At 39.4% G+C, this 72,089-nt stretch overlaps 1 protein-coding gene, 1 non-coding gene and 1 pseudogene across 2 annotated transcripts; 2 read left to right on the plus strand and 1 right to left on the minus strand.

The window, feature by feature from the left end:
* Nucleotides 1–25,515: 25,515 nt before the first annotated feature.
* On the plus strand, nt 25,516–25,620 carry LOC115803820 (U6 spliceosomal RNA). The gene has a single exon (XR_004024608.1). It is a non-coding gene; the product is annotated as a U6 spliceosomal RNA (small nuclear RNA).
* A 9,588-nt stretch (nt 25,621–35,208) lies between these two features.
* Nucleotides 35,209–39,403, plus strand: LOC111170999 (3-hydroxyisobutyrate dehydrogenase, mitochondrial pseudogene; annotated as a pseudogene).
* Nucleotides 39,404–51,351: 11,948 nt separating this feature from the next.
* On the minus strand, nt 51,352–54,643 carry LOC111171106 (dipeptidase 2-like). Its single transcript, XM_089898594.1, is given in 8 exon segments — nt 51,352–51,717; nt 52,097–52,273; nt 52,394–52,463; nt 52,765–52,906; nt 53,130–53,259; nt 53,551–53,677; nt 54,004–54,090; nt 54,092–54,643. Coding segments are annotated over 8 exon segments (1,461 nt in total). The 5' UTR covers nt 54,454–54,643.
* Between the last annotated feature and the right edge of the window lie 17,446 nt (nt 54,644–72,089).

The following is a 72,089-nucleotide window of genomic DNA, read 5'->3' on the forward strand; positions in this document are numbered from 1 at the left end:
AGTCATATCATCTCCAAGCTTCCACCATAACAGATTTGATCCCACTGCTTGACCCTCTAAAAGGGAGGATGAGTTAAGAAACCTAGGAGCCTCCAAAAAGGAATATCAGACTCCACAACTGCAAATGATTCAAATGAAAAAGAAAATGAGGACGATAATACATAGAGATAGATATGGCTGCATAGAGATCAATTTAATAAAAAAAACAAATTGGTAGAAAAGATAGACTGGATGATACTTTCCTAAGGATGTATATTAGAGTGAAATAGAATGATACATGATGTACAATGAATGCTGAAATCTGCAATGAGAAAAATGTATAGACAATAGAAAGGCTTTTTTGTTTTTATTTTTTTGTTCAAGGCATGATAAGGATTAAGGTGTGACTGTACAGTAAATCCATAGATGTAATGTAAAGAGGTGAGGAAAGTAGATGTGTTTAACCACCTCCATTTTTTTTCATGCAAACGGGAATAGGTTTTAGATGAGGAAGTTTAGGGTAAACTTTGATGCAAAATCATAGTTGAGTGAAAAGACTGTAAGGGACAGTTTGGCAGCACTTCCAACTCAGAACAATTGGAGCTCAGCTACTATAAGAACTTGCATATGCACTTGAAATTTTCTGTGATCTCCAAAGATTCAGGGAAACTAAAAAAAAAAAAAAAAAAAAAAGAGAAAATGCAAGAAGACAAGAGACAGGCACCTACTGTCTCCATTTTTATCGAGGCAAAGCTGGAGGCTGGAATGTAAATCAATAAGTATGCCTTCAGCACTGGGCAAAATTCTAGAATGGCTTATCATATAGCTGATTTGCAAGAATATTTAAGATTTAGAACAATGCTAGCTTAAATTCATCATATACTATATTCTAAGTTAGCCTCAATAAATTAGATAAATGGTATTCAAGAAATGTATAGATATAGTTTTCAGATGTTAGTCAGGAATCCGAATGAGTTTTCCATTGCATCCTTTGGAAGAAAATGGAGAAATGAGATCTCTGTGTTAGAAAAGTACATACTTTTGTAAATCTGTACTTTTTTGAAAAATTTACCTAGAATGGACTAGGTCACAAGTGTCTTGAAGAAAATGAGTATATTTTATTAATCTTGATATACCAGCATGGAGCACATTGTAGATAATCCAAAAAAAAAAGTTAATATCTTACTGAGTGCAGGGTTGAATATTGAATAGATCCATTCAATTTTAGTTGGTTGTCTAAGCACTTCTGAGCAGGGACTGTACTAAAAGAAACATTGCAAGGTAGCCTTGGTTAAGGTTCCATGGATACTTCCGGACTGAATACTTGCTGGCAGTGATAAGTGAATCTACTTTTTATTTACAAATATACTTATGATTATTATCAGTTAGACTGAGACATTTGTTTCGACTTTGTAAGTAATTATATCTATAAGGCACAGAAAGTAGAATCTCAAAGATTGATATTCTCTTTTAAAATTTTTTGAATGTGCCCAGATCTTTTGCAGAACTACCTTACATCATAAAAAGCTGGAAGTATTGGAGGCATTGTCTATAGAACTGTAGTTATTTTCTGTATGTGATATGGTGTCTAACTTGAAGTTGTATATCTAATGAGCTCGAAATACTTTTACTTAATACCTAGTTTCATTTTGCAATGAGCAAGGAAACTTTGACCTTACAATGAATGGATCAGAGTTGGCAAGAATTGTACATGGGACTTTTGTAATGCAGATTTCAGCTAATGGACCATGTAATTAAAATGACCAATTGCTAATGCAGTTGGAGAAATTCCAAGAACTCTGATATGAAGCCTACCAATTACATTGCGTTTCCCACTACTATCTAAGGGGATTAATAATTCTTTTCATTGGCTTTATTGAAATTCTTCAACAAATTTAAGAATATTTCAATTCATAATGGAAGAAATAGTATTATATCTTCTTGTACAGTAAAGTACAGGAAATGAGAGAGGCATAGCTCATCTCTAAGTATCTATAATAGTTCTATCTGGTACTTCTTTGTGTAATAGTACTTTCATTATTGTATTTTATCTCACTAATATTGAGTGTATATAAATGAATTCACAATATATTGATTTTTTTTGTCAAGGATTAATAAATAATCCAGATAGAGGTAAAAGGCAGGGAATAGCATACATAGATGAAACAAGTTTTTTTAGACAATGTCAGTAAGGAATAAAGAAGTTTTCTCATAATTAGAGCATTTTCTTCCCCTTTGTTAATTTCACTGCTAGATTTTTCCTAGGTGTTCAATAAATATTTATGGAACAAGATTGAATCATCAATAACACAGTCACAGTAAAATTTTATTTTGAAAGGCATAGTTCCATTATTGACCTAAACATAAGTGATTTAAATCTCCATGCTAAGCATTGTACGTGATATTTAATTTTGAGTCGACGTATATTAATTGAAAGAATGCATAAATAAACCCTCTACTCTTCCAGTTAGCTCTAACTGGAAGTTATTTGTTTTGGCAACATTGTATTAGTCTAAAATAAATTGAAGCATGTATAGAAGAATATCAACATTTATAATATCCATGTTGTCAGAACTTGGCTGTTTTATATCATTCTCTTTATTTTTCTATATGTTTAAAGCATTTAGAAATAAAAAAAATACTTAGTTTGTCCTATTTTTGTTGTTTTTTTTGCTTATATCTGAGCAATTCTATAACATTTATTAAATAAATAGTTTTGTGTTCATGCAGTGCAAAATGGTGGGAATATGGCTGTATGTAAAAACATAGTACATAGTTTTATGTCTTTTAAGTTCCTCCTTTGAAAAACATATAGGCATGAACTAGGCTAAAATAAATATATTTTTAAATTCATAGCTGAGTTCTCAAGAAACTAAAGGAAATCTTTAAGTATAATACCTCCTTTTTTCCCAATAACACAGAAGGATTTAAAAGCTGAAATGAAAATTGCAAGCCAGTATGAAATCTGGGGCATTTCTTGGGACATAGAGAGGGAAAACATGATAAACAACAAGCTGGAATTTTAAGGAATAGCTAAATTGGGATGAGGATATTAGGTTTGGGCCTATGGAAGTAGAGGAAGTCAGGCAGAATAATTTTCTTAAAATTATTTCTCCAAAGAGATATAGGCTTAATGAAAGAGCATGATGAAAAAAAACTACTGACCAGAAATGGAAAAGGGTGTGAAAATCTGTCTGTTTTGGCCACAGCTGCTGACAGGGGGATAAAGTGGCTCTTTAGAATGTGTGTCTTTGGCTCACCTCACACCAGTGTAGAGTTCCTCTTTATACTACCTGTTTTATACTACTGGTCAGGGAAACTGGAAGATGCTGAGAGATTAAACCACAGTAATCCTAGTTTGTTGAGAGGATTTGCAGCAGAAGTCTTTAAAAATCCTCTCTGGAGGGAATCATCCTTAAATCAGGTCCCTAATATTCTTCCACAGACTAATTCAATCAAATATGAGCATACAACCAAAAAACCCTGCAAATTTTCAAATATATGCAGGAGAAAAAAACAACCAACAAATTTAAATCCCAAGAACATCAGGCATTGAAATTATTGCTTACAGAATATAAAATAAAAAAGGATAAAATATATATTTTTTAAAAAGTTTCCAAAGGATAAGAGGATATAAAAAACAACCAAATAAAATTGAAAAATAATTAATTCAAAATTTGTATTAGGATAAGCCACACTGTGCCACAGCAAAATGCAACAGTGACAACTAAGATTACTTTCAAAATTTATTTTATTTTTATTATTTTTTCTTCTAGTTCATTGAGATATAATTGACATATAGCACTGTATAAGTTTAGGTGTACAGAAAAATGGTTTAACTTACATACATCATGAAATAATTACCACGATAAGTTTAGTGAACATCCATCATCTTATATAGATACAAAATTAATAAAGAAGTAGAAAAAAAATATTTTTCCTTGTGATGAGAACTCTTAGGATTTACTATCTTAACAACTTTCATATATAACATACAGCAGTATTAAGTATATTTATCATGTTGTACATTACACCCCTAGTACTTATTTATCGTATAAATGGAAGTTTGCACTTTTTGACTGCCTTCTTCCAATTCCCCCTCTCCCCATCCCCTGACTCTGGTAACCGCAGATCTGATCTATTTTTCTATGAGTTTTTTTGTCTGTTTGTTTGTTTTGAAGTATAATTTACCTACAATAGTATGTTAGTTCCTATTACATAACACAGTAATTCAATATTTGTGTACATTACACAATGATCACCAGGACTAGTCTAGTTACCATCTGTCACCATACAAAGATATTACATAATTATTAACTATATTTCCCACACTGTAATTTTCAGAGGAGAGGGAGTTGGGGGGAGGATACAAACAAGTGAGGGAGATTAAGAGGTACAAACTTTCTTTTGCAAAATAAATGAGCCACAGGTAAAAACTGGTACTTCTAGTCCCTCAGGGTTGACCAAGGACCAGGTGACTCTCTGTGATAACTGTCTTCTATGCAGCAACTTAGATATCCAGGTGGATTAAAGGTCATGGTTCTGCCATCACAATATATGGTCCTCTTTTGGGCTAAGGCTAAGGGACAGCTGAAGGGCAGCAAACAAACTTATCTGATATTTCTCTAGGAAGTGACTTACACCATGGGGCTTGGGAAATGTGTGGGAACATAGAGCATAATTTTCTAGAACTGAAAAATATAATAATTTAAATCAATACCTCAATTGATGCATTAAATATAAGATATAGCAGAAAAGATAAATCATAAGCTAAAAGATTATAACTGATGATAATAAGTTATTATGCATAAATTAATAATAAAATAAGTAAATGCAGCACAGAGATGCTAGGATATAGAAACCTTGAAAAACAGCTTAAGTGACATACAAAAAGAGAACAAGAAGACTGAACACATGCATAATTGGAGTTCTAAAAGGAGACTAGAGAAAAAGGGGAAGAAACAATGATAACATTTTTTTTGTGAGTTCATGAAAGGTACAAATTCAAATTCAAAAACCATCTCATGAGCTAAACAGGTTAAATATGTAGAAATCTGTAGTCACAACACAGTGAAAGCACAGAACAACAAAGACAAGGACTCACCATAAGAGTCACCAAAAATAAAAGCAATGTCATTTATAAAGGAGTGACAATCAGGCTGAAATTGAACATTAAAAGCCAGTAGAGGGACTTCCCTGGTGGTCCAGTGGTTGGACTTCACCTTCCAATGCACAGGGTACGGGTTCAATCTCCCGTCTGGGAGCTAAGATCCCACATGACCTGTAGCCAAAAAACCAAAACATAAAACAAAAGCAGTATTGTAACAGATTCAATAAAGACATTAAAAATGGTCCACATCAAAAAAATCTTTTTATAAAAGAAAGCCAGTAGAAACTGTATGTTATGGAGAAGTGTTTTCGTCAGGATTCTCTAGAGAAACAGAATCAATAGGATATATAGAGATGTATATAAAAGGGTGCATTATAGGAATTGACTAACAGTGACAGAAGTTTAGAAGTCCCATGATCTGCTTGCTGTCTGCAAGCTGGAACCAGAGAAATTAGTGGTGTAATTCAGTCTGAGTCAGAAGACCTGAGAATTGGGACTTCTATGGTATAAGCCCCCATCTGAGTCTGGAAACACGAGAACCGGAAACACATACGTCTGACGGCAGAAGAAGCTGGATGTCCCAGAGCAAGTCACCCTTCCTCCACCTTTTTGTTCTATTTAGGCCCTCAAAGGATTGGATTATGCTTGCCCACATTCATGAGAGGGATCTTTACTCAGTCTACTGATTCAAATGCTAATCTCACAAACACAGCCAGAAATAATGTTTTACCAGTTATTTAGGCATCTAGGTCCAGTCAAGTTGACACATAAAATTGACCATCACCAGAGGTTATTGTCAACAAAAATTGTGTACGTTAGGCAACAAACCTTCTAAAAGAAGATCAAAGAAAGATATTTGCAAATAAATAAATTGCTAGGAGAGCTTACCTTACCAAAAATAATCTAATGTATGCAATAGGAAAACAAAACAAAATGATACAGGGTAGAGATAAAACAGTGGGAAAAAATAGCACATAAACACTCATATGAAATATTGAACATATGAAACATGTGAACCAGTAAACATAAGGAAAGACCCTCAACCTCATTAATAACCATGGAAACACATATTAAAACTACAATGAGATACTATTTTATCCCTAACCTTGTGACAAAAATTAAGAAGTCTAATAAAACTAAGTATTGGTGGAACAATGTCAAGTCTTATACACTTCTGATAAGAATTTGTTTCTTTAAGACTACCTCTGGGAAACAATTTGGCATTGTTTAGTAATGCTAAAAATATGAAATTCATTTGCTAGGTATAATCCTAAGAGAAATTCTTGCACGTGTAGCACATGTATGCCAGAAGATATGAATGAATACATCTGTATTATTTATAAGAGCAAAAAACCTGGAAACAATCTAAATATCCAAATATCCATTGACAGAGGAACACATAAAATTATATGTATGAGACTTCATATACATCTACACAAATACTGGTATGCTACGCAGTGTTAAAAATGAGTGATTTCTCTATGACATAAATCACAGCAAGATCCTTTCTGCTCCTAGAGAAGTGGAAATAAAAACAACAATAAACAAATGGGACCTAATGAAACTTAGAAGCTTTTGCACAGCAAAGGAAACCATAAACAAGATGAAAAGACAACACTCAGGATAGGAGAAAATATTTACAAATGAAGCAACTGACAAAGGATTAATTTCAAAAATATACAAGCAGCTCATGTAGCTCAATACCACAAAAACAAACAACCCAGTCCAAAAATGGGCAGAAGACATAAATAGACATTTCTCCAAAGAAGATATACAGATTGCCAACAAACACATGAAAGGACGCTCAACATCACTAATCATTAGAGAAATGCAAATCAAAATTACAATGAGATATCACCTCACACCAGTCAGAATGGCCAGCATCAAAAAATTTGCAAACAATGAATGCTGGAGAGGGTGTGGAGAAAAGGGAACCCTCTTGCACTGCTGGTGGGAATGTAAATGATACAGCCTCTATGGAGAACAGTATGGAGGGTTCTTAAAAAACTAAAAATAAAACTACCATACAACCCAGCAATGCCACTACTGGGCATATACCCTGAGAAAACCATAATTCAAAAAGAGTCATGTACCACAATGTTCATTGCAACTCTATTTACAATAGCCAGGACATGGAAGCAACCTAAGTGTCCATCGACAGATGAATGGATAAAGAAGATGTGGCATATACAGACAATGGAATATTACTCAGCCATAGAAAGAAACGAAATTGAGTTATTTGTAGTGAGGTGGATGGGCCTAGAGTCTGTCATACAGACTGAAATAAGTCAGAAAGAGAAAAACAAATACCGTATGCTAACACATATATATGGAATCTAAAAAAAAAAAAAGTGTTTTGACGAACCTAGGGGCGGGACAGGAATAAAGACGTGGAAGTAGAGAATGGACTTGAGGACACGGGGAGAGATAAGGGTAAGCTGGGACGAAGTGAAAGAGTAGCATGGACATATATACAATACCAAATGTAAAATAGATAGCTAGTGGGAAGCAGCCGCATAGCACAGGGAGATCAGCTCGGTGCTTTGTGACCACCTAGAGGGGTGGGATAGGGAGGGTGGGAGGGAGGGAGATGCAAGAGGGAGGGGAAATGGGGATATATGTATATGTATAGCTGATTCACTTTGTTATAAAGCAGAAACTAACACACCATTGTAAAGCAATTATACTCCAATAAAGATGTTAAAAAAAATGAGTGATTTATGTAAAATGCAATAACATAAAACTAATACTTTTTATTTGCAGATACATGCGTATGTCCTAAAATCACAATGGTAGAAAATAATACCTGTGAACAAAAATGGTGAGAGAAAGAGGACACACTGAGTGAGAGGTGTGCATAGGGCTTCAATAATACTAGTAATGTTGTATTTCTTAAGCAGAGTGATAAGATTATTTATTTTTCATATAATATATTCAAATATATATCCTTTTCATGTATAAAATATTTATGCTCAAAGAAGTGCAAAAATTGCAGACAACCTCTGCTCTCTGTGTAGAAACCCACACAAAGTAATGTAAAGTTTCAGCCTTAATAAATACTATTAAGATAGGTACCTGGGGCTTTCCTGGTGGTGCAGTGGTTGAGAGTCCGCCTGCCAATGAAGGGGACACGGGTTCATGCCCCGTACCGGGAAGATCCCACATGCCGCAGAGCAGCTGGGCCCGTGAGCCATGGCCGCTGAGCCTGCGCGCCCGGAGCCTGTGCTCCGCAATGGGAGAGGCCACAACAGTGAGAGGCCCGCGTACCGCAAAAAAAAAAAAAAAAAAAAAAAAAAAAGATAGGTACCTGGTGCTACTATTTAAAATAGGGATGTGTGAATTTTGGAGCATAAAGAGACACAGACGAAACCACCTACATATGGAAGGCTTGAAGACTTTCTCCTGCTCTAAAAATCAGCTCTTTTATTCGTTGTTTTATTCTTCCTGCACTGCTCCTGAAACTTCCCTGATTTTTAGAGTACTTATTTCAAGGCCCAGGTAAATTCCATCACTATTGTAATCCTAAAGATAAAACAAATGTCATTTTGCACTTCCCAAATATTAACTCCAAACTTTCCTACAGCCTCTATCCTTATCATTAGGGAAACTTTTCTACTACTTTGGAGAAGTTTTGAGATATAAATATCTTCCAGTACTCAATAAAGTATATATTAATGTATTTATATTTGCATCCACCAATATCCTATACTTTAATCTAAAGGTGAGAAAAAAATTAACATTTCTTTCTGCTATTTGGCTGCTGTGTCAATTCATTGTATTGATGGCCCCAGATAACGGTAACCTATATCCGTGCATTGTTTGTAATGTGATTCGGCAGTTTCTCCCATCTAACAGTGGTTGGTCTATTTCTCCACTCCTTGAGATTGAGTTCATCTTGTGACTTGTTTTCGGTCCTGTCTCTGCCACAGAACAAGCCCATAGAGCAAGGATAGCCTGCAAGAGATTGTGGAGGAGAGCTGAGATACCCAGCTGACAACCAAATAACCAGCTGAAGCAGAGCCAACCAGCTGATGTGTAGTTGATTGCAGAAGCACGAATGAAAGAACTACCTCTGAAGATTCCAAGGTAGGGAGAAGCATGAACTCTAGAGAAAATGATGAGAATGCAAATGCTGAGCAGAGTAGAAAAAATTAAGCTGGTAATGTAGGCAAGAGTTCAATCATGTACAGCCTCATAGGCCATGTTTATTATTTCATTTTGAATAAGACAGTGACATGATTAAATCTACACTTAAACATATTATTCTTATCACTGTATGGAGAATGGATTGTACAGGGCTTAGGCATGAGTATGAGGAGAGAAGTTAATCAACTATTGCACAAGTCCAGGCTACATAGTGATTGCTCAACTAGATGTTAGCAAAGGAGGTGGGAAGAAGAGTACAGAGCCAAGAGATATGCAATTGCAAAGTCTGTTGATTTGGTGAGGATTGGTTAAGGGAAATGAATAAGATGAGCTTATAAAAGACTCCAAACTGTCTGGTTAGAACAACAGATGGATTCATTGAGCTAGAGGGCTGTGGAGGAGAAACAATGGAGATGTGGAAGTAGGGTTCTTGAATTTAGTTTGGATCATGTCTAATTTAAGAGGAGACATTCAAGGGGAACTATCAAGCAGGTAGCTTGAAACACAAAAGCAAAGTTTTAGCTAAAGATACAAATTTGATAGGCAGTTAGGCAAAGCAGTTTGGTGACTTCGGGAAGAGGTCACTGAAGGCAGGGACATGTTCATTAATTCATTCACTCAATATTCAAGAAACAATCAAGGTTCAAGGTCCCAGGGATACGGCAATGGACAAAACAGATAATGTTCTTTTCCTCATGGGATGTATATCTAGTAAGTGACATTCTATTTATTGCTTATAAGATGTCAAGTCAAAGAGTAAGGAGGTGGTGAGAGAAGAGGACTATATGAAGTAGGAAGGCCGAAAGAGTAGAGTTCACAAGTGAAATGCTGCAGAACTGCTGTTGTAATAAGAGTATGAATAGAGGTGGAGATTGAAAAGATGTGGGGCAAGACTAAAAGATTAGAACTGCAGAGGTAGTTTATAAGAGATGAAAGAACAATGGGCATGCAATAGACAAAACAATGGAAAAGAATTGGTAAACCTTGGATACTGGGAGAATAGAAAGTGTCTAATGTAAGAATCTAACAATTGACCAAGCTAGAGGAAGACAAAAGTTTAGGAAAACATAACAGAATAAGGAACAAACAAGGTGAGAGACCATTTGGTATTAGAAGCAAGGGAGAAGAGATATTGAGTGCCTACTAAATACCAGGCATTATATTAGAATTTTATACATGCTTATCTTATTTAATCTACATTAACATAGTGAGTTTTTGCTTCCACTTTACAGTGAAAGGAACTGAGGTACAAAGGAGCTAATAATTATTCAAGATCATGGTAAGAAGGCAAGTAAGGCAGTGATTCAAGCTACAAGTAAGACAAGTATTCTGGTATGGGAAGGTTTATCACTTGCACTGTGTTAGCAAGGCAGAAGGTAAGGAATTTGGGGGGTTGAGATGTGGGAGGGAGGTTATCCTGAGAAGTTGAGAAAGTTCCTACCTGATGGTTCCTATATGTTGCATGAAGTGGTTGAGCTTCCTTGTTGAGCATGACGGGGTAATGAAATAAAATTCATATTTTAAAGGAAAACAAGAAAAAATTAAACATAAAATTTTTCTCTGCCCATTTAGGCCTCATACCTCCCCTCTAGTGTGCATCGTGCATCTGCATTGAGCGTTAACCAGACCTCCCCAATGGCAGAAATACTTGCTCAACCATAAAGATAAATTTTTCTTCTTCTGACAGCAGCCATGTAACTCCTTAGAAGATAACATTCCTTTCTCAATCCTGTAAGGGGGCATGATGACCCACCACTAACCTTTTACATGCAGGTATGTATGGTGAACTTTATGCATGATTCCAACATATCATGTCTCTTTTTTTTTTTTTGCGGTACGCGGGCCTATCACTGTTGTGGCCTCTCCCGTTGCGGAGCACAGGCTCCGGACGCGCAGGCTCAGCGGCCATGGCTCACGGGCCCAGCCGCTCCGCGGCATATGGGATCTTCCTGGACCGGGGCACGAACCCGTGTCCCCTGCATCGGCAGGCGGACTCTCAACCACTGCGCCACCAGGGAAGCCCTCTCCTTGGGGTTTTTATAAAGGAACACAGTCCTGTAGACATCTTGATTTCAGCCTTGTGCCAGTCTAAGCAGAGACCCAGCCAAGCCCATCTGACTGCTGACCTGTGGAAACTGTGAGATCAAAATATGTATTGCTTTAAGCCACTATGTTTATGGTAATTTATCATATCAGTGACAGAAATTAATATAGTAATAAACATGAAAACTCACAAATAAATACATTGTTAACTATTGTGGTAACTGCTTAATGGGAAAGATCAGGACAGTATGAAAGATAATAATAGGGTATCTGCTTAAAGACATTTTGAGGAGGTAGACAAAAGGGTGAACTTGCTTTACACTTTGTTTTTATTCACTGCCACTTGTCTCTATAATGCTAGTATTCACTTTGACAGGTACTTACAGAAGCACTCATTAAGTACTGCAGGGGTGGTAAAGATGAGTTTAGGAGATACCTTTTCTTACAAAACCCATAATCTAGAACACAGGTTGGCAAGCCACGGTTTGTGGGCCAAATCTGGTCTGCCACCTGTTTTTGTATGGTTGGTGAGTAAAGGAGTTTTACACTTTTATATGGTTGAGAATGAAATCAAAAGAAGAATAATACTTGTGGCATGTGAAAATTATATGAAATTCAGATTTCAGTGTCCATAAATAAAGTTTTATCAGAACACGCCATGCTCCTTCATTTGTGTAATGTCTATGGCTGCTTTCACCTTAAAATAACAGAGCTGAGTAACTGTGAAAGAGACCAAATGGCCAGTGAAGCCTAAAATATTTACCCTTCATAGAAAAACTATGCCAACTCCTGATCTAGAATGTAGATAAGTCAAGCATTTAAGTGATCTTGGAGATGAAGTACAAATGGAAAAATACCATCTAGAGAGCGTGTATTTCCTCATGGAGATCAGGAAGAACCACACAAAACATTTAACATTTTAGATGATCTTTAAAGAAAATGGAGTTAGAATTGAGCTGCTCAGAAAGTAGGAAGAGGTTCACTAACAGGCCAGGTGCCAAAAGAAATTTTGCTGAATTTGTTCTTTGTTAGGTATTTTAAGAACTGAATTTACTTATTAAAATGGGAGAAAAGTCTTTTTTTACTTTTCTTGACTCAAAGTCTTCAGGACAAAAAAGTTTGATAATAATTTTATGATTTAAATTTTTTATATAAAATGAATTTCTGCTGAAGGTGAATCTCTTGCTGTCTAGAGCTCTTAAGTTGTTCTATATTTCCAGTGTCCTTGTTTTTATCCTGTCTTCTTTTAGTTTTACAAATACCTAATTTAAATTATTAGAATGAATTACTTATCACCTCCATTTTGCTAAACACATTTGACTGTTCCCCTGTCCCCTCCCTTTATTGAAATTATTATGGCCACTTGACTCCACCTCCCCCCAAATATATCTGGCCAGAGGCTGCTTTGCTTAAAGCAACAGTGTCCAGCAAGCCTTATGGGCAGCCCAGCTCCTTGCCTTGCAAATGCCCTCTTTAGACTCTAAGCATTGCCTTCTTTGTGTTAGCAAATATCTTTACTAATGTTTTAGCTGTTTATTGATGCAATTGAATCTCAAATTGGTTTTACTATGTTCTGTAATACTGTGGGGATATTCTAAATACTGTAATAGTTATTAATATTAATAACTGGTGCTGTTTCACAGGTCAGTTGCTGAATTAAACTCAGTTATGGGTTCACAAATGTAAAATCATCAAAGCTTGCACAGTGGGAGACTCTGGTTTCTTTTCTCTGCCCCTGGTTTAGCAAGTTAACTCATCCTTACACTGTTCCTTGCTAATTGTGAAACAGATGCTTTGCATTTTTTTTAGATCTCAGCTACATCTAAGAAAGTGGATTTCTTGATCAGATTCTCTAAAATTAGAGAGTTGTAGAATTATCTAGTAATATATGTCTTAATAATTCAACTTGTCATGGTGACATGCAATTAACATTTTCCTTTGGGACTAAAATGAAAAATCCCAGTTACTTCTAAAGAAGTTTAGCCAATACATAATGAGAAGAATAATTCAAGTAAATGGGACTGAGTTTCATAGAGAAAAGGAAAATAAAAGCAAGATGTTTAAACAAGGAAATTATTACTGCATTTGATTTTACAGTTTTTATCTCACTTATTAGACCCTCTTTATATTATTCTCAATTAAAGCTGTACTACTAGTTTTTATTTGCTAGAAAAAGGGGCATTACATTTCTTTCATGAAGCCACCACCCCAAATTATCCTTTCTTTGTAGAATAAGCATAACTGATACCAAATGTTACTTTGATTTAAAGGGAATATATGATACCACTAATACTACATTCCACTAATCTAGTGGAAGTATTTTGAGCAAAGTTAATCAAAGAACAGGTTTATTTTTACATATTTATATCTATATCAATATCCATTTGGATATCTTTATATCCTTTGTATCTTATTATCTTATATAAACTTTAAAAATTCCTATAGTAAGACAAGTCATTTTGTTTTATATAAGGTAGAATGTAAAATATTGAATTATAACCCATGTAAATAATTTCTTTTCAGTGTTTACTGTTATAACTAAATTGTCTATACAACATTTACTGTATTTCATTGATTCTAAGTTGCCCATTTCTTTTTTTCACATTTAACATCTCTGAAATAAGGATGCACCTTATAGTAGGTGACCTATCATAGTTAAATTGCTAACATTTTTTTATTTCTAAGTAGTTCAAAATATAATGTAATAATATAGCTTTCACAACTAATAGTGACAGATTCAATGACATGCTGAGACCACCTCTCAGAGTGTTGCATAGTTTGGCAGAGACTGCCTGTTGTCCTACAATAATCATTTTCTTCTTTTTCAAAATTTTAACTAAACATAGCGCAAAAAAATCTAAATTTTTCCAGACCACCTTAAAGGTTACTGTATTGGTTTGCTAGGGCTACCTTAACAAAATACTACAAACTGAGTGGCTTAAACAACAGAAATATATTGTCTCACAGTTCTAGAGGCTAACAGTCCAAGATGAAGGTGTCAGCTGAGCCATGCTCCAACTGAAGTTGCCAGGAAAAGATCTGTTCCAGGCCTCTCTCCTAGCATCTGGTACTTCCTCGGCTTATGCAGCTTAATTCCAGTCTTCACATGGTGCCCTTCCTGTCTTCATGCCTGGCTCTGTGCCTGTCATTCTTTTTATAAAGACACCAGTCATATTGGATCAGGGGCCCACCCTACTCCAGTATGACCTCATCTTAGCTAATTACAACTTCAATGGCTTTTTTTTTTTTTTTTTTTTGCGGTACGCGGGCCTCTCACTGTTGTGACCTCTCCCGTTGTGGAGCACAGGCTCCGGACACGCAGGCTTAGCGGCCATGGCTCATGGGCCCAGCCGCTCCGTGGCATGTGGGATCTTCCCGGACCGGGGCCGAACCCGCGTCCCCTGCATCGGCAGGCGGACTCTCAACCACTGTGCCACCAGGGAAGCCCAATGGCTCTATTTTTAAATGAAGTCATATTCTGAGGTACCGAGGATTAGGACTTGGAGATGAATTTTGAACGACACAATTCAACTCATAATAGTGACTAACTTCTGGTCAAGGAGATATAAGAAAATGTGTCAGTTTCCGGGAGTCTTCCTTAAGACATGGTTGTCAGGTATTCCTTACTACTCTTTTTGATTCTTCCTCCATCTTGCTCCCTGGAAGAGAGATATTGCTTTAGAATCTGAGGATAAAAGACACAGCCCAGGTATGTTAGAGCAGTAATGTGATTGGAATCTTGGTTCCTAAAAAGTTTGTAGAGCACAGCTGCCAAACCAGCCTTGGGTTTCTTTTACTCTCAGCCAAACTTAATTTGACTTGATATTTGAGCTTTTCCAGCAGTGGTTAGAATTTTGGCTTTACCACTGGCTAGCTATGGGCCATTCACATGTGTCTTAAACTTTATATGCCTCATTTCCCCATTTGTAAAAGGAAAATAATTGTATCTACCTCCTCAGTACTGGTATTAAAAGTTCTAAGTGGGAAGGAAATCCAAAAAAGAGGGGATATATATATATATATTTATATATAAATATAAATATATCTATGTATAGCTGATTCACTTTACAGCAGAAACTAACACATTGTAAAACAACTATACTCCAATAAAAATTAATTAAAAAAAAGTTCTACTGTATGCATAGCAGTTAGCATGGTACTGACAGAAAAGAGGTTGCTGTTGCTGTTGTTATGGAGATTTTCATTTGAGGGAAAAATTGGAATAAAAGTTTATTAAGGGGCTTTCAGTTCTCTGCTTTTTATTATTTTATTGAAACAATATTATAAGTATTTGAAAGGAATTAGATGTTATCAACTTGTAATAGTATTCACTCATTCATCTGACCATTCAAGAAATCTTTATTCAGCACCTGCCCTGTACCAAGCACTGTATTAGATAATGGACATGGAACAGGGAGCCTCTACAAAATAGTCCCTGTTCCTGCCTGCAGGAGGCTTACACTCAAGTTGAGTATAAAAGCTGCAGAAGAAAAATAAGGTTGGTGATGGTGGTGATGTTACTCATGTGTCCTATGATCTCATCTACCTTGGAATGTGTTAAATTGTGGAAATGTGGAACTGTGAGAGAAAAACACCATGCTTGACAGAATCAACCTGGGCCATGAATGCGGTAGCATGAGAAAGCATCAGATCTGCTGTCAGTCATAATGGAAGTAGCTTGCCAACACACGTGACATTTAACCTAGTGCATTTAAGTTTATATTTGCTCCAATTATTTTTTGATCATATTGATAACACTTATAACAAAGAAACATCCAGTGAAACACAACATGCCATCCATATCAGTAAACAGGTGTTTCAAAATTTTATTTTGGAAAAGAAGGCTTTTTTATTATCACTGACAATAAATACAGTAATTATGATTTTTCTTGAGTGTTTTATTCTGAATTCTTTTCCACCAATGCTGTACATACATAGTTGTCTATATCATCTTATTTGAAAAAAACTGATTTAAAAAAAATTATTTATTTAATTAATTTATTTTTGTCTGTGTTGGGTCTTCCTTGCTGCGCGTGGGCTTTCTCTAGTTGCGGCTAGCGGGGGCTACTCTTCGTTGCGGTGTGCAGACTTCTCATTGTGGTGGCTTCCCTTGTTGTGGAGCACGGGCTCTAGGCACATGGGCTTCGGTGGTTGTGGCACACGGGCTCAGGAGTCGTAGCTCGCGGGCTCTAGAGCGCAAGCTCAGTAGTTGTGGCGCACAGGCTTAGTTGCTCTGCTGCACGTGGGATCTTCCTGGACCAGGGCTTGAGCCCATGTCCCCTGCACTGGAAGGCAGATTCTTAAACATTGCACCAGCAAGGAAGCCCTCTATATCATGTTTGAAGAGAGTTTTTCTCTGTCTCTAACTTTAAAGTTCATTATTTTTGCTATTTGCCTTTTCCTTCGAGTAGAGATTTTTTCTTATGTTCTTGTGTTTTCCCAGCAGTAGTACTGCTTTAAACAGATGGCTCTGTTCATATATTCTGCCTCTGGAATTGGCATGATTATGTTTGTGTCTTAATGGGAGAATTATTGGGAGTGAGGAAGGTTTCAGCTTGATACAGCTAGAACTTGCCTTTGACTATTTTGCATTGAATAATAACGGTTTAGATTGTCATGTATTAGACCCTAACACTTCAAGCAACATATTTGTCATAAAATATATATTTTCATAAAGAATTATTCAAATCATCCATATTAAATTACTTCCTAGTTAATAAAAGTGAAATAGATTTATCTTTTGAATAATGTTATTGTAGAAACAGAAGAGCCAGAAAGACATACTCTCCAGTGAAAGCATAGTGGGAGACGGGACACCTGTGGCTTTATTCATACATAGTGTCTAAAAGTAAATAAAACATAATGCAATAAAGAAACTGCCTTGCTTATGTTTATGTCTTCCTCAGTTTATTCAGTTCATCAACAGGACTGGGTTTTGCTCTTCTCAGTTACATACTTCGAATGTCAGAGCCTAAATATTTATAGAATGAATGTCTGTCCATACCAATTACAATAGTTAAGCTTGTCTTTCTACCAAGATAGAGGAGGTTTAGATACTACAAAAGTATATATTTATCTATTGTGCCAAAGGATATTTATGATTCATACCTCTTGTAATAAATATACTTTCAAAATTAACTGATCTTTAATGTAGATCATGGGTTAGAACTATTGCATACTGTTTTTATTATTGTTTATTTGAAATTATATGGTCTGTGATCAACAACAGCAAAAACTCTGTAGGCTAATTTTTTAGCCCACAGATATGTTCAGATGTGTTTACTTTTTTTTCAGTGTAAGGAATGTCTAAAATATCTTCTGACACTCTATGCCTTGGGGGAAAAAGTAAAAGAATTTTAGAGTTGTAGTTTGTATTGGGTACTAAAGCATTTGCCAGATCTGACTTATAATGACAATGTCCTATCGAATTTCAGCACCTCTTGATCGTCACTCGAAACAGAAGCTGTTTCTGAATCTACATGCAGGTTGTGTAACCACTCACGGGTGCACTTGAACCATTGAAGTGTTCCTTGCTATTGGCCCTTGGGATGACTGCATTAATGTGGTATGCAGACTAATTCGTTTCAAACATTTCTCATCGTCACGACTGGAAAGAATTTCATGCTTTAATCACATGCTTTAGTTCATACAAATTAAAGTTTTCTCTTCATAGTTCAAAAGAAAATTGCATAGGTTTGATGTTCTCCCAGATTGACTATAAACTGCTGATAGAGATGGAATTTGGAGAGAAGGAAATAGCCAGCATCCTCCTACAGCATCGTTCCTTTCTTGAACATTGTCACGTATAGCCCTCAAGGCATTTAACAAAGTCAGCTAATTGCAGTCTGTGATCAAAAATATGTTGGAAGATGGAGTGTTTGTGGGGCTCTCCATCTCATCTTAGGGGCCAGAGAGTCCAACACCAGAAGAGGGACAGCAAGGTGGATTCAGAGCAGCCTGGGTTCAGGGTCAACTTATAATTTTACTAGACTTGCAAACTTGAGAAATTTATCTACCCTCTCTAAGCCTCAGATTCTTTGCACGGCAATGATAGAGACAAGAGACAACACAGCCTTTTTGTTTGTTTGTTTAATGTGGAAATAGCAAGACACTGTATTGTGTGGTCGTTAAGGAATGATAATTATCTGATGTCAAAGGGGTGCTAGCTAAAGCTACAATGGCAATCATACTGCAGTATATAAATGTGTCAAATCAACATGTCATGCACCTTGAAATTACACAGTGTTATATGTCGAATATGTTTCAATTAAAAAAATTTTTTTAACAAGAATGTGAGTTCTGGAGGCAGACTAGCCTGGATTTGAATCCTGGCTCCCTTCACCAGTGTGGGAAAATTACTTAACCTCTCTAGGCTTGACTTTATTCCTTTTAAAATTTATTTTAATGATAGTACTTTTTTCTTAGTGTGTTATTATAAGAAATAGATGAGATTATTCAGGTAGAATATTTAGAATGCCACGTGGAACAGAGTAAATCCTCAATAAAGTTGATGTTTTAGTTATAATTACCATATTCTCTATATTGCAAAGTTGAGAGTTCACTTTGAGAAGGAAGGCGAGGGCTAGATCCTTAAGGAAGTATTTTCTTGTTATATGTAGAAATAGCCTGAAAATTGGCATTTCAGCAAGATCATACTAGCTGTTTGGAGAAGGGGTTGTGTGGAGGAGGGCTTATCTCACTGGCACAGTTCGACATCCTCAACTAAGAAAGAACAAGTAGAAATGTAAATAAGAAAAACATTGGATGGATTTCATGTTATTTTTTGGGTACGACTGACAGCACTTGGTGACTAAATATGTAGGCGGTGAAAGAAGTTGATAACCTTTTTGTGCCTTGAGCAATAAAGCCGTATCATGATGGTCATTTATATTATCAAGATAGATGATGGTCCCATTAATAAAGATGAGAAAAGCAGGAGAAGAATAAGGTTTGGAAGGGTAAAGATGATGCAAGTAGTTTTAGAAAATTTAGTATCTATTCTCCAAACCAATATTACATAATAGTGGAAGAAGTAGTAAAAGTTGTTTGGGGAACAGTTACACAGATTTCTCTGGGAATTAGTGAAGATGTTTGGAGAATCAGACAGAGCCTAATTTCCTGCCAACCACAAAATGATTGCTCCTTTACATAACTTAAGATGTACTTGGAAAATCAGGCAGGGAAGAAAATACAAATCTTAATTTCTGCTTCATTATGAATTAATTAAATAACATTCTCTAAAGTACATGGACTACTTGAGTTGAGTAATTATTGAAATAAGTGATTAATTTGGAGAATAAAGTCTGTCTAAAGGGCAAAATACTGGGTAGAATATTACACTAAAAAGCAAGAGGGTATAAGGTATTTATAAGAAAGAAGGGAGGAAGGATAGAGAAATGCAAGTGGCAACAAGACATTTTGCCTCTTTTGCACAGTTACTTAGGGTTGACTGTTAATTCTTCTAAAGGAAGTGGTATAGGTCTTTCATTCATTCTATACACACATATTAGGTAACCACTATGTTCTGAGCTTTGTTAGGAGTTTAAGAAACAGGGATGAACAAGAGAGTTAAAGGATCTGCCTCAAAGAGTCGACATGCTACTTTGATGAGAAAGATTAAATGAACAAGTTATAAAATGATTATAATATGTTCAGATTGTAATTGGTAAAATAAAGGAAATTAACAATGAGGCATGATAGAAAGCAATGGAGGGTTCTTACCTTGGGTACTCAAGGAAAACCTCATCTAAGGAGATATGAAATGGTTCTTGTATCTCACAGTGATTGTTAGAAGAGACATAGATTTTATGGACAGAGATTTTAAACAAAGGAACCTTTTTTGGCAGAATGAAAGTTACTAATATATGCTTTAAAAATCAATAAAATGAGAGATATTAGGATATACTTATGTATTTTGGAGAATAATCAAGCATAAAGGAAGAAATTGATGGTGCAGTACAAAATGAGCTAGTTTCAAAAGTGGAATCTTGAGTGCTGAAATGGGATGGGACCCTGAGCACAAAGAGAGCAATAGCCTTTGGTAGGAAATGGACATTTCTTCCCTTTCAGAGAAGGGGAGCTGAGTATACTGGTACAGCTGCAGATAAGTTAATAGCTTTGTTGGTAGGCAAAAGAAGGACCTCCCTCCTGGGTGGAGTATATTTTTTTCCCCATTTCTTATTTTATTCCAAACCAAGTAGGGAGAGAAACATTTAAATTGTTCACAATGATGGACGTCCTGCTGATTTCCAAACTTTTAAATACACTTAATTAAAGCTTTTCCCATAAGTAAAAAAATCATTTTAATGTAAATGCTGACATACTGAGTAGAGTTTATATTTTGATTTCAACGTTTGAAGAAAAATGTCTCACATAAACTATTAGTTCTATAAGAAGGACTATGCACAACACTGAGCGATTTCATGAATCATTGGTCTCTGCTATTGCACATAAGGACAATTTTTAGATTATATCTAAAGCATTCTAGTCATGCTCGTCATGCCTACAGGGAAACTTTACATATTCTTTACAAATAAAATATCAGTATATAAAAAGAAAATATTAGAAAATCACTTTAAGAACACAAAATGTAAAATAAGCAAAAGTTTTCTGTACTGAGAAAACAGTTCTCCAAAATGTCAATCTCACCTTTACCTAAGTACAAAATTTTGTTATAGTGGAAAAGTAAACTCAAATTTCAGTGTAATTCTTCATTTGATTAACATGGTACATATTCTGAGAAGGCTACATCTCATATGTCATTTGAATGAATTATGATTAGTCTAGAAATCATAATAATTCAGTATACTGATAAATTCTTAAGTTCTGTTCCTTAAATACTTAAATAGAGAATATAAATTTCTTTTGGTTCTCACTTTTCCTAGGACTCAGGTAACTTGAAATCTACATCTTCAGCTCCCTCTGCCATCACTTTTCTCTACTATTTGTTAACTCTATTGTATATAACATTTTGCATACCAAATTTTAAACAAATTATCACTATATAAAAATTGTGGAAATTCAATTCAAATTTTCCAACTTCCATTCTCTAGTTCAATTGTCAGCCTGAGAAAGTAGGCTTCTCCATTCATTTATCATTAATTAACTCAGTTATTCAACAAATATTCCTTGGCACCTAATATGATAGTGTAGACCTACAGAAGAAAATAAGACAGCAGAGGTCCCTGGCCTAATGAACCTATTGTTTATTGGAGAAAATAGATATTTAAGTAATAATTTCAAGTGTGATAAGTGCTAATAAATGGGGAAACACAGGCCTTGTGGAAGTATAAGCCTAGTCTGTGTTTCATAGAACAGAATAAAGATGGAAACAATCAAATGATAGAAGCATAAACATCATCCAACCAATCCTTGACCTTGATTTTCAAACATTATTTTTTACATTTTTGGCTGAGAAATACACTTGTATAATTTTGAAGAATGATGTTTCCTGATGCTTGGCCTGAGTACATTAATAACAAGTTCACAGAGCAGAAATCATCCTGATTTATTCATAATTACAGCATATTTAGTTCAGTCTGATAATGAAACTTTATCTACAGTTGTCCGAACATCTTGAATTTAGAAATAGCCGTAGGTCTCCAAACAAATCGTTTGTAATTTTTATGTGGTAAATGTAATGACAATTTGAGAACTAGCTTCTAAATGAATACTGTCAGAAGATGTATCAGTGTTTCTAATTTGTACTGTTCTTTTCCATTTGGCAGATAAACATTTCCAATGGTAATGATGGAATCAGTGTAGACAATGCTTTTATTTAAAAAGAGGAATGAAAAGTATGCTTTTTAAAGAAGTGGATTGGCAAATGGATCTAACATATTAAAAGATCTAGCTGTTGCCTGACTGATTTAAAGGTATAGATGTCTAGAATTTGGAGGACTCATGTTTAAACTTTTAAAACAATATGAAATTACTGTAAGACAAAGCCTGATAGCTTCCCTTTAATCAGTATCAAGATACATACAACTTTTGCACTGTTCCACGTCACAGGAGAATTCTTTGTATGACCCCTGCTTAATGAGCAGAATTGTAGGAAACTGTTTTACATTTTAATGAACCAATGTGGATGGCTAGATCTCTGTATAGTACATGATATAGAAATCATTTTGAAATGTATTCAAATAGCTTAGTTTACCAATTGCAGTACTGCTGTTTTTTCTGGTTTATCTACTAAAGGTAAATAGTTCAGGTCTAGCAAAAATATAATAAATTGGAACAGATTTTTAGTGGATTTCAAGTACTAAAGAGCTCAATTCTTTTCCCCGTCTTAAATCACTCTTTACCTGTATAGCAAGTTCTATATATGAGATGATTTAAAAATTTCAGTTAACTAAAATTTGTATGTGTGCATATATCTCTATATCTATATCTATATCTATCTATCTATCTATCTATCTATATCTATATATATATATATAACATTGCTAGAATCAGATAATGTTAATGCTCTCAATGGCAGAGAGAAAATGTAGTCTGAAATTGCTAGTTAGAAAACGAAACCAAGAGAGGACACTACCATGCCAATGTGAAGTGGGAAAGAAGTATACGTTGGAACTAGAATCTAGGACTTATTACTTATTTATCTACTTACTTATTCCACAACCATTTATTTATTGAGAGTCTGTTATGTGCCAAGCACCTTTCATGAAATCTAAAGAAATATAGATGAATGTGCATCACAGTTCCCAACCCTTTGCTCTATGTGCTAGCGCTTCTAGGCATCCCTATTTCAACCCTTAAGCTTCTTTCTGAAAGCATTAAAAACACACTAGAGAATAAGCAGAAAAAAAATAGATCTGGAAGATTAATTTGGAAAATCTATAAGAAATAGAACAAAAATACAGATAGTTGGAAAAAAAGAGAGAAAATTGGAAAGCCCATTCAAGAGATGTAATATCTGAATAATATGAGTTCCAGGACATACCAGAGAAAAGCTTTAGAAGGAGGAATTTTGGAAGTGGATTTCCTAACACAAGGAACATAAATTTCTTAATGGAAAGGATCTACCAAACACCCAAGGTAACAGATTAAATTAAGCATATCATTGTGAAGTTAGGAACAACCCTTAGGAACAAATATATGGTTCCATTTACTCACAAGAAGAGAGAAATTGTAAAAAAAGACACATACATATATCATTAAGAGTCATAATTGCTTCAGAATACTCAACAGCAATGCTGAAAGGTAGATTAATGGATTCATATATTCAATATTCTGAAGGAAAATGATATCTAACCTAGAGTTCTATACTTGCTTAAACTATTATTTAAGCAAAGGTTAGAATAAAGACTTGGAGTTGTGCACAATCTCAAAAAATATGCTTACTACATACTGTTTCTCACAAAGCAACTGTACTGTATGTTCAACAAATATGAGATAGCAAACTAAAAATGAGGAAAATATGGGACACAGAAAACAAGAGATTCAGTTAAGGAGAGAGGTAAAGCGAATCCCCAAGATGATATTAAAAGGCAGAAAGCAGCATGACTGCTGTGCCCAAAGCATAGAAAAACCCAGACAGGATTTCAGCATGCTCATGAATGTATAGATCCATAGAGTTCAGAACCCCAGAGCCACACCATCCTTTTCCCTGAATGAGCAGATCAGCACAGTCAAAACCAATGAATCTTTTACTGATGAGATGCAAAGATGATATTTGGATAAGAGAGAATGAGGAGATAATAAAGATCATACTGAAGCTAGCTTCTCTCCTTTTAACTCTCCTCTTGCCAGAGACTTCAGATTCCTGCATAGTACAATTCAGAAGAAAAAAAAAAAAAGCACACGAATTTACCCTAATAAGAGGAATTATCCTCTATATAGCACATGTTAATATATGCCTAAACTGCCCCTGAAAAATATAAAAGAAACTGGTAAAAATGATTACCTTTAGGAGGGGGAAATGGGTGGCTTCAGGAAAACTGTATAAAATAATTACTTTTCATTCACCACTGTTACTCGGTACGCGGGTCTCTCACTGTTGTTGCCTCTTCCGTTGCGGAGCACAGGCTCCGGACGTGTAGGCTCAGCGGCCATGGCTCACAGGCCCAGCCGCTCCGCAGCATGTGGGATGTTCCCGGACCGGAGCACGAGCCAGTGTCCCCTGCATCCGAAGGCGGACTCTCAACCACTGTGCCACCAGGGAAGCCCACCACTGTTACTTTTGAATTTTGCACCAAAAGCATGAATTATCTAGACATATGGTGAAATTAAAAGGATGGCAATAAAATACATTCTCTCTCCAGAACCTTCAGTATTGTTAAATGTCTCTTTGAGATGTTTAGAAGCTCACCAGTTCCACATATTCCACATAAACAGGGTGATGCTAGGCCCTGCCTAGTCCAGCATGCCAGAGCCTAAACTTCCCTGGGAGTCAGAAACAGCATCTATGCCTTACTTCTTTGTTACCAGGAAATGAGTTCAGAAGAGGAGGCCTAAACATACCTAAATATAATAAGTGACTAAAGAAAAAATATCACTTAATCAATTTAACTGGGAAAAATGGGGGTGTGGGTAGAGAAAATTATGTGTGCACTGAAACCATTTAAAAGGGTAGACTAGTAATTATTTAGATGATTATCCAAAGCATGTATAATGTTTTATAGATTAGAAAACTTATGTAGAAATAAGGCTGAAATTCTCAGAAGTATGTGTTTTCTTAGGAGTTTTTCAGAAGATGAGCAAACCAAAATTCACTATACATTTTCTAAATAACATGTATATTACTACTACATGAAGGAAATAAATATTTCTAAATAGTGTTTTTTTTTTTAATAGAAGGCTAGAATAGCTTCCTGAACATACAATTTGTAAAATATTCATGAATTTTTCAGGGGGTGGGACAGATTTATTTTTCACAGGAAACACAGAGCTCTGTTAATGGACTTTCATCTTCAAAAGTTCTGTTTTGGGTCAGGAATTAATGCAAAACTTACCATCCTTTCATTTCACTTATGTTAAGTTAAAAGCTAACTAAAAAATACTGGAAAAAGTGTGACAACTTATAATTAACCTTAACCTTATGTTATCGGGAAAAAAATATCATGACTTGAGGTTAATCTATTTTATCTTGCTACATGGTAGCACTGAATTTGAAATGCCAATATTAGCATTGCCCAAATATGCTCTTGAAATGGTCTCGAAGCAAGTAAACCTGTGTCTATAACTTCATAATCTTTAACACTTTAAATTTTGTACCATATAAGAGTACATACTAAATGCTCACTTTGGCAACATATCTACTAGAGTTGGAATGATGCAGAGATTACCATGGCCATTGCAGAAGGATGACATGAAAATTTCAATACTTTTATTAAAAACTTAAGAGAATTTTTTCCTAGCAGACTTGTGCTACAAGAACTACTAAAGTGAGCCCATCAGACAAAAATAAAAGCATAAGTCAGTAACTTAAATCCATATGAAGAAATAAAGAACATCAAGAAAGGTAACTGCAGAGGTAAATATAAAAAATAATATAAATGTATTTTATTCTAACTTTTTTTTCTATCTGATTTAAAAGGCACCAACATAAAGTAATAATTATAATGATGGCATATAGGCATATAATGTCTAAAGATGGAGTTTTTATATCAGTAACAGCACAAAGGAGGGCAATGTAAAGGAGGAGAAAAGTTTTTTATACTATTGAAATTAAGTTGGTATTAATCAAAACTAGATGCTTATACTTAAGATGTTATTTGTAATCCTTAGAGCAAGCATTAAGAATATAATTCAAAAATATAGTAAAAGATAAGGGGATTGAAATTGTACACTAAAAAAATCTTTTTAACAACAACAACAACAAATGAGTCAGTAATAGAGGAAGAGGAATTAGGAAAAAAAATGTGACTCTTGGAAAATAAATCACAAATGTTGGACATAAATCCTACATGAATTACATTTAATATAAAAATTACAAAATTAAATATTAATTACATTTAATATAAAAAGGTTAAACTTTCCATCTAAAGACAGAAATTTCAGACTGGATAAAAAAATGAAAAACGTGATCCAAACATATGCTGCCTACAAGTGACCCACTTTAGAGTCAAGAAAATATATAGGTGAAGTGTAAAAGGGTTGGAATAGATATACCATAACAGTAACAAAAAAACAAAACAAAACAACAAAACTGGAGTGGCTAAGAAAATATCAGAAAAAAATATTTTAAGATGAAAATTTTTACTACAGACAAACATTTTAAAATGATAAAATGATTATTCCATCTAGAATGTATAATAATTATAAACTTATATGCACCTAACAACAGAACCTCAAAATATAATGAAGTGAAATCGACACAATGGAAAAGAGAAACAGACAGTTCTACAATAATAGTTGGATACTTTAATACCCTTTTTTCAATAGCAGAACAGATAGAAAATCAACAAGAAAATTAAAAAAACTTGAACAGCATTATCAATCAACTAGACTTAACAGCCATGTATAAAACATTCCACCCAACAGCATCAGAATATACATTGTTTTCAAATGCACATGGATATACTATATGCTAGGCCATAAAACAAATTTCAGTACATTTTAAAGGATATAAACAATACAAAAAGTGCTCTCAGATGAAAACAGAATGCAATAAGAAATCGTTAACAGAAAGAAATTTGTTGAAAATCACAAATGGACATTAAACAATATATTCCTAAATAATTTATGGGTCAAGTAAGAACTCATAAGGGGAATTAGAAATAATTTGAGATGAATTAAAATGAAAGTATAACATATTAACACTTGATTGGTCCCACATACTCTTTTGAAAAGCAGAGGGGTTAGACAAAGGGATCTAAATTAATTAAAAAATCATTTATTATTCTGGGAATAAAAAGAACTGGGCTTAGTCTCAGTTTTGCCCTTATCTTTGTGTCTGTTGATCATCTTGGAATAGTCATTACATAGTCAAAATACAGTTGCCATCTCAGGAATCAAATACAGTCATCCCTAGGGCTACCATAACAAGATACCACAAACTTGTTAGCTTAAAAGAACAGAAATTTATTTTATCACAGCTCTAGAGGCCAGAAGTTCAAACTCAAAGTGTTGAGAGGGCCATGTTCTTTCTGACGCCTCAAGGGGAGGATCCTTCTTTCTCTTAACCAGATTCTGGTGGTGGCCATCAATCACTGGTGTTGGCAGTTTTTGATTTGCAGCTGCATCACTCTGGTCTCTTCCACTGTTGTCACATGGAATTGTCTCTGTGTGTTTCTGTCTCTGGAAATAATTTAAATAGAAATTTCTATTTTTAAAAAACAAACTGTTGATTACTATGCTCTATTTAGATAGTTCCTCTGACCCACACCCACCTCCATTTCCCCATATGTATTTGAGAAGGAAAGAGGAACTCCTGTGAGCTATCATATTGGAAAGAATCAATAATACAATGTTTTACTAGAGATGCCTCTTATCTAAAATATTTGAATTAAATATAAAATCTGGGGAAATTATCGCCCAGTTTCCCTCTTCTAGAGGCGTGTTCTAAATGATAGGCGGCAGAATATTCTATACCCATGAGGTTTGCTGACATTATTGATTTGGGCCAGGATCTGTATTTTCTCTCTAAAGAAAACAGTATTCTCTCTTTACTTTCTTTAATATATAATGTTGGTGTCTTAAGTTTATTGTCAGAGAGGATGCTTATAGTTCAAATGATTTGGCTGTATTTTACCAGTATTATTACAAGATAGTCAAACAATGGCTGGGCTCCAGTACAGACCTCGGTCCCTTTGTTCCACTGAGATACTGATCTGAAAGCCACTGTTTCCTTATATTCCAAAGACCAAATAAATAAAACAAATAAATAAACAACAACAAAAAAAGTAAATGAAACTATTTTAAAACTAACTCTCTTTTCTTCCTCATCCATGTTAATTCTCTTCTACCTAAAATTACTTCCTGGAAGTGATTTTTATGTTTCTTAGAGCCTCTTTATGTATATATCCACACTAATGCATATAAAACTGTTCCTTGTAGATCTTACACTTTTTCCATTTGAATAATTATTTTCACATGTCATATAGAGTTTATCCATTGTCCTAGATATGCATTTTTCCTGTGTATTTGAGCATCATAGGAAGATAAATTCTACTCTTGAAAATGTTAACTGGTCACTGAGACACAGAAAGCTATTTTTACCATTTTTCAATAGTGAGTAGATTCTGTATGGGTGGAATTTTAAGATGTAAGTATACTGTTTTTCTACACTCAAATTACGTTCCCCTTATCATAGAAATTGACCAATGAAGTGTGCTGCTGACTTTTCAAAATCCATGTACATATAATCCATTAAGTTATTAGATATAACATTGGTCAGAAAAGCATACTGTGAAATGTTGCTTTTATTTAAACTCCCACAATTTTCACTACATGGTTTCAAGATTTTACTTCTTTATTGCCCTCTGGTGGTGGGCTCTGTGAACTGCATATTTACGGGTCTGGAGCACATATCTTCCCGGAGGTATACAACTCCTCAGGTATAAGCTAAAGAGTAGATGATAAGAAGCATTCAGATTTATTAAAACTAATTAAGAATATCAGTAGTCTAACTGTTGTTTCTAAAAATATAAAATATTTATTCTTCTGTTGTCAAACAACCATATTTCATGAAAAGAAGTATAAATCCTTTCTTGCTTGCAATAAAAGAATAATAATTGAAGATATTCTTCATTTGGACCAAATACCTTCTCTGAAAATATGTTAAAATAGGAGTTGAACTTTCCAAAATATTCTTTAGGCAATAAAACTCCACATATAATTTCAAATTATAATTTAATTTTACCTTCACTTTAAATATCTATATTGACTTAAATGCTCTACTCTGTAATTTCGGATGATTTCCTCCTTTATATCTTCTTCCTCTCTTCAACAAATAAAATACATGTGAATGCCTAACATGAGGTAGGGTATTCTCTGTGAAATAATGATATTGGTAAACTTGATTTTGACTTAGCAGAGGGATTGAGCCTATGTGTTGGTGAATTCTCCCCAGATGGTGCGTGGGGAGAGGGTCAGGCATGTCTCTGTGCTCCCGAAGTTTTCTCTGTGAAACTGTCAACCTCCAATATCAGAAATAACTTCCTTTGTCAGAAGGGATTTTCAGACATTAAAAGTTTTCTATTAAAGTGTAAATATTTTTAAAATCTATAAAATATAGGGCATTATAAATTTTCTTTAGTTACTACAAGCTGAATTTTAACTGAGAAGACTGGGGGCTCCATGTATGTGTACATGCATGCATGCCTGCATGTTTGTGTGCTACACACATGTCTGTGTGTGTGTGTGTGTGTGTGTGTGTGTGTGTGTAGGTCTACTGAGGATACAGAACATATTCTGGACAGGAAAGAGCAGTGGTATATCAGAAGGGAAAAGAATATAAAGGACCAGCTTCACCTACTTAATTTGTCCCCTGACCTGGTGTCGTCTTATTTTCCACCATCCTTTTCTGATCTGTATACTAAATATCCAGGGTTCCTAGGTACCCCCAGGTACCTCTTTAAGTTTTACAAGCCTATCAATACCCCATGTACAGTGGATGGAACCTGGACTTTTTGCCCATATAGTTTTCCTTTCCCTCGGAGTTTTCGTCTGAGTTATGTCGTGGGGTAGGTACTGTTGTGAAAATTTATGCTCACTTGTTAAATAGAAACTACTCATTTAACTGTTTAAACAAATAAACAATATCTTGAGTCAATTGCAGGGCACCTCCAGTCTCCACAAAGCAGAGTTACTTTGGGACAGGAAGGTCTTTTAGTTTCCCCTTAAATCAAAATACAAAGTTATTGAGCAATTCTGGGACCAACCCTATAGTTGCAAACTTTGGGAAGAGATCACAGGATTCTGTAATTGTCTGATTATCCCCTTACTGGGACAACAAATAACTCAATAGCTCTTATACTGAAGTCAAAAGGAAGAATAATACTGAAACAAAGTCTGCATTTAAAGTCTGTGTCTTATTTTTATTTTCTCTTGGCACATAGTAGGTAACTGTTAAATGTTCTCTTGATAAATATTAAAAACACACAAGATACTTCATATACTAGGGGTCATAAAATTTCAACATTTCTTTTGGTGTAGGGGTTGATGATGAAAAGTTTGGAAACTTCTGACCCATGTTAATGTTCCTGCTTTGAGAACTGCAGGGTGCAGCTTTTAGATGGAAAAAGTTGCCAAGAGGACCAAAAGTAGAATAAAGGCATTTATGTAATTCTTCCTTATAATTTCATTTATTGGTTTTCAGCATCTAACTTTGAAAAGTTGCCTGAGGCTGCCTAAGGTCTGCAATAAGGATCACAGCTGTGCTGTCCTACCCCCTCCCCACACGTGGGAACAGAGCCTACCCAGCAGTGCTAATAGGGGCCCATGGCTTTCCGCCCACCTCGGTACTGCTCAAGGCAGTGGCTTTTTTCTACCAGCCTCACCCTTCCCCATTTGAATCTTTTTCTTCTTTCCAGTTGTATTGAGATATAATTGACATATAACACTGTATAAGTTTAAGGTGTACAACATCATAATTTGATACAGGCATATATTGCAAAATGATTACCACAATAAGGTTAGTTAACACATCCATGACCTTACACAATTACCTTTTGTGTGTGTGTGTTTGATGAGAACATGTAAGATCTACTATCTCAGAAACTTTTGAGTATGCAATAGAGTGTTGTTAACTATAGTCACCATGCTGTACATCAGACTTCAGGGATTTATTCTTCTTATAACTGGAAGTTTATACCCTTTGACCAACAACTCCACATTTCCTCCACTCCCCAGCCCTTGACGGCCACCATTCTACTCGGTTTCTGTGAGTGCAGTTTTTTAGATTACACGTAAAAGTGAGATTATGCAGTGTTTGTCTTTCTCTCTCTGACTTATTTCACTTAGCATAATGCCCTCAAGATTCATCCAAGTTGTTGCAAATGGCAAGATTCCCTTATTTTTTAAGGCTGAATAACATTCCATTCTACATATGTGCCATATTTTCTTTATCCATTTGTCTGTCAATGGACACTAAAGAAACAGAAACTCACTCAGTTCCTACAAGTGTCCAAGGTAACAATAGACAAAATATGGATGTTGGTGGGTGTAGATCCAGGCAGTAGATTAGACTACATCCCACAGGCAGGAAGGCCACTATTTTAGGGGGAGCTGCTTTGAATATGAATCAAATAATAATTGATTTATATATCACCAGTTCAGAACTAACTCATCTGTTTTAGACACCTCACCATAGATAGGAAATGAGAATCAGTGGAAAAGGAGGCTTCTGAAGGCAAACAGTCATAAAACCCATTTTATTCTGTAAAAAGGGGAATATGCAGTCTTACCTTTAGAACCTCAAATCAAGCAAAGACATGTAGCAGCCTCAGTAGGATATAATCACAACAGAAAAAGTACAAGCAGAAGGCAGAGGAAAAAGAAGTGCCATTTAGTATGGGAATAAATAGCTCTGTATGTCTCAAAAGCCTCCTATAAACATGTCTGGGTGTCAATATAGTGTAATAATTAATATCCATGAACCCTGAGTCTTAAGGAAAAAGAACTGTACCTTTTGCTTTCTTTTAGAAAGGGACAGAAAGGTAACTATATTTTCTTTAATAAATACAGAGACTTAGTGCACTTAAATATTTGGTCAAACAATTTAAAAAATGTTTCTTACAGTACACATCCTTTTCTGATGAAACAGGGGTAAAATAAGGTTCTAGGGGGTGAGGAGGGCATTAGGTATTATACACATTTTCTTTTCCGTCCTTTTGTAGCTGAATATACTTTTCCAGGCCTAAAGAAGTCGTAAAAGTATGCATCTAAGATTGAATAAAAGGTTTCATAGACATATTTTACGTATATGCCATTAGATTTCCACAGAGTTATTTCAGGCTGCTGACAGGCTGCTTGCTTGAGCTGAGACCCCTCTAAACAAAGCCCGTGAAGAAACTAACAACTGTGAAAGCCAACTTATTTATTCTGTGAGTAACTTGGCTGCAGAGCAGACTAATTACCCCTTTAACCACACTGTTTGAACTCATTGTACTTATCTGGGAATCACTATTCTGAAAGTAGAGGAGGGGACTAGGGAAGTTAAAAGAGACAAAAGATCTAAATATGGTCTCTTTGCAGAATCTCAAAGGTCAGGCAACAGGCTTATTTCTAATGGTTTTGAAAGGAGAAGATGAGCTGTGGTTTAAAGGTCCACTTTGGAATTCAAATTCTACCTCAGGTGTAGCCTGAATGCTAGTGCACCTTGAGTGATTCACTGAAGGATCATTTCTCAGCACATAGCCAGTGTTTTTTCACGCTGGCCTCTCACCGCTGTGGACTCTCCCGCCGCGGAGCACAGGCTCCGGACGCGCAGGCCCAGCGGCCACGGCCCACGGGCCCAGCCGCTCCGCGGCACGTGGGACCCCCCCGGACCAGGGCACGAACCCTCGTCCACTGCACCTGCAGGTGGACCCCCAACCACTGCGCCACCAGGGAAGCCCAGCCAGTGTTTTTTAAATTTTCATATTATTTTATCCCAGTGAATAATATTGATGAGGGATTTTGAAACTATTAAATTCCGCCGAAGGACTTGATTTTGTAATGATACCAAACCTTGGAAAATAAAGGAAGTAGAGATTGGGTGAATCCTTGACAAATTATTAGAGTTATAATTGATTGTTTCATAAGGAAAGATCGGAAATGGATCATTTAGGAACCTGGATGAACACTTTGAATCTCATCTATTTCTGTTAAAACTACAGGTTAGTTGAGCTCAAAAATTGTGCTTTTTGGTAATAAAATTTGTTTTAACCCTTCTCTCAATTATGCATGTAAATGTTGACCGATTCACAAGTAACTGTTTACAGTCGATGGATTGGCTGGTGGCTTTGGGATAATTCATTTTATAGTCTGGGATTTCCAGGGTTATCTTTATTTTCCTATTTATACTCTATTTCATACATTTTATTAGCAGTAGTAGTAGAAATAGTAGTAGTAGTATCATTATTATTTAGTTAGAATAGAATTGTGTAACGTCAAACATATACTAAGCAACACACATTTTGAAAGCGCTGGTGTTGGGGTAAATTCGATGTTGATGAGAGTAGTCACTGCCCTTAAAGGAACTTGTCTTCTAGTTGGAAAGAGGTGACATGTACAATAATCTGAGGCATTAAGTAAATACATGGGTCTGAGGGCAGAAGATCCTTAAGGAAGCAAGCTACAAAGAACTCATTTTGAATCCTGGCATTAAAATTGGCAGATCTCCTCACACCTTTTTATGACAGTTATAGACAAAGCAAGTAGGACTGGAGAATACACTACAATGGCCAAAATAAGATTTAATGTCATTTCAGCCTAGGGGATTATTTCTAGGCTTTGAGTATATGATAATGTAAATGCTACCTAAATAGTAAATTTACTTTAATGCTGACAATGTAGAAAAGATATTTTGCTGCAAAAGTATACACAGTAGTAACAAGTGGATTTTGGAAGAAACTAATATTTTGTCTTATACTGATATTACACTATTGCCCTAGACCTAGCACCAGCCTTTACTCTTCGTTGTTTTCTTCTAAGACTAAAGAGCCTCTTTATTGTTTGTGCTGATTTTTTTTTTTTTTTTTTTCACCAACAGATCTCAGAGAAATCTGAGTGCTCTGGCCAGTTGGGACAAAATTATCATTAGAATTCTTGGCTAGAGAAGAAAGCTCCTAATTTAAGAATGGCTTTTTGCCTTCTGAGAGCTCAGAAGAGCAAATTGCAAGCCATCTACATTTATAAAACACGTTTTAGTATGGAAAATTTCAAACATCTACAGAAGTAAAAAGAAAGAAGTAGAAACTTTCATCAATTGTTCTCATCAAATATCAATTGCAGGCCAATACATTTTCTCTATACCCTCTCTTACTACTACCACCATAATCCCCAGCAATTTTTTTTTTTTTTTTTTTTTTTTGTGGTACGCAGGCCTCTCACTGTTGTGGCCTCTCCCGTTGCAGAGCACAGGCTCCGGGCGCGCAGGCTCAGCGGCCATGGCTCACGGGCCCAGCCGCTCCGCGGCATGTGGGATCTTCCCGGACCAGGGCACGAACCCATGTCCCCTGCATCGGCAGGCGGACTCTCAACCACTGTGCCACCAGGGAAGCCCCCAATCCCCAGCAATTTTAAAGCAAATTCCAGATTTCTTTTTTCTCAGTGAAAACGTCAGTATACATATTTCTAAAATGCAAGAACTGTCCTTTTTAAGCTCGGCTATGTCATTATCACACACCCCAAATAATAATAATTCCTTAATATCAACAAGTAGCCAGTCAGTTCATGTTTCCTTGATTGTCCTATAAATGTATTTTTATTTTAATAATCATTATTTATTTGATTGCTGATCCAAACACACTTTCTTTTAAAGTATAGGTTTAAAAGAACTCAATTTGCTCATTTTTCTTGCAAGTATTTGTCATTGAATTCAAAGTGTTCATCCAGTAGGGTTCCCAACTGTCTGGATTATGCTGATTGCATCCCCTTTATGCTTATATATTTATTATGCTCCTTTGGCCCATGTATTTACTGTCAGTTGGTAGATAGATCTAGAGCACTGACATAATTCAGGTGTGATTTTTTGGCAAGTTTACTTCATAGATAATATTGATTAATTCCAAAAGGAACTATAAACTTACTGTGATGTTGCAGCCATTAATGATCAATGTCTAGATCCATTAATTTATTAAGGGTACCAAATGGTGATATTCTACTAATTAGATTATTATTCATTTACTAGCTAGAATATTATTTCATCAACTATTTGGTTGCCCTGAGTTACAGTTTAATTAGGAAAGGAAAAATAAATGCTTCTTTTATTTTATTTACCAGTTTTACAAAAAAAAGAATAAAAACAGAGAGAGAGGTTGACTCCAAAGTAGCTTCCGAAGATGACGAATGAGGTATTTTCTTTCTTTGTTGTTGTTTTCAGTGAGGTTGTTATAAATACCGATGCAGAGATTGTCCCCTCTTAGGTTCACAGATCCTGTTCAAGTTGGCTCCTGAGTCCTTTCCACACAACCACAGTAGTCTTTGAAGTCTTCCCAGCTCTCTTGTATGACAAGATGTAACAGGAACATCTTGTTCGTTTCTCATGCTGTATTTGAAATCAGCTATTTCTCCAAGGAGACATTATCCACTGTGTTTATTCAAACTTGTGTTCCTTCTAGTTTAACCTTCTTTCGAGACATGATTTTTTTAAAAAACAAATTACTTACTGAATTCTTTCACCTTTTCAAAACTTCCTATTCTCCAATCACTTCATTTCTGAATTTTTCTAATTTCTTTTAAGTTTTTCTTAAAACCAGTTTCTATTCCTTTTAAAATTTCTTTTTCCGCAATATCAGGCAATAAATTTCATTTGTTCTGTGGACGTGTCTTTCTATCACGCTTTCAGGATTTGCTGGAACTTCCTTTTCACCCTTCTTTTTTCTTTTTCTTCTCACTGATTTTCTACAGGATGTGAATGGAATACTCTTCTGTCACTCATTTTTAAATGAAATAAGTTTCCACTTTAGGAGGGAAACATAGATCAGGAGATAATTTCTAGCTTCAGAACTCCAGGGCTCACTATCTTCTATTATTTTCATGACATAATTTAAAAAATGACCTTAAAATTTCTAAACTCTTCCTCCTCGGCCCTCCTATTCCCATTTACCCAGACCTCCTCTTTCCTGTCCTTGTTGAGTATGGGGATTTGTTCTGGAATGGTGCTTTGGTTTGATAGGTATCAAGGTTTCACAGACCCCAGAACACTTGGCATCCTCAGAACATTTCAAAGTTCTTGCACTCAGCTGCAAGGTGGAGCCTGCAATGTTCACTCCCGGTTTCTGCCACTGTTCTCAGTGAATTTTTCAATCTCAGTGAGTTCTTGAACCATAGTAACCTCTGGCTCTCCTGAAAGAGAGAGAGAGTCCTTCCCTCGTCTTCCACACACCTTGGGATACACATATGTAGGTCTTTTTCCTGTTGTTGATTTGTTCCTACCTGGCTGTATGTTGCAGTTCATGTGGACACCTTTTTGTAGATGTTGTCTGTGGGTTTTTGGTCTTGCTATCCTAGATGATTTTCTTTCTTTTTTGGGGGGGTGGGTGTTGTGTATTTAGGGGAGGGGTGGCATATTCAGGGATAAAAATCTTCTCTGTAGCCACCATCATTTCCCCAGAATCCTCTGCCATTCTTATTTAAAACAAAGTCATAGGAATCATTATCCCGATCCTTAGGATAATCATTATATTGTATCTGTCTTTTTTTCCAGGCTTCAAGCTGCCTGTGACTCCCCGCGTTAGTATACTGACATGACTGGACAATGCCTAATTTGGCGGGCTCTTTCTGTACTACCTTCCTCCTAATCATGACAGCCTTGTACGCTATACATAGTCTTCTTTACTGATAGGGAATTTAGAAAATACAGGAAACCATGGGTTTAATAGGTGAAAGTGGAATTAATGTATTATTTTTCTCAGGTAAAATATCATAAGACTCCTTAGGCCAAAGTTGTAAAATGAAATCGCAAATTTCCTGGAATCATTTTGCAAACGTGAATGCCCACATAAAGTACACTACGACTTGAATCCAAGGAATAACACATTTTTAGAGCCTCCAAATGTATAAACTTAGTACAATTCTGCATTACTTCTTAAGGCAACTGAAGAAAATAATTTTGTGATAAAATAAATATTGATTTTATTAACATAGTTATTTTAAAAGTTTATAAAACTTTAAAAAAATGTTAAGGCTCTATCAGCCTCATCAGTTGTTATTTCTTTTCTAGAATCTTGGATAAAGGAACAGTCCTTTGAGAGGAAACATGGTATAAAATGGGAAGATAATCTAACAGCGAAGACAGTTATATCTCTTCCTGTGTGATGAACTACTCCTAAGCTTGGTGGTTGAAAACAGCAGGGACTTTATCTTCTCACAATTTGTGAATCAGCAGAATGGGCTGAGATCTCCTGGGTGGATCTATCTTGCTTTCACCTGAGGTGACTACTGAGGCTGCCATCATCTGGTTGCTGGACTGGGGCTGGTTGCTTTCACATGTCTGGCCGCTGGTGCTGGCTGTGGCCTGTGCCTAGTCTCCACTAGGTTAGCCAGGCTTCCTAACATGTCAGGTTTCCATGAGGACGAGCCCTAAAGCACAAGTACTCTCCAAGCTTCAGCTCTTGATATGCCATTGGGCCAAAGCAAGTCACGTGACCAAGCCCAGATCAAGGTGGAACAAAACTACACAGGGTGAGAAAGTGGGGGGGAGGGACATTTGCACTGGGGGTCAGTAGTCTAACAAACTGCTGCAATAACTATACAAAGAAAAACACCCCGGAGGACAACTGGTAAAAAATAAATGTGTGCGGGGTGGGGTGAGGGTTTGGCATGGGGGGGGCAAAGGCAGTAAATGGGGGCTACCAAAATCTGAAGATTCTGGAACTTTTGGAAAATCCACTGGGATTAAAGGAGTTACACAACCATGTTCTGACACCAGAAGAAAGGTCCCAGTTGAGCATCAGGGAAGTCTAGCACTCTTCCTCCATCGCATCAATTTTCATGTTTCTTTGACTCAGCATATTTGTAGAATGAATCATGACTTTCTATAAATTTTTAATTCAGTTTTTCAAACCAACAGTGACCTCACTTCTATCTGCTGTGCCACAAAAATGCCGTAGAAAAAAATTCCTTCTGTTAAATCGCTCACTAGGTGAAATTGTATGTGTAACCCAGTAACAAAGAGGTATTAAGAATCGCCACAGCCGAGCCGGCCTTCCGCACTACGCACCCTGTAGCAGCCAGTGGGTGAGCCAGGAGTCTAGGAGGTCACCGTGGGAAGGAGGGGCGGGGGCAGCGTGGCAGCCTCCTCCCGTCTCCGTGGAGCCACCTCCGGCCTCTGGTACAGGAGTCGTCCGCAGCAGCCGGCGGTGGCCAGCCTTGCAGCGTTGTGTTCTAGGTCGATAGCTTCTAAGACTCCAGTTGGATTCATTGGAGTAGGCAACGTGGGGAATCCAATGGCAAAAGATCTCATGAAACATGGCTAGCCACTCATTATTGATGATGTGTTCCCTGATGCGTGCAAAGAGCTTCTAGATGCAGATGAACCCGGTAGTGTCTTCCACAGCAGATGTAGCCGAAAAAGCTGACAGAATTATTACAATGCATCAATGTGCTAGAAGCTTATTCTGGAGCAAATGGAATTCACAAAAAAGTGAAGGAAGGCTCACTATTAATAGATTCCAGTACTGTTGATCCTATGGTTTTGAGAGAATTGGTCAAAGAAGTTGAGAAAATGGGAGCAGTTTTCACGGATGCCCCTGTTTCTGGTGGTGTGGGAACGGCTCAGTCTGGCAACCTCACATTTAGGATGGGAGGGGTTGAGCTGCTGTGGTGCATGGGCTCCCATGTGGTGCATCGTGGAGCTGCTGGGACTGGCCAGGCTTGGAAGATCTGCAAAAACTTGCTGTTAGCTATTAGTAGGATTGGAACTGCTGAAGCTATGAATCTGGGACTCAGGTTAGGGCTTGACCCAAAACTCTTGGCTAAAATCCTAAATACGAGCTCAGGACGATGTTGGTCACGTGACACTTATAATCCTGTACCTGGGGTGATGGATGGCGTTCCCTTAGCTAATTACTATAAGGGCGGACTCGGAGCAACACTCATGGCTAAGGATCTGGGATTAGCATGAGGCTCTGCTATCAGCACGAAGAGCCCAATCCTTCTGGGCAGTCAAGCCCATCAGATCTACAGGGATGATGTGCGTGAAGGGCTACTCAAAAAAAGACTTCTCATCCGTGTTCCAGTTTCTGCAAGAGGAGGAGACATTCTGAGTTTGCCCTCTGGCTGTGAACACTGTTGAAACCAAATTGTGTCTCGGAGCCCCTTATGGCTCACTCCACAGGAAAATGGGCTTAATCAAAGGTCAACTGTCTGCTTTTGAGTGTCTAGGTCAGGGGTCCCCAACCCCTTGGCCTCGGACGGGTACCAGTCCGCAGCCTCTTAGGAACCAGGCTGCACAGCAGGAGGTGAGTCGCAAGCAAGCCAGCTAAGCTTCATCTGCCGCTCCCTATGGCTCACATTACCGCCTGAACCTCACACACCCGCCCCCACTCCCTGGAAAAATTTGCTTACAGGAAACCGGTCCCTGGTTCCAAAAAGGTTAGGGACCTCTGGTCTAGGTCACAATAAATCCTGGGATTTTCCACCCATTTTAAAGTGCTTATTCTTTTTATCTATTTAGCAAACATAGCATCTGTAATTTTTTTTTCTGCAAGCCACTGATGGTAACTGCTAGCTAGCTAGCTGATTGGCCTTTTTCAAAAGTTTGATTCCTGAGCATCTTCAGCTAAAACGCTGCCTACTTCAATCAGGATATTATTTACTACACTTTACAAATAAAACTAAATTTTTTTCAACAGGATAAAATCTATCCTCGAGGAAAGAAAAGAAATTGGTGTGAGAAAAGGTATTAGAGAAAGGGGAAGTATAGTGAATTACTACCTGTGTCCCTCAGAAAATTTGGCCTGTTAACCCAGGGGTGATATTCTTGCATTGAGATTACTGGTTTATTTTCTAGGAGTTGTTAAAGCAAGAGAACTCCTTGCTGCATGTTATGTAATTTGGACTCTGTTACATTATCTTGGTGTGCCCCTCTTGCAACAACTTCCGATACTCAGCAAACTTGTTTTTTTTTTTAATATTTTTGCTTCCTTGTACATGTTTACTGCATTTTTTTTTTTGCGGCACACGAGCTTCTCACTGTTGTGGCCTCTCCCGTTGCGGAGCACAGGCTCCGGACGCGCAGGCTTAGCGGCCACAGCTCACGGGCCCAGCCACTCGGCGGCATGTGGGATCTTCCTGGACCGGGGCACGAACCCGTGTCCCCTGCATCGGCAGGTGGACTCTCAATCACTGTGCCACCAGGGAAGCCCTACTGCATATTTTTTGACTTCAAAAGAATGACATCTTTAGAACTGTTTCAGAGCCAACGATGAAATGTGCTTTAGATAATTATTACACTATGCTAAATATAACCATATTATTTTGAATTCAAATAAATTTCTATGCTGATAAAAAGAAAAAGAGGCACATTTCATCAATGTTTAAATAGTATCCTTCCTCCTCTAAAACTTAAAATAGGATTCAATCTGATTCCTAAAGGGTTATTTTCTTCAACAACAAGAGCTGACTTAGGCCATTTCTTGGCAGTGGAATCTGAGCATAGAGGTCCCTGTCTGACTGCCCTTTGATTCTCTCTCACATTATCCTGGGTGAATGTAATGGATGGGCATGCCCTTATGACTTAGCCCACTGATACTTCTCCTGATGAGGGTTAATGGTGTGGGCCACTTTAAATCTTGCCCAGCAAAGTGCTGACATCTGGGGTTTCCTATCAAGTTTACCAGATATTCCACAGTAATTTCATAATTTGCACAACATAAAACACTGATCTTGAGCTTAGGAAAGCATTTCATTTAAACAGATACAGAACACTACTCTACAAAATTGTTTAAAATTTGTGAGCAATTGCATTAAATAAACTCTAATATAAATTAATCTAATACAAGTAAACTAATAGTTACAAAGCTATTGGTTGCTTCAGAAGCGGTGGCTATGGATAACTTCAAAGTTGTTTCCTCAGTTCATTAAGAGGAGAAACTGTTTGCTGTCAACTTATCCTTGGGAAAGCTTATTCCTTAGTTTGAGGCTGATTCACATTATGAATATATAGGAACCATTGCTGGTTCTTCCTTTCCATATTCAGTGCACCATTATACTTCTATCCTCTTAAGATCTGGATATCTGTTACTGCTACTGTTGGCTGGAGCCTGGGAGGAGGAAAGCTATCAACAAAAAAGTAAACAAGTGTTAAAGATTTTTAGCATACTACTGAGACTTTTTATCTACCATAATCATAAGAAATAATAATTAAAATTACTTATAGCCTGGTCAGTGAGACCTTGAGTAAATTTTGGAAGCATCCACGTTTCATACAGTTTCAGGGGATGGATATTTCCTGTTATTAACTCTATATCCTCTTCAACTGGAACAGAGAGACCTTTCTCTGTTGAAGCAGTTTTGTCTTTTTCCTGGGCATTTTCAGTTTTCTCTTATTAGAGATTTGTAAAGCTTACATATACAAACTTACACATACACATATAAAGCAAAGAAGGGATACAGTAGTCTTGAGAGGACACTGTTTTGTAGCAGGCACACAAGACAGATATAATATTCCCTGATTGCATTTGCCTCCCTAGCCCCAGCTCCTTTGTGGAAAGCATCAGCATTCTGATTGGTCTCTGAACTCCACTGACTGGACGGAACACTGCATTGGCATTCTTAGGGAGCATTGATGGTCGCTCCAGAAACTGTGGTTAGAGCTTGTGCAGCCAAAGTGCACAGGAAAGAAACAAATATACTTAATATAACATGCTTACTCTGTTTTTCTTAATTAGCACTTATTCCCTGTAAGAGGCTGATTTCTGCTTTGACAGGGAGTAATCGAACTCTGCATTCCCCCAAACCATAAAATTAAAGTTAACATACCTCAGCTTTTCATCCTACTGGAAGAAATGTATGAAATTTAAAGTTATTTTTTAATTGCTGCTGTTTAGAATGGCTGAAGCCCATTCGCTGAACTTGTTAAAGAGCAGTGTTAATGAGGGTATTTTTCGCTTCTTTGTTTTCCTACCACAGCATGAATTCTCAGTCCCAAGTGTGCCCTGTTTTCCACAATAGAGACAGGGGAAAAAGTGCGAGTCTCTCACCACAAAGCATGAGACAACTACAAATACTTCTCTCCCAGAGTTCACATTGATGAGAGTATTTGTGGAAAATAACTTCCTCTTTTTGTGGGAATACAGTAGAAATGCAAGTTGTATTCTCCACAATTTCACTACTGGAAAAATAATTTCATAGTCCATATTTTTTATTGGTCTTCTTAAAAACATATACAGTGTTTACAATCAGGAGTAAAAGAGAAGATTTTCAATGCGATATTTCAAGGAGCATTTTCTAAAGGCAGGATCCAGTCCCAACTTTGGAAAATTAACACACACCTATGAGATCAAAGAGTCACCTGCAAAAAATTTTATTATGTTTCTCTTTCATACTAGTTTCCTAAAGATGCATTGTTACTTCTTGGTAATGTAATAGTCAGACATGACTATATGGTGGCCATTTGAGGAAGAAGTAGCTCTTACATAAGTGTCTAGTGACCTTATCTCTTTTGATACAATACCTCTTGGTTTCAGAGGCTTGCACAGGTTTCCTCTAAATGAATAAACTTAGTAAGGTTTTTCTAACTATCAAATAGTCTAAAAGTAGATTTAGAAATCTACTTCTGAAGCAATTTTGTTAAGTAATTATTGGTCAATTCTCTTTCTGATTGGTACTTCTTTCTGCAAAACAAATCCCTGTACTTAGAACAAGTAATACCACCATCCCTGGCTCCTTGATTATTACACAGTGATGTTTCTTGAGAAAAGAAGCTTACCTTTTTTGGGGGAAACTTCAGTCCATGAAATAAAACTTCATTAAAACTAGTTCTGCTTCTAATGCCAGTGTGAGGCAGATCAGTATCCCCTTTCTTTTGACTTTCCAGGCTGTGTGAAGAGAATGGTATGGTTTGGTTTAGGAAGGGCTGTAGCTTAAGAGGTTGCATTATGTTTCTGTGTCACTTTGGGGGATTTTATTTCAATATTATATCCTTTTCTGTAAAAACACCATAGTCATTCTCTTACTTATTATTAAATAATTAAACGCTGCCCTTTGTTTACTTTCTCCTTCTGATCAGAGGATTCCTCTCCACTCCAGGCCTTGATCTGAGTTCCAATTCATCAGCTTGTAGTAGCTACACTTCTGATTTCTGAAGTCAGACGGATATGGGTCCCATTTCTGTCTTCATCAGTTATAATTTAGCCTCTGATATATGCATACCAGAGCTGACAGTGACAAACATTTTGCTTCTCCTTATTTTTCCCAGGGTTGTTTGCATTTTAATAGAGGTTCACAATATTTTAAATAGAGTTGGGATGGGGTGGAAAGAAAGAGCAGGAAAACATGCTTTTAGGAAGGTCTGAAATACAAATCACATGGAGGTAACTGCTTGAGAGAAAACCACCCCTACCCGAGTATTGTCAATAAAGTAGCACAGGGAGGCAAACAAGTAAATTGTTCACTAAAAATATTCTTCTTTAGAAGAATAAAATTCACAAGAAAGCCTCATTGCAAATCAAATATATTTGTTTTCCTCAAGGAAGATATTTGAAAAGTAGTAGTAAATACCTACTTTGACCTTCTGTGTCCCTAGTGTTCTATCTCCACTAAGTTTTAGGAACACTACATAGAGGAGGAGCCTGAGTCTCAAAGACCGTAAGTAAGAGATGGATTCCAGAGCCTTTGCAAGGTCCATTATGTCCCATGACTTCCCATTGCTTGTGCTGTTCATCCAGATAGGTGCTTAGGATACCAGAATGAATGCATCTCTTTCAAGAGGTTTTTAACAGACATTAGATAATAAACAAGTACAACACCTAACAAATAGAACATAATGCTTTATTTAAAGCAGAAACAGAATAAATGCTCACCTAGTATCATTTAAATCCCCTTTAAATTATTTTTTGAATCAACATGTTTATATTTGAGGGTATTTTCTTATTTTTTCCTAGTTCCCTTTACTTGCACCTCCTTTCTTTTGCTCTTTTCCCTACTGAAATGTTTATGGTTTCAAAAGTAATTACTTCTTGAAGAAAGTTTTCGTGTATACTAAGTACTACCTAATGGAAGCCATAAGCAGAGTCTGCTAGCATTTAGAGTGGTATAATACATAACCAGGCTGAATCAAGTGGGAGAGAAGGTTAATCATTCTTTTAAACTGGCAGTGTTGCCGGAGGTGGATTAATATGCTTTTTGAATCTCTTATGTGCTGTAAGTCTCCTTGATCACAATCACTATGTTAATGGTTTAGGTTTTGAATTAGAGGTGTCTCCTGGGGTCAGCTGGGCCAACTCCCTTAATCTCTCTGGCCATATTAGGTGATAGTTTTCTCATTTCAATACATGATCTATGTTAGAGGGAGTGTTGACTATACCAGACTCTTAACGTGGGCACCCGGAAAGTGGAAGAATCTCTCTACTGGTGATTAATCATAACTCTTTTCATTGTAAATATAGTCCTTCCCTTAGGTAAGGCAGGAACACCATGAAAAATAGAAGGTTCTCAGGTGTCTGTGGAAGCTGGAGTGCTCTCGACCTGTCAGCTCACTGGCAGAGCAGGCTTCGCCCAGACACTAGAGAACAAAATGTGAAATTGGCACCAGCCAGCCTCTCCATTGCACAGGATATCCCTATTTAAATTTGACAACCAGGATATTTTACAATTTGAAATTCTTGTCATCTGGTTTTCTTTAGTTTCTTCTTTAGGATGAAAAGACTGAGAAGCTTGTTAAAACATCTGGAATTCTGATGGTGAGGCTTAACCAGATCTACTGAGTCATCAATCAGCAAACATTGACCAACGCTTACCATTCCCCCAGTTACTATACTAAGGACCCAGACACGTCTCAGATAGTGGCCTTGCTCATTCACTGTATTTACAGTACTTTTTTCTAAATGTAACCAGAGCTCAGGTAAAGACAAGACATTGATTTGAGTCTGAAGTAAACAAAGCTGACTGGTCTGATCCCTTCAGTTCCCAGAATTATTTTGTTTCAGGTAGTAATTTTCCCAGGCCAATAGAACAAAGTCCTATCGTCTATTTATTTAATATTTTATAACAATAGTCCTTGCCCCTTTGACCTCTAGTGAGGAAACTTGCATAAGAAACTGAAATATGCTTAGGTTCTATGGGTAAGTGCAGATAATGATATGAATGAAATTGAAAATGAAAGCCAAAGGTAGAAAAGGCAGTTCTGAATAGATTAAGCAAGACAGAGGTATTTGAAAAATCAAGTAGAAAAGATACAATAAGGAATGGAGAGCTTGTGGAAGTTTTCCAATAGGTGAGGGGTTGGTACATTTTTTTTTTTTTTTTTAAGAACATGTCTGGCAGTTGTATGCCAGAGAAAGTTATAAGGGGGTTGACTATATGCATGAAGTCCACTGAGAACACTGTTTCTGTAGGCCACTGACGATGTTCTGAGTGTACATTCTATAGTACTAGAAATTAAGTTAAGAAAGAAAGGGTAATCTGATGTCATTTTAAATGAAATTTCACAAATGATTAGGGCTAAAAGGTGTCTTTTTTCACTCAGCCAACACGTTGAGCACATACTATGGGGCAAGCACTGTGCTTACGGGTAAGAGATAAAAGAAAAAATAAAGGCCAGAGGAACTCAAAAGAGAGTGTGAGAGATGCATAAACAACTCATTACAATTGAATAGGGATAGGCTATTAAATAAATAGATCATAAAAATGTAACTTTGTAAAACAGAACTTGGAGTCAATAACCCTGCTAGGGGATATTGAAGAGGATGCCAACAATGAGGGGGTCTTGGAATTAGGTTTTGAATGTCATTAGGAATTTTCCACGTGGAGAGAAGGTCAGGGGCATACCAGGCAGAAGGAACATCCTGGACTTGAGAACCAACACAGTCTATTTAAGTGATTGTAAAAGATGTTTTTTGACTAGAGCATAGGGTATAAGTTGCCAAATGGTAGAAAATAAAGTATAACAGTTAGGCTGGAATAAAAGTATAAAGTGTCATAATTCATATGATGAAAGATAGGTGTTTTCCTACAAAATGGGTTATTTATAAATATTTTAAAAATAGAGAATGCTGTGTAAGGCTTGAAAAAATACTAAATCAGAGTTGTACTGAGCTCAGGCTTAGTGGTGAAAATTTCTGCATTTTGTTTTCCAGGTTGGATACTGTTACAATTCTTTAACATTTCTTTTTCCTAAGTAAAGGCATCTGGTGAAAATATGGGATCCATTTTATCCTGGGGAAGTTTTGTCTTAACCTTTCTTCTATGTATTTTTTCTATTTAAAATGCTTTTGCAGAATCTAATCATATGAAGTTCGGATACTTGAAGTACCTGCTCATATTCTCTCTTTGACATAATGGGAATAATTGGGAAGTCTTCTCTAATTTTGAGACTACCATGACTGCTCTCTTATGTTGGCTATTCCTGTAGATGAACCAATTTTAGGTTCATCTGAGTGATTAGTTAAACTTAATCCTCACAGATTGATTCAGCAGGTCTGAGAAGACATCTCAGAATATGTATATAGAGAGATAAACAATAAGAAATTACAGTAAGCACAAAAACAGATAAAGATCATTCATAATTTTTCATAAGATCTTATTTTCTCTCATTTCTCTCTTATTTTTTTTCATAACTTTTCTTTAATCATATGAAAAAGAAGGGAATTTACATGGCATAACAAAAGATATGCAAAACTTAAGGAAACACAATTTTCTTAAATTTCTCAAACTTATTTGTATAGGATTCAGAATGCACTTAAAATGATTAAATGACTTAAGCTAATTCTTTTTTATTGCAAACTGTTTTAACCCCAATTAACCAAGCAAGAAACTCAGAGTCATTCTTTACTCTTCTCCCCTCCCTTAAACTCTGATTGGAACAATCCCTAAGAGTTGTCATAATTATACTATATATATATATATATATATATATATATACATACACACACACACACACACACACACACATACACACACACACACATATATATATGTCCATCTTCTCTATGTCCATTGTCATATCTTTTACATTTCTTACTCGGATGTAACATTCCAGTTCACTTTTTCCCTGACTCCAGTATTATTTCTGTCTTATTTATTCTCTGCATTGCAACCTAAATTTTACTCAACAGCTTAGAGCTCTTTGATAGTTTCTCTTTAATTTTGGAGAAAAGGCTTCAAGCACTGTGCTCTTGCTTACTAGTCCACCCTTATCTGGTTTCTCTATCTATACTCAGCATCTCCTTCTTCCATAAATTTTCAGCAATACTCAGTAGACTTCAGGGTTAGACTTCTCTTAATGCTGAACTTTCTCCAGGTTATGTCATCAATTTGTATGATTCTTTACTCATTCAGTCCTTGGTTAATGCACTCTCATCATATAAGTTTCAGAATAAACATTGAATCTCTGGCTTTTCACAACTTCCATTAGAGATTAAATTCCCTTTCTGTGTGTTCTTATAAAACTTGGCTGTCCAGTTACCTATGAGAGGTATAGTTATATTTTATAGTTCATTTCCCCTACTACATTGTAAACTACATGTGAACAATGTCCTTATTTACCAGTGTTGTAGGTACTCAATGAATATTTATTCTGTTAAAAGATTTATTCTGTTAAAAGTTAAGAGACTGTTTATGTTCCATAAATAAGAGAAAATGTAGCCCAGAACCAAGTAGTGACAAGAGGCTTGAATAAAAGTAGACAATATTGAGAGATAGTAGGAATTTAGGTTAGACAGTACTTGGTTACTGAATTAATTGTGAAGGTGAGGGATGATTATACAGAGTCCAGAGTTTTTTTATTTTTTTTAATTAATTTTTATTAGACTATAGTTGCTTTACAATGTTGTGTTAGTTTCTGCTATACATCAAAGTGAATCAGTTGTACCTATACATATATTCCCTTTTTTTAATATTTCTACCCATTTAGGTCACCAGAGAGCATTGAGTAGAGTTCCCTGTGCTATACCATAGTTTCTCATTAGTTATCTATTCTATACATAGTGGTGTATATATGTCAATCCAAATCTCCAAATTCATCCCACCCCCCTTCCCCCACCCTTGGTATCCATGTGGTTGTTCTCTACATCTGTGTCTCTCTTTCTGCTTTGCAAATAAGTTCATCTGTACCATTTTTCTAGATTCCACATATAAGTGATATTATACGATATTTGTTTTTCTCTTTCTGACTTACTTCACTCTGTATGACAGTCTCTAGGTCCATCCATGTCTCTGCAAATGGCACTATTTCATTCCTTATTATGGCTGAGTAATATTCCATTGTATATATGTGTCACATTTTCTTCATTCATTTCACTGTTGACGGACATTTAGGTTGCTTCAATGTCCTGGCTATTGTAAATAGTGCTGCAATGAATATTAGGGTGCATACATCTTTTTGAATTATGCTTTTCTCCAGGTATATGCCCAGAAGTGGGATTGCTGGGTCACATGGTAGTTCTATGTTTAGTTTTTTAAGGAACCACCATACTGTTCTCCATAGTGACTGTACCAATTTACATTCCCACCAACAGTGTAGGAGGGTTCCATTTTCTCCACATCCTCTCCAGCATTTATTGTTTGTAGATTTTTTGATCATGGCCATTCTGACCGGTGTGAGGTGATACCTCCTTGTAGTTTTGATTTGCATTTCTCTCATAATTAGTGATGTTGAGCATCTTTTCATATGTTTGTTGGCCATCTTTGGAGAAATGTCTATTCAGGTCTTCCGTCCATTTTTTCATTGGGTTGTTTTTTTTCTTTTTGATATTGATCTGCATGAGTTGCTTATAGATTTTACAAATTTATTTATGTTTATATATTTTGGAGATTAATCCCTTGTCAGTTGCTTCGTTTGCAAATATTTTCTCCCATTCTGAGGGTTGTCAGAGTCCAGAGTCTTCAGTGTTTCCTCAGTATCCAACTTGGGCAACTGTACAAATAGTGGTGGTATAAATGATGTAGAGAGATGAACAGTGGAAGTAAGTATTGAAGGTAAAATTAATCGTTCAGTAATATCACATAATTAATTTTAAGTGTCCATGTTATATTTGGGCAGAGTCTTTCACTTGGCAATTAGGTTTGTAAGAGACTCAGGAGAGAGATATGTAAGTTTTAGGTCAAGATCTGTGATATATATGGTGGCTGGAATCACAAGAGTAGATGAGACCATCTATCAGGGGCAGAAGAGAGCTTCTGAGAAATACACCTCTCTTGGGAGAGGGCGAAGTGAGAGCGCCCAGTGAAAGAGCTAAGGACGTCCAGAGGCAGGAGGGAGAAGCAGCAGATTAAGATGCTACTGTTGTTAAGGTGGACGAGTTTTCTGAGATGACAAACTTGATCAACAAAATCAAATATTGCTGAAAGGTGACATAATGACCAAACAATATTCATTCAATTTAATCACAAATTAAATGTTGGTGAATGCAATTCCAGTGCAGATAAGTAAGAAGAAAATAGCAAAATTGTGTGAGTCACGAGGTACATAAAGATAAGAAAATACAGACAATGAGAATAAAAACAATTTTTGATAAACTGTACTGTGAAATTAGGAAGAGAGAAAAGGTAGCTAGAGAATTACTTGGCATCAAGCAAGAGTAATTTTTAATGGGAGGGGGGAAGCTTTTTAATGGGAGGGAGCAAAAATAAAATTGCTAAAGAGGAAAACCTTAACAATACCAATGAGATGGGAAAATGAATGGAAGATACTGAGGAAGTGAGAATAGGTATTTATAAACTATGTAGAAAAGCTATCCTTGTACATAAAGAGAAAAAGTTATTTAGGGGTGTTTTTGCTTTATAGCCTGTGTTTTCTCTGTGAAATAAAAGTTTGATGGGAGGTGATGTCACCTCAAGATAGTGCTCATCAAATATCCTATGTGCTTATCTACATTTTTCATCCTCCTTTGTAGTTAGACTGTTTTCCTTTGATTAGTTGTGGTCAGTGGCAAAGAAGCAGAATAAAGTGTATCACTTCTGAGCTGAGGTCATTAGGAGCCAATGTCCCTCTTATCTGGTCCTCTGCTACTGTGACATTGGAGGTCACATAGTCCAGATGATGTGGCTGCAAGATGGATCAGGACCATGTGATGGGTAAGGGCTTTACTTAGTAGAGAAATAACTTACTACTATTTTCCACCGAGATTCCTGTGTTAAATAGATCTCCCTGTGAGAGCTCAGAGAGCAAAGCAAAGGCTGAAATGACAAAGACAGAGGGAGAGATGTTGGTAACATATGGAAGGTGCCTGGCAGATAATATATTTAATGGTAAACAAAGCTGCTGGAGTAAGAGAGAGAGTATATAAGAGATGAGAAGAAGGCCAACTGTATGTAGTATCTAGCACTAAGGAGTGAGGAGAGAAACAACTGAAAAAAAAATAAAAAGAATGATCAGAAAGAAGCTAGGTGGTATGCCAACAGAAATCATAAGATTGCTATAAAACATAAAGGAAGGTAGTTTTAAAAGAAGCACCATTTAATGGAGTCAGTTGTTTCCCAAAGGGAAAATCCTATGGGAACTGAAAATAAACCATGTGATTTGATGACTAAACTTTTATGAAAAAAATGGAACCATTTCAGGAAAGTCATGGGAGAAGACGCTGTGTTACAGTGGGGAGAGTAATCAATACATTGTGAGGAAAGGTGCCTTCATTTCCAAGAAATGCCAGTTAAGAAGTGAAGAGAGCATTTAAAGGGAAGGGATAATGTAAGAAAATTTTAAAAAAAATAATTAAGGAAACTTGAATAACTCCTAGACAAAGAGGAAGGTATTAGTGAGAGACTGAAAATCAGAGAAAGCTATCTTAAGATGTTGTTATGGACTGAATTGTGTCCCCACAAAAAATATATGTTGAAGCCCCTCTCAATTTTACTGTAGAAGATAGGAGATAGGTCCTTTAGGGAGGTAACTGAAGTTAAATGAAGTCATAAGGGTGGGGTAATAATCTGACAGGGACTGATGGTGTCCTTATAAGAAGAGGAATAGATTCCAGGGATCTCTCTCCCTCTGCTCATAGAGGAAAGGCCGCAAGAAGACAGCCATCAGCAAGCCAGGAAGATTGTTCTCACCACAAACCAATTCTTATGGTATTCAATACCTTAACCTTGGACTTCCACCCTCCAGAACTGTGAGAAAATAAATTTCTTCTGTTTAAGTCATTCAGTCTATAGTGTTTCACTATAACAGCCCAACCAGACTAATACAGACCTTCATGTACACTGCAGTATACAGAAGCTAAACAATGACTGAGCCAGAGATTACATCTTGAACAGAAGTGTAATGATGCTTGTGGTACTCACAACTTCACGAATTTTGTCAGAAGGATGGGAAAAAAAGTCAGTCAAACAACAGTTCTGATAGTGAATATTTTCTTTCTGTTTCTGACATAAAGCAGTGTCTGACAGCCTCCCTGATACCCATCAGTATCGCAGTTTTGATTCTGTGGCTCCAGTTCTACATGGCACCAAGGTGCTGTGTACTGTCCATTATTGGGTTTTGGGGACCTGTACCTATTTCCAACAAGTGGGTCAAACCACTGGGGCTCTTCTGAAGTCCTCCCCAAATTTGGACCCAGCTTCACCTCCAAATCAGAGTTTTCAGAGAGCCCAGGGTGAGGCTCACCTGCCACAGTAGACACGTTGGCTAACGGGTTGCACTGCAGCACCCGCACGGACAAGGACAGCATCACGATGCCACCGTTGTTCTTCTGCAGGGGCAAACCGGTGGACCGTCAGCTTGGCCCCCAGCACAGCCACCTGCCTGTTCACTCTCTCAGCCCCTGTGAGGAAGGTGTTCAGCCCTGGCTTTGAGGTCAGAGTCTTCTCCTCTTTGGATTCGTGTGAATGGAGGAGCCGCATCCCTGGTCTGGGTTGTGTCTTGGCCCTGGGTTTCCGGGTTTGGAGGAGTATCTTACCACCTAGACCCCCACCTAGGGCTCAAGGGTTCAGGGGCTGTGGACCATGGGTTTTGGGGGCAGAAGATATTTAACCTGGGGTTTGAAGAAATTGAGGGAGAAGAGGCTCAGGTTCAAGGGCTCCTGGTTTGAATCTCTTGCTTTAGCTTTGAGGGCCAGGGCAGTCTCTCACCAGAAGCTGCAGGATATCATCAGGAACATTCTGAGTGTTCTTGCACATACCCCGGGCAGCTGAGTGGGAGAAGATGACAGGTGCCTGCGACACTTCTAGGGCTCGCTGTGCTGCAGCATCTGAGACATTGGACAAGTCCACCATCATGCCCAGGCGGTTCATTTCTGCCACCACCTTCTGCAGGGACAGGATGGGGAGAGGGCATCAGGGCTGCCTTTATCTTGTGTGCATTTATCTGTAGGGAACAGGCGGGGCTGTACATTCATGTGGGGCAGGGTATGGAACCCGGGTCCTTACGTCGCCAAAGCCGGTCAGCCGACTGACATTGCTGTAGAAGGGGCGGATACCCTTTGCTGAGCTCTGTGCCCTGCAGGATGCCCAGGAGGCAGTCTGACTGGTGGCTGTGACTTGGCTACAAGAGCCTAGAAAGAGGTTCTGTCGAACTGTCTACACCTGCAACTACCTGGTGCAAGAGGAGGGACCCAAACTGGGCTGTGCCTGGCAGTAGCAGGGCCCTTCTGGGGATTCAGTCTTGTTCTGCAAAGCTTCATTCCCCTCCCCACCCCAGGTTCAGGGCCGGATCCCAGGGGTAAACTTGCTTTGGGCCCCAGCGTGATCTTCGGCAGATCCCTGCCTCACTGGGCCCTCACCATCTGCACTGTGCTCACCAGGGCGTGTTGCAGGTGTGGGTGAGTGTCACGTAGCGCACACCCAGCGCCTAGAAAGTACGCAAGATGGAGAGGCTACTGTCCAGTGAGTGGCCGCCCTCCACACCAATGAGGCAAGCCAACTTCCAGGCATTGTTGAGAGCTGGGGGCAGGTAGGTCAGATGATCATTTTCAGAGGCAGGGGAAGCTTACTGAAGTCCCTAACACCTACCACCACCAGTCTGTTTACTTTTTTGGTTTGTTTTTTTGGCCGTGCCACACAGCATGAGGGCTCTTAGTTCCCCCACTGGGGATCAAACCCGAGTCCCCTGCAGTGGAAGCGTGGAGTCTTAACCTCTGGACCACCAGGGAAGTCCCCCGTCTACCTTTAACTGAGGTCACAAGCTCCAGCTCAGAGTAGGAGGCACACATGAGGTGGATGAGGTGAATTTGCTCCAGGGTGAGGCGCACAGCATCCCGTTCGTGGGTCTGGCATGGGACGTAGGCTGACCAGAACTGAGGGAAGGCCAGAGCTTAGTTTGGGCTTTGGAACTCCTTGGGGCTCAGCTGGCACAGCGCTCACTGTGCCCAGAAGTCACATGTAATGCGTTGCTTTCTCTGTGGTACTTGGATGCCCGTCAGGTTGGCTCACTGTGACCCCTGTAGCCCCCAGCATCCATGGCATGGCACTTTCTAGGTCACTATGGCAACTTAGTTCCAATGTGACTAACCTGTGGTCTCTGAGGCCCCCAAAGGGCCCCACATTCCCCAGCAGCCACGGCGGCACCTTGTGTGTCCCTTTGGTACCTGGGCACCTCCGAGGCCGTCGTTCAGCCTGTCCAAGCTGGTCTGGCCATGGCTGAAATTGTGCAGATTAGCATCCTGTAGCCCGTTGTGGTAAAACTGCCTCAGGACCAGGGGCATCTCGTTGTGGCTGGAGGGAGGTCAAGGCAAATGGGTGGGCTCCTTAGGTCTTGAGATCAGGCAGGACACATTGCCAGGCCTGGGCCAGCCTGGGGGTCCCCCACCTCACTCTGTCACACAGACTATACTAGGAGCAGCTGCGGCCTGGGCTGAGGGGTTCCCACCAGGGAGGGGATGACAGAGAAGGGGAAGGGCATCTGTAGATGATGGACAGGACATCCAGGAGTGGTGTGAGGGAGCCTCCCCACTAGCTCTGCATGCTCCGGACCTCCTCCCCTGCCCAGGGCCAGGCTAGGCCCCCACCGGCCCCCAGCAGCCCGCACACACTGCAGCCACCCGTCCACAAGCGGGAAGTCCCGCATCAGGGCCCGCGTGGGCTCCCGCGGACTTGGGGTGCTGGAGGTGCCCGGCGTGGTCTGCACGGGTTACCGGCCGCAGCAGCAGATCCAGCAGGAGCAGCAGACACAGCAGAGGCCGCTGGCTGAGGGCGCGGGGACCTTCCCCGGGCCGCAAGCTGCGCAGGGCCAGGCAGGCGGGCAGAGGCGGGACTGAGAGGGGCGGGCGATGGGGTTCTGCCCGTGGACTCAGGCCACGCAGCGGCGCGGCCTCGCGAGGGGTCGGGGTGAGGGAGGGGATACAGAGGCACAGGACCCAGAGACCCGTGTGCGGAGAGCCGCGATCCGCAAAGCCCGGCAGCCACAGGGCGGCACTGCCCTCCCGCCCCCTGCTCAGAGGCAGCTCCCGCGGGCTAAGCTGGCCTCTACGGAGAGCCCACTCGCCTCCCATCGCGGGTTCCCTCCGACCCCGCTCATCTTCCCACTCCCACTGCTCCGAGGCGGCGCCCTAGGTTGCTCTCCCCCACCTCTAACCTTCCTGTTCAAGCTGGTGTGCTTCTCTCAGAGGGCCACCTTCAGCCCGAGGCCTCCCGGGAGCACACCTCGTCCCCATCTGCCTGCAGCCGGTCCCGCCCACCCCGAGGGCTGCCTGCCAGTGTCTCTCTCTGTGGCCACAACTGCTCTGGGCTCCCGGTTTCCCGGTACTGGACGATGGGGGCTGGTGTGGGGGAAGAGATAGTTTCTGGAAATGGGGGGGGGTAACCTTGTGAGCTCTGGATTCAGGAAGGGGCCCTCTGCCCCCGACCTTCTCTCTCCACCTACTTGACTGCCCAACCTGCATGACCATTCTCTGGGCACTTCAACCATCACCTGGGAACTATCAGGAACCTCCCGCACTTCTGTCAGCCAGCCTCAGGAAAGAGCGCCCTCAGGAGTCGCTACACCTCCCCAGGGCCTGAATAGAGGGACTTTTGGGATGTGAACTGAACAACCTTCTGGGGAGAGTCAGCGACCCTTTTACTCAACAGAGCAGGAACCCGGTCAGCAGGCTACTTGAGTGGAAGGAAATGAAGTCGTTTCCATGGCAGCAGAGCCCCCGCCGCAGCAACCTTCCTCCCAGAGCTGCTGGCTGACCTTCTGGCCAGGATCCCTCCTACCTCAGCGTGGAAGGCCCGGCCTCGTGGAGAAGTATAGGTTCTGAGGCAGACCTGGCACCTGGGTTCTGCTGCTACACTTGCCTTATCTCGTGGCCCCTGTGGCTCTAGCTTTCCCAGAAACCTCAAGGGCTAAGTGCCTGTGCATGCTCAGAGGCCGCATGCCATTCCCCATTTCCAGCCTCAGGCCCTCCCCCAGCTGCCTCCTCTAGGGACATCCTCCCCCCAACACACACACACACACACACACACACACACACACACACACACACACACACACACTGGGGATGTGCCTTCTCACAGAAGCTCAACCACTGAGATGCTTTAGGGGCTGTGCCCAAACTCCTTCATCCCCAGCCTCTCAAGTTTTGCTCTGATCCCTGGCACCCCCTGTAGCTGTTCCACCTTTGGAACCTTTCCCGCGTGACAGGAGTGCCTAGCACAGGGGTAGTGACCTAAGTCTGAGCACTGGTGACCCTAGAAATCTGTTACACAAAAACATTTTATTGAGCAGTAAGGGACCCCACTGGGGACAGAAAGGGCTGGCAATAAAGGAGCATGTGAACCTCGGGGCAGGGTGCATGCTGCTTGACTCTCCATCCTGTTCTTGTTTCAGGGAGCTGGCCTTCCTGGGTCTCTCTATCCTTCCTCCTGACACCCCAGGCAGGAGGCTCTTTGGGAAGCCAGAGATTGCTGCTTTCCATTTCAAAAATCCCAGCTCCCCCCTGGTTTGTGGTGATGGCCACTGACAATGGCTCAAGGCAGGAGCCCATGTGGTAGACTGCTAAGGCTTCTCTGCACCCTGTCTCTGCTCCTGCATCCTCCTTGGCTCGCAGAGCGTAGACTTTGCTTACTTCAGCTCACAAAGGGGCCCCTGAGGATTGAGCAGAGGAATATCAGGTTTTCTTCCAGGCCAGCTTCAGCCCTAGGATGTTCAGGGCAGGCTCTCATTACAAACCTCAGTTTCTGAGGCTCCTTGCTTATGGCCGTTTAGTGTAGAAGGAGGCTCCTGGCTAGGGAAGGCTCAGACAGAACGACGCAGGTTCTAATCTGTGGCAGTGGGCAGTGGGTGGGTGGGTGGGTCACTGCAGGAAGAGGCATTCGCTGCCTTAGGCAGTTAAACCATTGCCTTCTCTTCAGGATGGCTCACCTGCAAGATTCTGTGGGGTCCGCCTCCTGGCACCAAGCTACAAACGCCGGATTTTGGGTCTGGAGCAACCCAGGTCTTCGTCCGGCATTTCCGGAGCGTGCTTTCTCTTGGGAGCACGTCTGTGGACTGGCTTCTCTGCTTCCACCTTTGCTGGCATGGCCAAAGGAACATCCCCGTAGGCCCGGTAGCCACCAACCAGGCAGTAGGTCTCCCCATGCCGGCCCAACTGCGTTTCTCCACACCCGCGGTACAGGACATGGTAGTGACCAGGTGTAGGAGGAGAAACGGGAGCCACTGCTGCTGCAAAGAAAATCAGAACTGATCAGTCACTTCTGCTGTGCACAGTCTCCTGCCAGAATTTCCCTCTCTCATGTCTCTCCCAGTTTCTGGCTGAAGACCTTTAATCTACTTGACATCCAAAACACAGCCTTGGCCCATCACCTCTATTGGTCCCAAGAGAAGGGACACTGGCTGCAAAAGCCCTCCCTAGAGCCTACGGCTGTAGCACATGAGGAAGTCTCTTCACCGTTTCCAGGGAAAACAGTAGAACCTGAAAGTAATTGCAATCATGATCCTCTCCATATCTCCTTCCACAACAGAGAAAACATTTCTTGCAGTCTGTCACTTCTGAGGCTTTAATGGAAATGTCCTTCAAGTTTTGGAAAAAAATAACCTAATATAAATTGGTTAAGAACCCCGCCCACCTTGGCAACCCCTCTTGGGCCCCATGTATACTGCCTGTTGCAACCACACTGAACTCTAGCCCTCTGATACTTTTATGTAGATTAGAACAAGGCCAAATACTGAGGCAGAGTGATCAGGAGACTCAGAACCGGGTTCTGGGTACCAAGTCTAGGCTCACATCAACCCAGCCTCCTGGGACACCATCTCCTCAGCCCTCCAATCTCATTAGCACTTCATCACCCACCCTTGGTTCTTCCGGTCTTCCCATCAATATGGCACCACCCTCTCCCCTAGTACTCAGCAACTCAGTAAGTGATGTGTCTGAGAGGACCGATATAGATGTCTACGTGATAGCACAGAGGTGCCTGCGTTTGAAGGTGCGGTTCAAGAGTGGCCCTCTTCCTCAAACTGCTCCATTTACCATTTGCCAACAAAAATGCACTTGTCTTTTGCTAAGAGGCCAGTCAGGAAAGGGTCTAAATGGAAGCATCCTGTAGCCCAAAGGGGAAGGCTACATTTATAAAGATCAGAACCTTCCTGCACACTTGTCCAGGGATGACCTTTCACTTGTCCTCAGCAGTGAGCACTGTGGGTCACTGACAGTGTCCCAGGTTACTGGTATTACTTAGAGCTGGGAAAGTGCTCAGGTGTATGTGGTGGTCAAGCCCCACAGGAACATGTGGCAGCCAGGGGAGGTTGTGTGTACACCATGCATCTTGTACAGATGCCTGGTCTCGGTGTACCTGCTGCACTGCCCTCCCAGGGAACAGTGGACAGGTTACAGTAAATACAGAAGATCTGGTCAGATATTCTCTCTCAGACAAACAAAGAGATTGGTATCTGGTGGAGAACTTTCTCCAGGGAAAGAAGTTCCCTCCAGTGTAGGGAAGTTTCTCTGAGGGCAGCACGTTTGCATAGTTATCCTGCCATGGAAACTGTCAGAAGGCCTGTGAGGGCATCACTACCCAGTGAGGTCATATAAGGAACGTGTGACTTGCAGGGCAGGCTTCAGGAGGAGGGGCGGTTTTGTGGAGGAGAGCAGAGTGGAGGCTGAGGTACTCTGCCTGGCCCCTCACACATGGGCCTTCCCACCCATGCCCTAGTCTAGTAGACACTGCATTTGGGGCATGCCGGTGGGCTAGCCCATCCCCAGGGGCCCCAGGAGGGCAAGAGAGACCCACATTCTGAGATTGGCTTGAGAGATAAGATTAACGTAAGAGACAGCTAGGTTGTATGGCACTGACCCTAAGAGGCAGAGATTTGTGTGGACTGGGGAATCAGGGAAGGCTCCTTGGCAGTCGGCCTGAAGGACAAGTGAGATCTGGACCCATGGGGAAGAGAGGGAAGACATTCCAGTTTGGAAGAATAAAAGCAAAGACACAACTCTTCTCGACCTTGTTCTGCCCTAAATATAAATTCATAGTACCCTCACAGTGTTACAACTGAGGACTTAAAAAAAACAACAGGTTAAGGGGCCTACCCAGTGTTACAAAGGTAGTGGAGAGGTGTTCGGCTCAATGGTTAGGTTCATGTTGGGGCTCCGGATTTACAGCTGATAGGAATGTGAGGACAAGCTCATGCCATGTCAAATATTTCCAAGTGATACTGAGAGAGATGTTAAAGATGCGAAATGAGGTGCTGAATGACCTCACAAAGTGGGAATGGTGGGCCCATTTTAACATGAAATTGAAAACAAATTCATGACAAAAGGACATAATACAAAATGACACCATAATCATAACACTCCCCTCTCCCCTGGAAGTAAAATTCATTAGAATCCTCTCTTTCTCTACCATGAAAGGATGAGATAAAAACTCAGCAGCAGCTCCCATGAAAAACATGGTCAACAGTGTGAAGAGGTGTTTCTAAGACGATTTGGTCCGACTCAGAGAAGGAAAGAGACAACTCTGCCCTTAGCCTGATCAGGCCCACAGGAAGGAAAGACATTTTGGGCTGCCTTTGATACTGTGTCAATGAGAGAGAACCTTCTTTAGGCGGGAACTCCCTGTTGCCGACCTTGAAAAAGCAAAGATGGGACATTCGTTTACTGGGATTGTTGCAGAGGAGATGTGCCCAGAGGTTGGGCCACCCTGCTTGAGAATCAAAGCACCTTGTATTCCTGAGCTGCTTGAATGCTGCAGTCGCCGGATTTTGGGTCTGGGGCAACCCAGGTCTTTGTCCGACCTTTCTGGAGTGTGCTTTCTCTTTGGAGCACGTCTGTGGACTGGCTTCTCTGCTCCCACCTTTGCTGGTGTGGCCAAAGGAACATCGCTGTAGGCCCGGTAGCCACCAACCAGGCAGTGTGTCTCCCCATGCCGGCCCAACTGCGTTTCTCCACACCCGCGGTACAGGACATGGTAGTGACCAGGTGTAGGAGGAGAAACGGGAGCCACTGCTGCTGCAAAGAAAATCAGAACTGATCAGTCACTTCTGCTGTGCACAGTCTCCTGCCAGAATTTCCCTCTCTCATGTCTCTCCCAGTTTCTGGCTGAAGACCTTTAATCTACCTGACATCCAAAACACAGCCTTGGCCCATCACCTCTATGAGTCCCTAAGGAAGGGACCGTGGCTGCAAAAGCCCTCCCTAGAGCCTACGGCTGCAGCGGATGAGGAAGTCTCTTCACCGTTTCCAGGGAAAACAGTAGATAGAACCCGAAAGTAATGGCAATCATGATCCTCTCCATCTCTCCTTCCACAACAGAGAAAACATTTCTTGCAGTCTGTCACTTCTGAGGCTTTAATGGAAGTGTCCTTCAAGTTTTGGAAAAAGAATAATCTAATATAAATTGGTTAAGAACCACTCCCAGCTTGGCAACCCCTCTTGGGCCCCCACTTATCCTGCCTGTTTCAGCCACACTGAACTCTAGCCCTCTGATACTTTTATGTAGATCAGAACAAGGCCAAATACTGAGGCAGAGTGATCAGGAGACTCAGAACTGGGTTCTGGGTACCAAGTCTAGGCTCACATCAACCCAGCCTCCTGGGACACCATCTCCTCAGCCCTCCAGTCTCATTAGCACTTCATCACACCCCTTGGTTCTTCCGGTCTTCCCATCAATGTGGCACCACCCTGTCCCCTAGTACTCAACAATTCAGTATGGGATGTGTTTGAGGGGACCGATATAGACATCTACATGACAGCACAGAGGTGCCTGGGTTTGAAGGTGCGGTTCAAGAGTGGCCCTCTTCCTCAAACTGCTCCATTTACCATTTGCCAACAAAAATGCACTTGTCTTTTGCTAAGAGGCCAGTCAGGAAAGGGTCTAAATGGAAGCATCCTGTAGCCCAAAGGGGAAGGCTACATTTATAAAGCTCAGAGCCGTCCTGCACACTTGTCCAGGGATGACCTTTCACTTGTCCTCAGCAGTGAGCACTGTGGGTCACTGAAGGTTTCCCAGGTCACTGTTATTACTTACATCTGGGTAAGTGCTCAGGTGTACGTAGTTGGCAAGCCCCGCAGGAACATGTGTCAGCCAGGGGAGGTTGTGTGTATACCATACCTCCTGTAGAGATGCCCAGTCTGGGTGCACCTGCTGCACTGCCCCCCCCCCCAGGGAACAGAGCACAGGTTAGAGTACACATACACTATCTGGTCACACATTCTCTCTCAGACAACCAAAGAGATTGGTATCTGGTGGAGAATTGGTAGAGAAGTTTCTCTGAGAGCAGCACATGTCCATAGTTACGTTGCCATGGAAACTGTGAGAATACCTGTGAGGGCATCACTACCCAGTGAGGTCATATATGGAACCTTTGATTTGAGGGGCAGGCTTCAGGAGGAGGGGTAGTTTTGTGGAGAAGAACAGGGTGGAGGCAGTGATACTCTGCCTGGTCCCTCACCCCTGGGCCTCCCCACCCATGCCCTAGTCTAGTAGACATCCCATGTGAGGCGTGCCATGGGCTGGCACAGCCCCAGGGGCCACAGGAGGGCAAGAGAGACCCACATTCTGAGATTGGCTTGAGAGGCAAGGTTAATGTAAGAGACAGCTAGGTTGTATGGCACTGACCCTAAGAGGCAGAGATTTGTGTGGACTGGGGAATCAGGGAAGGCTCCTTGGCAGTAGGCCTGAAGGACAAGTGAGATTTGGACCCATGGGGAAGAGAGGGAAGACATTCCAGTTTGGAAGAATAAAAGCAAAGACACACTCTTCTCGACCTTGTCCTGCCCCAAATATAAATTCATAGCACCCTCACATTTTTACAACTGAGGACTTAAAAAAAACAAGAGCTTAAGGGGCCTACCCAGTGTTACACAGGTAGTGCAGAGGTGTTTTGCTCAATGGTTAGGTTCATTTGGGGGCTCCGGATTTACAGCTGATAGGAATGTGAGGACAAGCTCATGCCATGTCAAACATTTCCAAGTGATACTGAGAGAGATGTTGAAGATGCAAAATGAGGGTGCTGAATGACCTCACAAAGTGGGAATGGTGGGCCCATTTTAACATGAAATTGAAAATAAATTCATGACAAAAGGACATAATACAAAATGACACCATAATCATAACACTCCCCTCTCCCCTGGAAGTAAAATTCATTAGAATCCTCTCTTTCTCTACCATGAAAGGATGAGATAAAGACTCAGCAGCAGCTCCCATGAAAAACATGGTCAACAGTGTGAAGAGGTGTTTCTAAGACGATTTGGTCCGACTCAGAGAAGGAAAGAGACAACTCTGCCCTTAGCCTGATCAGGCCCACAGGAAGGAAAGACATTTTGGGCTGCCTTTGATAGTGTGTCAATGAGAGAGAACCTTCTTTAGGAGGGGACTCCCTGTTGCCGACCTTGAAAAAGCAAAGATGGGACATTCGTTTACTGGGGCTGTTGCAGAGGCGATGTGCCCAGGAGGTAGAGACTGCTTCGACTACCATTTTAGAAGTTGTGCCACCCTGGTTGAAAACCACAGCACCTTCTATTCCTAAACTGCTTGAATCAGCGGGTGCACATTAGGACAGACGAAGTCAGGCCCCATTGGAGCAGACTGCCTTTGGGAGTGGTAGAATATAAAATGTGAAGTGGAATGCTCTGGAGGAGCTTTGTCATGGCAGGTGGGCCAGCATGAGACCATTCAGATTCTCCAAGGCTCCAGAGATTACTTGGCTGGGAGCATCCCTCTGATGTGGTGGGGGGACTCCTACCTTAACAGGACCTGGCTGGGCACCTGGGGGAGGCAAAATAAATGGTTTATTAACTTACAAGAGTGAGAGACTCACCTGTGGGGTTCCACAAAAGCACTTAAAAAGACTTGTACCTGGATTCTTGAGCTAACCCTAAGAAAACTTATCTAGATGTGGAGTAGGGCTCAGGAAGCTGCACTTTTAATAAGCTTCCTGGGCAGTCCCACCACAGTGGTCCATAGAGAGAATGACCAAATTATTGTGTATTCTCGGTTGCTTTGGGGAGTCAAAGTGGGCAGTATGAGAAACTGCAGCAGGCATACGTATAAACAGGGAATATTCAAGGCAAACAGAGGTGTTTAGTTATTCTATGCATGAATCAGATTTGAGGAAAGCTAGCCTGCTGGTTAAAGAACACAACCCTTGTGACAGACAGACCAGATTCTGTCCTACTTACTTGTGTGATTTTGACCAAGTTCTTTTATCCTTCTGACTGTTTCTTCATATGGAAAAGAGCTATGGCCGTACATTTAACACAATATTCGCTTTTGGCAAAAGTTGCTCTGGGTCCATTTGTGCTCTCTGCAACGTAATCCTTTACAGTGCGCAAGCATTTTTAAGTTGTTTGGTGAAGTACTACACTTGACTTTTAACTGTTCATTACTTCGGGCAAAGCTTATGTAGTGCTGCAGAGACTAGAACCTATGCAGAGATAGTGAGAGGATGTTATAAGCTTATTCTGCCGGTTTATGAAAAACTTTTAACCTTTTCTCCTCTTCCTCCACCTGCCACCAAGAGATGAGAAAGAAGGCAGAGCCTGGAAATGCACACCAAGCAATACTTCTGTGTCAGTTTGGCTTTTATCCCTCTACCAGTATTTCCCATAGAGATTTCACCCAAAGTGCCTAAGCTTGCCATGGCCATTGTTGTGAAGAAAGTTTCTCTCTATTGCTAGTCACATCCCCTTTTCCTTCTCCTGGGGGGTGCTAAATGGATGTTTGGGGGCAGGAAATAAAATTTAAACTAAAACATAAAAAAAAAAAACAAATTGTTCAAGTGTTCTTTTTTTTTTTTTTTTTGCATCTTTATTGCGGTATAATTGCTTTACAATGGTGTGTTAGTTTCTGCTTTATACCAAAGTGAATCAGTTTTACATATACATATGTTCCCATATTTCATCCCTCTTGCATCTCCCTCCCTCCCACCCTCCCTATCCCACCCCTCTAGGTGGTCACAAAGCACTGAGCTGATTTCCCTGTGCTATGCGATTGCTTCCCTCTAGCTGTCTATTTTACATTTGGTAGTGTACATATGTCCATGCTACTCTCTCACTTTGTCACGGCTTACCCTTCCCCCTACCTATATCCTCAAGTCCATTCTCTAGTAGGTCTGTGTCTTTATTCCTGTCTTACCCCTAGGCTCTTCATGACATTTTTTTTTCTTAAATTCCATATATATGTGTTAGCATACGGTATTTGTCTTTCTCTTTCTGACTTACTTCACTCTGTATGACAGACTCTAGGTCCATCCACCTCATTAAAAATAGCTCAATTTCGTTTCTTTTTATGGCTGAGTAATATTCCACTGTATATATGTGCCACATCTCCTTTATGCATTCATCCGACGATGGACAATTAGGTTGTTTCCATCTCCTGGCTATTGTAAATAGAGCTGCAATGAACATTTTGGTACATGACTCTTTTTGAATTATGGTTTTCTCAGGGTATATGCCCAGCAGTGGGATTGCTGGGTCATATGGTGGTTCTATTTGTAGGTTTTTAAGGAACCTCCATACTGTTCGCCATAGTGGCTGTACCAATTCACATTCCCACCAACAGTGCAAGAGGGTTCCCTTTTCTCCACACCCTCTCCAGCATTTATTGTTTGTAGATTTTTTGATCATGGCCTTTCTGACCGGTGTGAGATGATATCTCACTGTAGTTTTGATTTTCATTTCTCTAATGATTAACGATGTTGAGCATTTTTTCATCTATTTCTTGGCAGTCTGTATATCTTCTTTGGAGAAATGTGTATTTATGTTTTCTGCCCATTTTTGGATTGGGTTTTTTGTTTTTTGTTATTGAGCTGCACGAGCTGCTTGTAAATTTTGGAGATTAATCCTTTGTCAGTTGCTTCATTTGCAAATATTTTCTCCCATTCTGAGGGTTGTCTTTTGGTCTTGTTTATGGTTTTCTTTGCTGTGCATAAGCTTTGAAGTTTCATTAGGTCCCATATGTTTATTTTTGTTTTTATTTCCATTTGTCTAGGAGGTGGGTCGAAAAGGATCTTGCTGTGATTTATGTCATAGAGTGTTCTGCCTATGTTTTCCTCTAAGAGTTTGATAGTTTCTGGCCTTACATTTAGGTCTTTAATCCATTTTGAGCTTATTTTTGTGTATGGTGTTAGAGAGTGATCTAATCTCATACTTTGACATGTACCTGTCCAGTTTCCCAGCACCACTTATTGAAGAGGCTGTCCTTTCTCCACTGTACATTCCTGCCTCCTTTAACAAAGAGAAGGTAACCATATGAGTGTGGGTTTATCTCTGGGCTTTCTATCCTGTTCCATTGATCTATCTTTCTGTTTTTGTGCCAGTACCATACTGTCTTGATTACTGTAGCTGTGTAGTATAGTCTGAAGTCAGGGAACCTGATTCCTCCAGCTCCATTTTTCGTTCTCAAGATTGCTTTGGCTATTCGGGGTCTTTTGTGTTTCCATACAAATTGTGAAATTTTTTGTTCTAGTTCTGTGAAAAATGCCAGTGGTAGTTTGATAGGGATTGCATTGAATCTGTAGATTGCTTTGGGTAGTAGAGTCATTTTCACAATGTTGATTCTTCCAATCCAGGGATATGGTATATCTCTCCATCTTTTTGTATCATCTTTAATTTCTTTCATCAGTGTCTTATAATATTCTGCATACAGGTCTTTTGACTCCTTAGGTAGGTTTATTCCTAGATATTTTATTCTTTTGGTTGCAATGGTAAATGGGAGTGTTTTCTTGATTTCACTTTCAGATTTTTCATCATTAGTGTATAGGAATGCCAGAGATTTCGGTGCATTAATTTTGTATCCTGCTAGTTTACCAAATTCATTGATTAGCTCTAGTAGTTTTCTGGTAGCATCTTTAGGATTCTCTATGTATAGTATCATGTCATCTGCAAACAGTGACAGCTTTACTTCTTCTTTTCAGATTTGGATTACTTTTATTTCCTTTTCTTCTCTGATTGCTGTGGCTAAAACTTCCAAAACTATGTTGAATAAGAGTGGTGAGAGTGGGCAACCTTGTCTTGTTCCTGATATTAGTGGAAATGTTTTCAGTTTTTCACCTTTGAAGATGATGTTGGCGGTGAGTTTGTCATATATGGCCTTTATTATGTTGAGGAAAGTTCCCTCTATGACTACTTTCTGCAGGGTTTTTATCAAAAATGGGTGTTGAATTTTGTCAAAAGCTTTCTCTGCATCTATTGAGATGACCATATGCATTTTCTCCTTCAATTTGTTAATATGGTGTATAACATTGATTGATTTGCATATACTGAAGAATCCTTGCATTCCTGGAATAAACCCCACTTGATCATGGTGTATGATCCTTTTAATGTGCTGTTGGATTCTGTTTGCTAGTATTTTGTTGAGGATTTTTGCATCTATGTTCATCAGTGATATTGGCCTATAGTTTTCTTTCTTTGTGACAACCATGTCTGCTTTTGTTATCAGGGTGATGGTGGCCTCGTAGACTGAGTTTGGGAGTGTTCCTCCTTCTGCTATATTTTAGAAGAGTTTGAGAAGGATAGGTGTTAGCTCTTCTCTAAATGTTTGATAAAATTCGCCTGTGAAGCCATCTGGTCTGGGCTTTTGTTTGTTGGAAGACTTTTAATCACAGTTTCAATTACAGTGCTTTTGATTGGACTGTTCATATTTTCTATTTCTTCCTGATTCAGTCTCAGAATGTTGGGCATTTCTAAGAATTTGTCCATTTCCTCCAGGTTGTCCATTTTATTGGCATAGAGTTGCTTGTAATAATCTCTCATCATCTTTTGTATTTCTGCAGTGTCAGTTGTTACTTCTCCTTTTTCATTTCTAATTCTATTGATTTGAGTCTTCTCCCTTTTTTTCTTGATGAGTCTGGCTAATGGTTTATCAATTTTGTTTATCTTCTCAAAGGAACAGCTTTTAGTTTTATTGATCTTTGCTGTCATTTGCTTCATTTCTTTTTCATTTATTTCTGATCTGATCTTTATGATTTGTTTCCTTCTGCTAACTTTTGGAGTTTTTTTGTTCTGCTTTCTCTAATTGCTTTAGGTGCAAGGTTAGGTTGCTTATTTGAGATGTTTCCTGTTTCTTAAGGTACAATTGTATTGCTATAAACTTCCCTCTTAGAACTGCTTTTGCTGCATCCCATAGGTTTTCGGTCATCGTGTCTCCATTGTCATTTGTTTCTAGGTATTTTTTTATTTCCTCTTTGATTTCTTCAGTGAACACTACGTTATTAAGTAGTGTATTGTTTAGCCTTCATGCGTTTGTATTATTTACAGATATTTTCCTGTAATTGATATCTAGTCTCATAGTGTTGTGGTTGGAAAAGATACTTGATACAATTTCAATTTCCTTAAATTTACCAAGGCTTGATTTGTGACCCAAGATATGCTCTATCCTGAAGAATATTCCATAAGCACTTGAGAAAAATGTGTATTCTGTTGTTTTTGGATGGAATGTCCTATAAGTATCAATTAAGTCCATCTTGTTTAATGTATCATTTAAAGCTTGTGTTTCCTTATTTATTTTCATTTTGGATGATCTGTCCATTGGAGAAAGTGGGGTGTTAAAGTCCCCTACTATGAATGTGTTACTGTTGATTTCCCCTTTTATGGCTGTTAGTATTTGCCTTATGTATTGAGGTGCTCCTATGTTGGGTGCATAAATATTTACAATTGTTATATCTTCTTCTTGGATTGATCCTTTGATCATTGTGTAGTGTCCTTCTTTGTCTCTTCTAATAGTCTTTATTTTAAAGTCTATTTTGTCTGATATGAGAATTGCTACTCCAGGTTTCTTCTGATTTCCATTTGCATGGAATATCTTTTTTCATCCTCTCGCTTTCAGTCTGTATGTGTTTCTAGGTTTGAAGTGGGTCTCTTGTAGACAGCATATATATGGGTCTTGTTTTTGTATCCATTCAGCCAGTCTGTGTCTTTTGGTGGGAGTATTTAATCCATTTACATTTAAGGTAATTATCGATATGTATTCCCATTTACTTAATTGTTTTGGGTTTGTTATTATAGATCTTTTCCTTCTCTTGTGTTTCTTGCCTAAAGAAGATCCTTTAGCATTTGTTGTAAAGCTGGTTTGGTGGTGCTGAACTCTCTCAGCTTTTGCTTGTCTGTAAAGGTTTTAATTTCTCCATCAAATCTGAATGAGATCCTTCCTGGATATAGTAATCTTGGTTGTAGGTTTTTCTCCTTCATCACTTTAAATATGTCCTGCCACTCCCTTCTGGCTTGCAGAGTTTCTGCTGAAAGATCAGCTGTTAACCTTATGGGGATTCCCTTGTGTGTTACTTGTTGTTTTTCCCTTGCTGCTTTTAATATGTTTTCTTTGTATTTAATTTTTGACAGTTTGATTAATATGTGTCTTGGCATGTTTCTCCTTGGATTTATCCTGTATGGGACGCTCTGCGCTTCCTAAGCTTGATTAACTATTTTCTTTCCCATATTAGGGAAATTTTCAACTATAATCTCTTCAAATATTTTCTCAGTCCCTTTCTTTTTCCCTTCTTCTTCTGGAACCCCTATAATTAGAATGTTGGTGTGTTTAATGTTGTCTCAGAGGTCTCTGAGACTGTCCTCAGTTATTCTCATTCTATTTTCTTTATTCTGCTCTGCAGTAGTTATTTCCACTGCTTTATCTTCCAGGTCACTTATCCGTTCTTCTGCCTCAGTTATTCTGGTATTGATCCCTTCTAGAGTACTTTTAATTTCATTTATTGTGTTGTTGATCATTGCTTGTTTCATCTTTAGTTCTTCTAGGTCTTTGTTAAATGTTTCTTGCATTTTCTCTCTTCTATTGCCAAGATTTTGGATCATCTTAACTATCATTATTCTGAATCTTTTTCAGGTAGACTCCCTATTTCCTCTTCATTTGTTAGGCCTGGTGGGTTTTTATCTTGCTCCTTCATCTGCGGTGTGTTTTTCTGTCTTCTCATTTTGCTTATCTTACTGTGTTTGGGGTCTCCTTTTTGCAGGCTGCACGTTCGTAGTTCCCGTTATTTTTGGCGTCTTTCCCCAGTGGCTAAAGTTGGTTCGGTGGGTGTGTAGGCTTCCTGGTGGAGGGGACTAGTGCCTGTGTTCTGGTGGATGAGGCTGGACCTTTTCTTTCTGGTGGGCAGGTCCACATCTGGTGGTGTGTTTTGGGGTGTTTGTGGACTTATTATGATTTTAGGCAGCCTCTCTGCTAATGGGTGGGGTTGTGTTCCTGTTTTGCTAGTTGTTTGGCATAGGGTGTCCAGCACTGTAGCTTGCTGGTCGTTGAGTGAAGCTGGGTCTTGGTGTTGAGATGGAGATCTCTGGGAGATTCTTGCCATTTGATATTACGTGGAGCTGGGAGGTCCCTTGTGGACCAGTGTCCTAAAGTTGGCTCTCCCACCTCAGAGGCACAGCACTGATTCCTGGCTGCAGCAACAAGAGCCTTTCATCCACACGGCTCAGAATAAAAGGGAGAAAAAGTAGAAAGAAAAAAAGAAGGAGTATAAAATAAAATATATTAAGGTAAAATAAAATGAAGTTATTAAAATAAAAAAAAATAATTATTAAAATTTTTTTTTTAAGTTAAAAAAAAAAAAGGACAGATAGAACCCTAGGACAAATGGTGAAAGCAAAGTTATACAGGCAAAATCTCACACAGAAACATACAGATACACACTCACAAAAAGAGGAAAAGGGGAAAGAATAATATATCTTGCTCTCAAAGTCCACTTCCTCAATTTGGCATGATTTGTTGTCTATTCAGGTATTCCACAGATGCTGGGTACATCAAGTTGATTATGGAGATTTAATCAGCTGCTCCTGAGGCTGCTGGGAGAGATTTCCCTTTTTCTTCTTTGTTCACACAGCTCCCAGGGTTCAGCTTTGGATTTGGCCCCGCCTCTGCGTGTAGGTCGCTGGAGGGCGTCTGTTCTTCGCTCAGACAGGACGGGGTTAAAGGAGCCGCTGATTCGGGGGCTCTGGCTCGCTCAGGCCCGGGAGAGGGAGGGGCACGGAGTGCGGGGCAAGCCTGCAGCGGTAGAGGGCGGCGTGACGTTGCAGCAGCCTGAGGCGCGCCGTGCGTACTCCCGGGGAAGTGGCCCCTGGATCCTGGGACCCTGGCAGTGGCGGGTTGCACAGTCTCCCCCGAAGGGGGGTGTGGATAGTGACCTGTGGTCACACACAGGCTTCTTGGTGGCGGCAGCAGCAGCCTTAGCATCTCACGCACGTCTCTGGGGTCCGCGCTTTTAGCCGCGGCTCACAGCCGTCTCTGGAGCTCCTTTAAGCAGCGCTCTTAATCCCCTCTCCTCGCTCACCAGCAAACAAAGAAGGAAGAAAAAGTCTCTTGCCTCTTCGGCAGGTCCAGACTTTTTCCCAGACTCCCTCCCGGCTAGCAGTGGTGCACTAACCCCTTCAGGCTGTGTTCACGCCGCCAACCCCAGTCCTCTCCCTGCATCCGACCGAAGCCGGATCCTCAGCTCCCAGGGCCTCCCGCCCCCGGCAGGTGAGCAGACAAGCCTCGGGCTGGTGAGTGCTGGTTGGCACCGATACTCTGTGTGGAAATCTCTCGGCTTTGCCCTCTGCACCCCTGTTGCTGTGCCCTCCTCCGCGGCTTCGGAGCTCTCCCTCTCCACCACCCGCAGTATCCGCCTGCAAAGAGCCTTCCTAGTGTGTGGAAACCTTTCCTCTTTCACGGCTCCCTCCCACTGGTGCAGGTGCGTCCCTATCCTTTTGTCTCTGTTTATTCTTTTTTCTTTTGCCATACCCAGGTACGTGGGGAGTTTCTTGCCTTTTGGGAGGTCTGAGGTCTTCTGCCAGCGTTCAGTAGGTGTTCTATAGGAGCAGTTCCACGTGTAGATATATTTCTGATGTATCTGTGTGGAGGAAGGTGATTTCCGCGTCTTACTCTTCCGCCATCTTCCCATACTCAGATTTTTTAATCGAACAATTGTTTTTTGATGTCAACGTGTGTTTTGATTTGTTGTGTATTTTTTTTTTTAAAGTATGTAGCCATTTTTTCCTTTTCTTTTTTCTCGGTACGCAGGCCTCTCACTGCTGTGGCCTCTTCCGTTGCAGAGCACAGGCTCCAGACGCGCGTGCTCAGCGGCCATGGCTCACGGGCCCAGCTGCTCCGCAGAATGCGGAATCCTCCCGGACCGGGGCACGAACCCGTGTCCCCTGCATCGGCAGGCGGACTCTCAACCACTGCACCACCAGGGAAGCCCCATTTTTTCCTTTTCTGTTTAACCGCAGTTGTCTTTTTCACTTTTAAAAGTTGCCAAAGGTAGCAGAGGTGGAAAACACCTGAAAAGGGGCATTACTTTAAAGTCTCCTCAAATAAAAGTATTATTTGTAGTTTGTGAAAAATGTTGTTAGTGGCACACACTGTGTCTTTTTGTTATAGAGTGCTGCTTTTTCTTTGTATCACGTTATTTTGCATTTCATCCACGATTAAAATCAGGATGAATTTGTGGTAAGGCCCACTCCCATGACTCTTTCCACCTTCACTCAAACCAGTAGACACTGCAGTTTCTTTTCAAAATGTGTTATTAGGTGAGAGATATAGTTTTTCATATTAAAAAAAACATGCTAAAAAGAAGCAATCTTCAGGGTGTTTTACTGAGCATCCAAACCCTTGGAGTTTTTCTGCCACTTGCTTTCTGTCTTTCTACCCATTTCCTTGTATTTCAAATTTTCTTCCTAGGTCTTTTGTAGTTTGTAATCTGTTCTAGGAGAATTTTCTATGGAAGAACAGAAAAAAAATTCCATAAAAGAAGAGTAGGGGCAAAATCTTCTCTTTTTTCTTTGCTTTTAAATTGTTTATGTTATCATTAACACTTTCTTACAGTTCAAATGTGGTTAAGGAGCTTGAAGTATATTTACAGCTGGGCAAAAGGTCAAAGGAAGGAGGAATAAAACTATGAAATATTGGAAATATTATGATATACTGCAATGATTATTTTGATAACTTGAGCACTGAAAGTAATTATACCTTTTAAGATAAGAGGCAGCTAATTTAAAATTAATTATAAACATATGAATATATGTGATAACTAATTGGCTTGTATGAAATATGGAAAATGTGTGCAATTGTGAAGAAATAATAGCAATGAGATTAGAATTGGCCCAAAGTGCATTACTGAGCAGGGAAATACAGTCATGAGGGAGAACAAGCAATCCCAATAAGAGTTAAAGTAATTTAAACATCTATGATAAAAAAAACTACTATATGAGGCAAACTGTTTAAACATCAGAGTAGCTAGTTACACTAGAGACATATAAATGATCCACGAATTAAGTATATTCCTCAGAATAACACAAAATGAATCCATTTCAATGATAGAACAAAACATCAACTGAAATTATGTGAATTTTAGACATACCCAGGAAAGGCAGTATAATACACATATACAAAGTAATTTGTAACTGAAATGGCACAATGTTCTCAAAGTTAAAACTATGTAGACATAGAAAAAGGACACTTATGTTTGCTGTGTGACTAAATTATGCAGATAACTTTTATAGTATTCTCTATTTAAAAAATTGTGAGGTAGAAGAAACAAAACAGACTGTAGTCTGAGATAGAATCTCTTCTGTAGTTGTTATACTTTAAAAATCTAGTATGTGCTGGGTATTGCACAGAACTGAGGTTTCTAAAAATTAGATTCTGTTCTTAACTAGCTATCCCTTTCAAAGGACAAAGCAAGGCCAAGGGAGATTTTACACTTAATGTAGGAGAATGGCTCAAA

The sequence above is a fragment of the Delphinapterus leucas genome, chromosome 17 (genome assembly GCF_059928025.1).
Source record: "Delphinapterus leucas isolate spDelLeu-1000000601 "Yukka" chromosome 17, BTC_Dleu_Yukka2, whole genome shotgun sequence".
NCBI classification, from domain to species: domain Eukaryota; kingdom Metazoa; phylum Chordata; class Mammalia; order Artiodactyla; family Monodontidae; genus Delphinapterus; species Delphinapterus leucas.